Source organism: Capsicum annuum, chromosome 7, assembly GCF_002878395.1.
Source record: "Capsicum annuum cultivar UCD-10X-F1 chromosome 7, UCD10Xv1.1, whole genome shotgun sequence".
Classification (NCBI taxonomy): domain Eukaryota; kingdom Viridiplantae; phylum Streptophyta; class Magnoliopsida; order Solanales; family Solanaceae; genus Capsicum; species Capsicum annuum.
In genome coordinates, this window is record NC_061117.1 from 193,717,403 (window position 1) to 193,789,270 (window position 71,868).

The 71,868-nt window shown below is 35.8% G+C and overlaps 5 protein-coding genes, 6 non-coding genes and 1 pseudogene across 13 annotated transcripts; 7 read left to right on the forward strand and 5 right to left on the reverse strand.

The window, feature by feature from the left end:
* Positions 1-1,751: 1,751 nt before the first annotated feature.
* On the forward strand, positions 1,752-1,856 carry LOC124886304. Its single transcript, XR_007043391.1, has one exon. It is a non-coding gene; the product is annotated as a small nucleolar RNA Z157/R69/R10 (small nucleolar RNA).
* A 49-nt stretch (positions 1,857-1,905) lies between these two features.
* On the forward strand, positions 1,906-1,993 carry LOC124886308. Its single transcript, XR_007043395.1, has one exon. It is a non-coding gene; the product is annotated as a small nucleolar RNA R11/Z151 (small nucleolar RNA).
* Positions 1,994-2,062: 69 nt separating this feature from the next.
* LOC124886310 lies at positions 2,063-2,173 on the forward strand. The gene has a single exon (XR_007043397.1). It is a non-coding gene; the product is annotated as a small nucleolar RNA Z152/R70/R12 (small nucleolar RNA).
* A 175-nt stretch (positions 2,174-2,348) lies between these two features.
* LOC124886322 lies at positions 2,349-2,477 on the forward strand. The gene has a single exon (XR_007043408.1). It is a non-coding gene; the product is annotated as a small nucleolar RNA snoR80 (small nucleolar RNA).
* A 311-nt stretch (positions 2,478-2,788) lies between these two features.
* On the forward strand, positions 2,789-2,889 carry LOC124886303. Its single transcript, XR_007043390.1, has one exon. It is a non-coding gene; the product is annotated as a small nucleolar RNA Z157/R69/R10 (small nucleolar RNA).
* Positions 2,890-3,009: 120 nt separating this feature from the next.
* LOC124886309 lies at positions 3,010-3,096 on the forward strand. Its single transcript, XR_007043396.1, has one exon. It is a non-coding gene; the product is annotated as a small nucleolar RNA R11/Z151 (small nucleolar RNA).
* A 2,045-nt stretch (positions 3,097-5,141) lies between these two features.
* LOC107878261 lies at positions 5,142-18,736 on the reverse strand. Its single transcript, XM_047415323.1, is given in 8 exon segments — positions 5,142-5,408; positions 5,565-5,636; positions 5,748-5,810; positions 6,772-6,872; positions 6,980-7,093; positions 8,625-8,729; positions 8,876-8,959; positions 18,498-18,736. Coding segments are annotated over 7 exon segments (627 nt in total). The 5' UTR covers positions 8,951-8,959; positions 18,498-18,736; the 3' UTR covers positions 5,142-5,311.
* On the reverse strand, positions 11,621-13,012 carry LOC124885848. The gene is made up of 3 exons (XM_047394098.1): positions 12,791-13,012; positions 12,320-12,436; positions 11,621-11,893 (listed from the first exon to the last, which is right to left on the reverse strand). Exons 1-3 carry the CDS (start codon positions 13,010-13,012, stop codon positions 11,621-11,623), a joined length of 612 nt encoding a protein of 203 aa, XP_047250054.1.
* LOC124885849 lies at positions 16,486-17,151 on the forward strand. Its single transcript, XM_047394099.1, has 2 exons — positions 16,486-16,767; positions 16,912-17,151. The coding sequence occupies exons 1-2, from the start codon at positions 16,486-16,488 to the stop codon at positions 17,149-17,151; spliced, it is 522 nt and encodes a 173-aa protein (XP_047250055.1).
* Positions 18,737-20,343: 1,607 nt separating the features above from the next.
* On the reverse strand, positions 20,344-30,030 carry LOC107878263 (histone-lysine N-methyltransferase ATXR2). 3 transcript variants are annotated; one of them, XM_047415320.1, is made up of 15 exons: positions 29,788-30,030; positions 28,925-29,000; positions 28,179-28,264; positions 27,705-28,054; positions 26,889-27,001; positions 26,749-26,780; positions 26,354-26,496; positions 25,167-25,254; positions 24,473-24,521; positions 24,321-24,375; positions 21,993-22,062; positions 21,844-21,913; positions 21,046-21,122; positions 20,792-20,848; positions 20,344-20,687 (listed from the first exon to the last, which is right to left on the reverse strand). In XM_047415320.1, exons 1-15 carry the CDS (start codon positions 29,869-29,871, stop codon positions 20,580-20,582), a joined length of 1,458 nt encoding a protein of 485 aa, XP_047271276.1. In that variant the 5' UTR covers positions 29,872-30,030; the 3' UTR covers positions 20,344-20,579. The 3 variants fall into 3 exon arrangements, with proteins under 3 accessions (XP_047271276.1, XP_047271278.1, XP_047271277.1); XM_047415322.1 differs by lacking the exon at positions 29,788-30,030 and adding an exon at positions 29,628-29,742 and having other exon boundaries at positions 28,179-28,317; XM_047415321.1 differs by lacking the exon at positions 29,788-30,030 and adding an exon at positions 29,628-29,741.
* Positions 30,031-57,334: 27,304 nt separating this feature from the next.
* Positions 57,335-60,315, reverse strand: LOC107876742 (pentatricopeptide repeat-containing protein At1g71460, chloroplastic). Its single transcript, XM_047415324.1, has one exon. The coding sequence runs from the start codon at positions 59,818-59,820 to the stop codon at positions 57,811-57,813; it is 2,010 nt and encodes a 669-aa protein (XP_047271280.1). The 5' UTR covers positions 59,821-60,315; the 3' UTR covers positions 57,335-57,810.
* Positions 60,316-70,109: 9,794 nt separating this feature from the next.
* Positions 70,110-70,856, reverse strand: LOC107877265 (annotated as a pseudogene).
* Between the last annotated feature and the right edge of the window lie 1,012 nt (positions 70,857-71,868).

Genomic DNA, 71,868 nt, shown 5'->3' on the forward strand with positions numbered 1-71,868 from the left:
TCAGATAACTTTATTGAAAGAAGATTACGTGTAAATCAAATTAATGTTCCAAAAAAGTATCTAAATCACCTCTCTCTCTCTCTCTCTCTCTCGCTCTCTCTCTCTCTCCATTCAAATACTCAGCCTTTCAAAACTTTATTGAAAATTGTTTCTCCATTAACTTACTCAGATAATATTCATGCTCTTCCCTTGAAAATATAAGATTGAGAAAAAAAGTGGGTTTCATATAATATTCATCTTCTTCATTGAAAAAAAGTGGATTTCAGATAATAAGCATCTTCTTTCCGAAAAAACACAAAACTGATATTTGCATATTGTTTTTACAGATTCTTTAAATTATCAATTCATGTACAATTTTTGTTTCATAATAATAGTTATTCTTGTGTGTGTAAAAAATATTTGATTGTTGATTTTTTTAGTTCAAAATCTGTATAAATTATTTATACAAATTGTATGTTTTTTTTATTTGAGTGTGTTTCCAAAAGATTTGAAGATTTCCTTGATACAGTATGTAACAACATACATTTCCTTGATACATTATGTTACTACCTAAACTATATGTTTGTTGCAACATTCAATAGATCGTCTTCCAACTATCAAAAGCTAAATATTGTTGTATTTTTACGTTTTTATTTTTGTATTTGTAAATGTATGTAGTAGCAAAAAACATATAGTCATTGGGCATCGTATATTAAGGTTGATGTTTTCGATGATCTTATGTTAAGATGGAAAAAGGAGCACTTTGAAAGGTTTAAAAATTCGCCGTTCGGGCATTTTTTGAAGATGCAATAGCCTTAAAGTGTAGTTTAATCCCGAAAATGTATGAAATTTGAATGATTATAAAATGCACTTTTTGATGATTTGTATGAATTTGTATGAAATTTGTATGTGTGCCAGTTTAATCCCAAATTTTTATCCTATGAATGTTAACAATTAACATACCATGAACACCAATCAATTTCAACAGTTAAACGGCCACACTTTTTTTTTCTGCAAAACGACCTTAACAATTAACATACCGTTAACATTCCAGCCTCCTCCATACATAACAAGAAGTGAATGTACCCTTTCACCATTCATTAGTTTGATCAACTTCAAACATATAACTGAAGTTGTTTAAGAAGAATAAACAAAAATTTGATAGAAATTGAAATTTCGTAAGATGAGAATAGAAATACGTTTATGGTAAATACGTTTAAGATGTTAATTAATTATATGAAAACAGTTTATTGAGATATTTAAGGTGATGGAGATATCTAACAATAACTGACATCCCTATTTTTGGGATATAAGTATCTTTTTTTCATATATATAATTGATATTTTTTTTCTAATTAAAAGGAAAAAAAAATTATTTTTTATTTTTTTATAAGATTTGCTACAAGAAAGTTATGCTATAAGCTGTAATTTTCTATTTAATAATTGTTATATACGTTGTTTTTTTTCATTTTTTCAATTTATTAAGCAGCGTGAAAAAATCTAGACCTCTTCAATTGACCCAACTACTAACTGGTGACCCAAACTCCAATCAAGGCTCATATTGATATATAGGCCCATGATGAATTCCCCCCAAAACCCTAGCTGCCTCAAATACCACATTCCTCCTATATATATACATCTCATCTCCTCAACAATCTCCATCGGCTTCTTCTGCTACTATTTGTAATTGTTCATTTGTTACTTAGTTTGATTTTTTCAGCTTGTTTATTTTCTCTGCTTTGGTTTATATTATTGTGTTATTTTTGGTTAAATATGTGTGTGATGAGGAAGCAATATTTGTGGACTAGAGTTTCTGATCTGGGGATTAGACCCCCCAATTTGGTTGAAGACAAAACCCTTGGCTGTCTGAGCACACTCTTTCTTATTTGCTTATAATTTGAATGATTTTTCTTATTTGATTTAGATTTGGCTTATGATGATAAATTATAATTATCTTAGCGGATTTCAGTGAGATTTAATTATCTATGATCTGTTTGTTACACACACTGAGGCCTTTTATTAATTTATTTTTGTGAATTTTATTTTTCTTATATTTTTTTTGAATTTAATGATTGATGGAAAAGTATGCTGTGATGAGGTTAAGCACCATAGGGTGTATTAGGGCAGTGGAACAAGGTTTAAATAGCCTTCTCCGTGAGCCTATTAATTAACGACTTCTCCTTCCACTGAGCATTACTTATTTCTCAATCATTGAAAAGATATTCCTATTAGTTTTCGTTTTGTTGGGAAAGAAGTTATCTTAGGATTATTCAGGATTAGTTATTTCAGGATTGTTAAGCTTTAATAGTAACAGGTTTTTGAAATTATGTTTGTTTGGTAGATTTAGTAGAAGAATTTTGTGCGTCTATTACCAATTCTGGGGGATAATTAGTTCCTCTTGGCATAATGGCTCAGACGCGAAACTGAGTGAGTGGTTATATCCTGATAAATGGATTTGTTTACTAGTGCCATATTATCCTGGAAACGCCACGCACATTTTCTTCTGTATCGTCTTGAATTAGTTTTATCCTAAGTTTCATGCTTTTCCTCAAATTATACTGTAGTTGTTTTGGTATGGGTTGGAGATTAGATAAAATTGGGATTAGTTATTTGATATACATGATGGTATAACTAATTTTGGAAGATATCCCAATCCATGGTATACTTTTGTCTATCCTATTACCATAACAAACAGCCCTTAATTTTATTCAATCTTTCATTACAGTAAACTTGACCTAGATTCTTCAATCTTGCTACTATTTTAAATAGTTACAAAATGGAAGCACTAATTTTATCTATTGTTTTTATGGAAGTGTGTGATGAGGAAGCAATTTTGTGGACTAGAGTTTCTGACTGGGGATTAGAACCCCCAATTGTTTGAAGACAAACCCTTGGCTGTCTGAGCACACTTTTTCTGCCCCCCCCCCCCCCCCCCCCTTTCCAAATTTGTAGTTTTTGAATGATTTTTGTTGTAATTTCAATGATTTGGTACTTTTTTTGTTTGCGCCTATTTGATTTGTGTTGAAGTATATGGCTTATGATGATACATATAATTATCTTAGCGGATTTCAGTGACATTTAATTATCAATGATCTGTTTGTTACACACACTGAGGTCCTTAAAGTTGCTAATGGTTTTGAACTTTGTTTCTTGTAAAAAGACGTTAATAGAATAATGTGCGTCTATTGCCAATTTTGAGGGATAATCAGTTCCTCTTGATCTATGGGCTTGTTTTACCTGTGTCGTATTATCATGGAAACTAGGCTAGCATGTACTTGCAGTCCCAGTCCAGGGAGACCACTTTCCATTCCTTGCCTGACAGTATTCCATTGGTTTCAATAGAGTTTAAGACCACCTGCCAAGAGCACAGATCACAAAAGTAAAGATCCACTCTCACTAGAAATTAGTACATTGCTGGAAGCTTTTTCCAAAGGAAGCAACACTTGAAATATTCCTTTCTCAAGTTCTGCAGATTGGGTTGGTACAGTAAAATTATCCAACACTTTGTTTCCAAAGGAGCCTCTCTGCTCCTTCGGGTAGTGGTATGGACTGCGTACGTTTTACCCTCCATACTGGTTTGTTGTTGTTGTTGTTTGTTTCCAAAAGATTTCTTTTTACCAAAAGCTTAGTATATAAGTTCTTAATAGAACACATACAAAAGTACAATAGCTTTGTTCCCAAATACGTCAGGAAAATTTTTAATATCTATCTGAAAAATGAACAGTTTTTTATCATATCTCTACCAAAACAAAAATCTTTTTGAGGAACAGCTTGTTAATAAGTATAGAATTGCCTTTTAATTTTGAGGACGACTCATATTCAAGGACAATTTTAGAAAAAAGGAATATATGAATCATCATTATAATACGTTTCACTATGGCATGCTCAATTGTCATGTAAGTCATTGTCAGTCTACAAATTTGTTTTGAAAATTTACTTACATCCTTCAATTAAAGTTTTACCTATCAGGCCTTAAAGCCTCTCAAATTTTGAACTAATTGGGCATTTTTTGTCTACATAGCACATCGTGTGCAATGCAAGTTCAAGAGGAATATTTTTTTTACTTAATTACGAATAGAAATAGGGCCCTAAAAAATATTAATAAAAAATTTATATTTAAATTATTTTATTAATATTATTTTTAATTATTATAATTTCTTAATTTTTTTTTAAAAAAGCACCCCACCTCCTTTGTCATCTTCTTCACAACACAACACCCTCATCCCACTGCTTGCGTCTTCAACACCACCCCACCCTTGCGTCTTCATCACTGCATCCCTGCGTTTTACATGAACAAATTATTTTTAATCCACCATAATTATTTCCATTTCTTGAAAAATTCCAACAAAATTCATTTTTTTTTTCATTCCTTGAAGTTTTTTATAATAAAAATCACCTTTTTTGTAGTAAAATTATAAAAAAAAACCACCTTTTTCTCCATTAATAATCAATTTTTTATTTTTATTTTTTAAATAATTTTATAATTATTTTTAATAATTTGAATCTTTAATGTCATTTTTTATTTTCATTTTTTTTAATAATTTTATTTTTATTTTTTATATAATTTTATAATTATTTTTTAATAATTTAAATCCTCAATGCCAAGTGTCACTTTTTAATTCACCATTTTTGTCCCATCAAGCTGATAGGGAAAAAAATGCCCAATTTGAGGGGTTTAGGGATTTGATAAGTACAAGCTAGTTGAGAGGTATAAATGAATTTTCAAAATAAATTTAAGGGTCTATCGATGACTTTAAACCTATTATAGTGATACACTCAAAATATTATGTTCTGAATTGTATAAAATAAAATTTTCTTTTTAATTTATTTTAACTTGATATGAAATTTAAGAAAATAAAAGAATGAGGGCATTGTATACCGAAGTCTGGTCAGAATGTTATTCAAGGAAGCTTGCAATGTCACTCTCTGCATGAGACTTTTGAATTTTGCTGTATTAAATTAATATTGTCAAATGTATCAAAATATGTTTTTATGATTTTAAATATGTCATGTGAAAATTTGAAATTAAAATATTCTTTAAAATTTAAAATAGTAGTATTTTTTAAATGGACAAAAAGGAAAAGTAAAATTTTTTTTACACGGAGGAAGCATTAAAATATTTATCGCTAAACTGAGCAAATATTTAGCGATAAATATTTTGCAAAAAACAATTATTTCCCATTTCCGGCAGCAGGACAGATCTGAGTTGAATGTGTGACCTCAAGCACCTAAACGTAACAAACTTGTATGAGCTCTCTAAAATACATGAAAGAAAGGACGATTGAATCTGATCAGCTGATGTTATTTCTTGATTGAAGTATACATGCCAGATACTATGGCCACCCCGGCCACTGCAACTCCAAGTGTTGACAAGATTCTCGTGATGGAAATGGCACGTTTCTGTGAAGGAATTGTGAGTAGCTCCTTAACCTGTGGCAACGAATTATAAACAAGGAATTGTCAATAAATAGATAAGAGGTTCAAATACAGCTTGTGAAACTAAATAGGGAAGCCAAAAAACTGTTTCCACATGCTCCGACAGGAGGAAGCATCAGTTCTAACTACACTTTCAGCAACTTTTATCACCTCAATGGGTTGTTTCCAGTAATTCTTGATTCCGGGCAGGTGACCCTTCCCAATGTCTGATTCATTGTCATCCTACAAAGATTTTGAACTTAAATGCCAGGAAGACCAAAATTACCACAAGTCCTCCGTATTTGACAAGACAAACAATAATATTCAAAGCATATGAACAGTTGAGAACGTTACCTTATTTGCAATTGCAAAAACTCACGCAGTTGAATACTAGTGCATTGATGCAATAAAAACAAACTGATGAGCTAAAAACAGAGTCTTGTTAGCGGAAGTCACAACAAAGGCATAGTGAAATAGTTCATATAATACTAGACTGTCTCACCCCCAGAACCTACAATCCAACATTATGTGATTAAATTTTTGATACAAGAAGTCTTATCTTTCCACTTGACAAATTATTGACTCAACATTGCTCACACTTAACATCAACATTTTGATTGATCAGCGTGTTAATTCAGTTGACTAACTTAGCATGCTTTCTCACGCTAATTTATACTCTACCTTCTTGAGTTTTTCTTGCCACCAAAACGGAAATTCTACTTAAGCCTGAGGAAGTACTATAAAATGCTTACTTTTAATTAGGAAAACTAGAAGTGAACAAATGATATGATATGCAATTATTGACGATTAAACCTACACATTGTCATCAGAAAATTTAAAAAGCACCAGTGCAAAATAGAGCATACTTTGATACCTCTCACACTTGTTGACCGTTGAGTGCCACATATCAAGGTACCTTTTACTCCTATTTTTATACTTTCTTTTCCCGTCGACCTTTACAAAAGCGGCTAAACCAATATATGTGAAACTAAATTTCCCAAAAGCCTATAATAAAATGTACCCTCATACATATATTATTAACCTCCAAACACGTTGCAGATTCTATTAGTGCCAAACTACACGTACAGATAGCTAGACACAACATACTTTTTGTGAAGTAACTAATCAGATATTTTGAAGGGCTTACATGCAACAAGCTATCTAAATCTGATGCAACACAGGTCAGGACTTAATGACAAGTGTCTGGTTTCAGATACAAGCCACTAAAAGAAACAAAATATTGAATAAAACTAAGGCAGGCAGCATATCAGATTTTGACCATACCGACAAAGGAAGATGGAGTGGCGCAGAGAGGTAGGGCAAGAAGAGAATTTTAATCACAAGCACAGTGGGTTGTATGTAAGTCAAAGGCGCTTACAGATCTCGTTCATGAACTAGTTTAGTCCAAAGAGTGGGGAAGTTCTTGCTCATTTCCTGAACTACAAGAGTCAACATGTCGACATCATCCATCTCCTTCAGCTGCTCAACAACAGAAGTTCAATACAGTGTAAGTAACATCCGATATGCTTCAAAATCCAATATGCAGAGAGAGGCAACACCAAGGAATATTATGCAAGGAACCCTACCATCTTGTTGAGATCTTCCGGCTTTGGTAAAAATACTGCTTGGAATAACAAGGAGAACAAGAATTTTGTTTTGTGCTAAAGCGGCATTTTTGCCCATGTTCTTCGCAATGTTATCTGTTCAAAAGATTGGTAACATTTGAAAGGTTAAAACCAACAGCATACCAGTGAAATTCCGCAAGTGGGGTTTGACAGATACGAACAACAACAATACTTCCAGTGTGATATTCATCTGCTTAAATTCCTTAAAATTCAATATGTATGAACTTTTCTTGTAATTATAGTTTCTCCTCAAGAAATGATATTTTAGTAGGCTTAGTTACGAACGTACATAGTGTTTCTAAAACTAAAAATATAACAACCTAAACAGGAATATTATTCATGCTAATAATTGTGTAGGATTTCAATAGTATAAAGGGAGTGGACGGTTTGATTTTAAATACACTCTGTGTGTTTATAATCGAGTCGTATTACATGGTTGATTAGAGTAACTTATCCTAAAATAAGATATGAAAAAGCGGTTCCACATTACAAGAAAACAAAGACATTGAGAAGGTAACACAAATATGTTTTTTCCCTACTTGCGAAACTCAACAAAACAGACAAAATAATTGTAGTCCTGAAAAAGGATTAAAGTATCAAGAAGTTTTATATATCTTATCACAGCTCCCATTCCATTAAACTCGACAAAACAGACAAAATAATTGTAGTCCTGTAAAAGGACGAAAGTATCAAGAAGCTTTATGTATCTCATCACAGCTCCCATTCCATTAATCCTATTCATTGATTTTAATTTGAAGAACTTCAAGTCTAATATTAGACTTCAATTTATGCATCTCAAAATATATGAAACTAATAATTACCTACAATTATTTCCAATTAAATTTTTCAGATGCGTAGGCATCGATAAGGACAACAATGGTGCGGCGGATGGAGTAGCTTCCTTTTTCTTTTTCAATTAAAAGGAGAAATTTGATATTTGAAGACAAAAAAGTACTATTAGTTGGGTATCGGGTTACGGGCATTGAGTACTAGCAAAGTTAATGATAAAAGGCAGAATAACTAAGACCCAACGGAGAGTTAATACAGGCTAAAGATACCACACTGCTTGGAATCAATAAATAAAGTTATTGGGATAGATCCGTAAGATCTCCTAAACACACACTGCTTGGAATCAATAAATAAAGTTATTTTGGGATAGATCCGTAGATTTCCTAAACATCAAGAAGCATTTGCTAGGCTGCTGTACCTGCAATCCCCCGAAATTAATAAATTTCCAATGAAACAACAATGCCAACAAAAGCCCACTCTACATTCTTCCGATAAACGCAAAAACCTCTTTATTTAGATCATCTTTTGCAGTTAATCAATCTAGTACAAAAAAACAAATTATTATATGAGACTAAATTACTTGTTTTGCAGTTGTATTATCCACGGCAAGAGACAGGAGACATAAAGGAGCAATTCACTGACATTCACTCAAAAAAATAATGTTATTATCACCATCAGTATGGATATGTTTTAAGTTTTGATATATAATCATTTGTCAATCAGAGTATGCTATACACTTGACAAACTTAAGACGTCATAATGAACCAGAAATTTAACTGGGTATCTTCAAATGTTCGAATTATCCAAAGCATCTTACTTGCACAGGTCGGTCACCAAGTATCACCCTTCCCCCATACTTCATTGCTTCTTCATAGGCCACACGAAACTCAGCCCCAGGTACAACCTCAAGCTTGTTAGCAACCTAAAACATGAAGAAAATCCAACTAACGATCCATATGCCACCAAAAAGGAGAAAGAAGAGAGCGGAATAAAGATGAAGGCACTATACTTTAGGAAATAAAGTAGACTATCAAAACAAGGTATAACACATGTAAAGGCTAATGACACCTTAGCAAGAAACCAGCTATAGATCATCCCAAATGTATTTTGATTTTTCTTCCACAAGTCCATCATTTCCCCCATAGTTGGTACCTGGCACAGTTAGGAGTATTATAAGGTAAATCTTGTTTACATCCTTTCTTTCTCATACCAAGTGCATATACACTTCACAAAAAACTACTTATTTGAACAGTAAAGAAAGAAACGAATAAAAAAGGATCCAAAACTCTTCAGAATCACCTAGTAAGAGGCCGTTGATTGGACTAGAAAATGTAGGAAGAATTAGGTTCGAATAAATTTCCTGGGATCCTCTTCCTTTCGAAATAAAAAAGAGTGAAAGATGAAGACCAGCAATATCACGGACAGCACAGCGGTTTGGGAAACAAGGCTAAATTAGGAGGAATGGAGCGACTGGTCTCATTGTATCCTTGATGCCTAAAGGTACGGCAGCATTACCTTTCCTAAGCTTTCTTTTATGCTGATCCCATATAACTATAAAGGACTATATCATTCCAGAGGGATTCATATTTTGCAATCCCAGGATAAGAGTCGTACCATATAAGAATTTGAAAGAAAAGAAATTGTCCTCGACGTTAGTGCCCAGAGGATGATATTCCTTTCGATGTCTACTGGCATTTACATAAATAATTCTTAGCTTTATTCAACTATAGTATATTTCACTGATAGGACCTCTTATTCTATGCAGTATTTCTATCACTTTATTTACGTAAACCATGGAATTGATCCTTTATATATCTCTGTCCCATCCACAAATCTTAGTGCACCCCAGCTATAAAATGAGTTTTACAGGAGCTCACCCTAAAGTTCTCTATTTTGCCACAGATTAATTTTGTTTCTACACACTTACCCTGTAGGAACATGATACTGGCTTTGTGCACCATGAATATTAAGATCCTATTTTGTTTGTAGCACTTTACTCCATAACATTCTTCCTTTGTATATCTCCATCAACACCACCACTTGAACAGAAGAACTTGTTGTGGGCTTTTGGATTACTGATCCAAGTTCCCTGTTATTCTTATGGTGGGGCATAACCAACTTAATCCAAATCCAAAAATAAATAGGACATGTTAAACTTGACTTATTCCACTTCTTTAATGCTTAAAGAGGACATTAAGAGAGTTGCTTTATTATTTTGATAAATCAAGTTCAGCTACTCAATAAAACACCAAAGTTGCATCAAAGGTACTACATATCATCCTACAAGAGACAAAAAATACAAGGAGATTTTTTCCCGTCTGCTTGAGAAATTGTGGGCAGAGATACCCAGTAGCTAGTAGTTGTGCAGGTGGGAGGTCGTGGGTACCAGTGGAATAGTCGAGGTGTGCACACCTTGGCCCAGCCATCACTGTGATGAAAAAAAAATACTGCATACAGCTGATTGTCTCAACCATAACTATCAAATCAAGATCCACTAGTATCCTCACTTTACACCCGAAAAAAATACATGAAAACAAATAATCTGTGAAAAATATGATAACGTCTTCTCCTTGCTAATTTCAGGCCATCTCAAACTAATTGTCTTTCATCATTCTCAGCATCACCCAAACCAGTGAACCACAACAAACAAAGGTGGTGCAAGACCCAGACTGTGCTGTATACTTCAACAACAACAACAAACCCAATGTATTCCCACAAAGTGGGGTCTGGGGAGGTAAGATGTACGCAGTCCATATCGCTACCTCCGAAGAAGTAGAGAGGCTGTTTCCGATAGACCCCCGGCTCAAGATAAAGAATAGTAAATAAGGGGATGGATGACATAACAGAAATAAGGAATTAAGAAATAAGAAATAGGACACCCACCTAGTAGTAACATACACTCACATACCAAAGACACCTATGTACATAGCCCTAAGATTACTAACCCGGCTACACAAGATCTTTCTTGACTGCTTGCTACAACCCACACACTCACACTAGTCTTCTACCCTTATCCGCACCCTCCACACCTTCCTATCTAGGGTCATGTCCTCAGTAAGTTGAAGTTGTTCCATGTCATGTCTAATCACCTCCATCCAGTATTTTTTCGGCCTACCTCTACCCCTCCTGAAGCCATCCAAAAATAGCATTTCACACCTACGAACTGGGGCATCCGCGCCCCTCCTCATCACATGCCCAAACCATCTCAGCCTTTCTTCCCGCATCTTGTCCTCTACCGAAGCCACTCCCACCTTCTCCCCGATAATCTCATTCCTAACACTGTCCCCTCTAGTAAGCCCACACATCCAACACAACATTCTCATTTCCGCCACCTTCAATTTTTGGATGTGGGAGTGCTTGACTGGCTAACACTTTACTCCATACAACATGACCGGACGGACTGTCACTCTATAGAATTTGCCTTTAAGCTTAAAGGACACCTTCTTATCACATAACATTCCCGAGGCGAGCCTCCACTTCATCCAACCTGCTCCAATACGTTTAGAGACATCCTCATCAATATCACCATTCCTCTGAATCATAGATCCAAGATACTTAAAAATATCCCTCTTACAATCCAACCTGCTCCAATACGTTTAGAGACATCCTCATCAATCTCACCATTCCCCTAAATCATAGACCCAAGATACTTAAAAATATCCCTCTTACAAACCTCCTGGGAGTCCAACATCACCACCACTTCGTCCTCCTGCCTCAAGTCACTAAACTTGCATTCCAAATACTCCGTCTTGGACCTACTCAACCTGAACCCCTTAGACTCAAGGGTTTGCCTCCAAACTTCCAATTTGTCATTCACACCCCCACCCCCACCCCCGCGCGCGCGCGCGTCTCATCAATCAGCACCCGGGTCAACACGTCTATCACCAACGCAAATAGGAACGGAATAAGAGTCGATCCCTGATGCAACCCTGTCTTGACCGGAAAATGCTCAGAGTCTCCTCTCGCCGTCCTCACCCGGGTCTTCCCTCCATCGTACATATACTTAATAGCTCTGATGTACGCTACTAGAATCCCTCTCACCTCCAAGCATCTCCACAGAACCTCTCTCGAGACTTTATCATACGCCTTTTCCAGGTCGATAAACACCATGTGTAAATCCCTCTTACTTTCTCTATACTGCTCCACCAATCTCCTCACCAGGTGGATTGCCTCTATCGTTGAGCGACCAAGCATAAATCCAAACTGATTCTCCGAAATGGACAAGACTCTCTTCAATCTCCGCTCAACCACTCTCCCAAATCTTCATAGTATGACTCAACAGCTTAATACCCTTATAGTCGTTGCAATTCTGAATGTCACCCTTGTTTTTATATAACAGAATCATCGTACTCCATCTCCAAGCATCAGGCATTCTCGCAGTCTTGAAAATGCCGTTAAACAAATCAATCAACCACCTTAAACCTGCCCCACCAGCATACTTCCAAAAATCCACCATATCTCGTCAGGCCCCGTCGCCCTACCACTCCGCATCCTACAAATAGCCTCTCTGACCTTCTTAACCTTAAAACGCCTACAGTAACTGAAATCACGGTTCTCCTCCGAGTGCTCCAGCTCCCATAACTCAATACCTCTGTCCCCCTCCTCGTTCAAAAATCTATGAAAGTACTCCTGCCATTTCTTCTTAATGTGGACATCCTCCACCAAAACACTACCATCCTCCCCCTTAATGCACTTCACTTGATCGAGGTCGCAGCCCTTCCGCTTCCTAACCTTAGCAAGCCTATACAACCTCTTTTCCTTGCCTTTCTCCTCTAACCCCGCATGCAAGCTCTAAAACGCTGCTGACTTAGCAGTCGTAACTGCTAACTTAGCCTCCTTCCTTGCTACTTTGTAAACCTCTCTATTCACCCGTTTCTCCTCTTCATCTTTACTCTAAATCAACTTAACATACACCCCATTCTTAATCTCCACTTTCTTCTTCACTTCTTCATTCCACCACCAGTCCCCCTTATGACGTCCTACCCGCCCCCTTGAAACACCCAACACTTCTCTAGCAGTCTCCGTGATGCAGCTGGCAGCCCTATCCCACATAACATCCACATCCCCCCTGCACTCCCACACCCCCATTCCCGCCACCTTTTCCCCTATCTCCAGTGCACTAACTGGAGTCAAGCCACCCCACTTAATTCTAGGTCGACCCTCCCCGGCCCTTCTCTTCTTGCTCTTCTTGATAGACAAGTCCATCACTAAAAGCCTGTGCTGGGTCGAAAGATGCTCACTCGAAATGACTTTACAGTCCTTACATAAAACCTTATCCCCCTTCCTAAGGGGCAGAAAGTCAATCTGAGTCTTGGCTATCGCGCTTCGAAAGGTAATCAGGTGATCCTCCTTCTTTGGAAAGCTCGAATCCACTACCACCAGTCCAAAGGCCCTCGCAAAATCCAACAGAGCAGCTCCCTCACCATTTCTATCACCAAAACCAAAACCTCCATGCACATCATTATAGCCTCCCGGTAAGACCCCAATGTGCCCATTAAAGTCTCATGCTATGACAATCTTCTCCGATCTAGGCACGCTTCTCACTACCTCGTCCAAATCATCCCAAAATCTCGCTTTCACCTCTTCTTCCAAGCCCACATGCGACGCATAAACACCTTCATCAACCTATCACTGACACTCTTAACCTCCACTACCTGACCTCTAAGCTCCTCATCCACTAAGATGCCCACTCCATTTCGACGCCTCTCACTCACTGAGTACCACAACTTGTATCCATCCACATCCCTAGCCTTAAATCCTACCCACCTAGTCTCCTGAACACACGCAATATTAGTCCTCCTCTTCTTAAGAATCTTCACTGACTCACAACAGGTCTCCTCTTTCTTCAAAACCTTTCTCCTATTCTGAGTACCTATTAGGTTAACACCTTAAAATACAAATGTTATGGATGCATGGAACTCGATTAATTAAGTATTAAATTATATTTTAAGTAGCTTTCTTTATTATTTTATAATACGATTTAAGTGTCTCAGTTTCATAAGGATTAGGATTAGGGTTTTATGTTTCCTACTTTCAGAAGGGTTAGACTTTCTAGAATAGGGTTTTATGTTTCCTACTTTCATAAGGATTAGACTTTCTAAAATAGGGTTTTATGTTTTCTACTTTCATAGAGATTAGACTATTGATGTAACATGACTCCTGTTTAAAGGGGTTTTTGAATAATAAATCAATGAGTCAAATTTCAGCAAAAAGCAAGAGATTGGGGTTCTCTCTTCCCGAAGAGATCGGAGTTCGCTCTTCCTTTAACGAGCTGAAGAGATCGGAGTTCTCTCTTCCATTGAACTCTAAGGTTTCAGCCTTACCTTTAATGAGCTGAATTTATCTACAAAATAGGTCAATCTAGGAATTCAAACAAAGGCAACGGAAAGTCGAAATCAATTGATTTAGATTTTTCTGTTCATCATCCTGCGACTTGACCCTTCCTAAATCTTAACAATTTGGTATCAAAGCCTAACACATTAGGCGATTAGATCAATTTCAGATTCCAGGAAGAGCGTGCGATTACAATGTGTGAAGAGATTCCTCATCAACTCCCATTCCAGTATTAGTAGTGCCACCAGACAACGCTTTGACTTAAAGAGGAGGTTTTACGAGAAATTCTATGGTACACAAAAAGGTTCAACCAAAAAAATATTTTATATTTTCGCATCCAAGCAAATTATATTTTGGACCTTGATTAATTTTCTAACAGAATTTTTCTTTTTATTTAAAAATAAAAAAGGATTCCCAATTATGACTAAGCAGTAGTTCTTGAAGCACAAGAAAGATAGACAACCAAATCCTTTAATGAGAAAGCGAAAAATTGAACTGAATTATCGATAGAACACAAAAGGTAGCAAACGCATACTACCAGTCTATCAAACTGAAAACTAGTACAAGGGATTAATGGGAAACACTGATCACGTACTGCCAGCTGATGATAGAACTATTATGGATAGTGGTCCACAGTTATCTCATGACCAACAACTTGCTCTTTGTGAAGTGATTACAAAAGCAAATATCAAAGCAAGCCTTTGGTCTATTGGAGATGACAAATCACCTGGTCTGGATGGATATAATGCCTTCTTTTTCAAGAAGGCATGGCCCAACATAAAGATGACATAGTACAAGCTGTCAAAGCTTTCTTCTTCACTGGAAAGATGTATACAGCTATAAATTGTACTGCAGTAACACTGGTTTCTAAACTTGATTGCCCCTCTACTGTGAAAGACTTCAGGCCAATTGCTTATTAGACAATGATGTACAATATTATCTCTAAGATACTGGAAGCCAGGTTACAAAAAGTGATTGGTTCAATCATTGCAATGCTCAAGCTGGGTTCATTCCAGGGAGGCAACTTGCTAGGGATGGCAATGGGGCGGTGTGGGTGCGGGGTGGGTTGCGGGTGCGACGCGGGTCGGGTTGAGTGCGGGGCGGGTTAAAGTAAGTTTTTTTTTAAATGGTGCGGTGCAGGTTGCGGGTATATGCGGTTTTAAATTAAAAAAAGCTAAAAATTAGTATTATTCTCGTGAATATACCTAAAATTATATGTATTCTTTACTTAAAATTTTATGATTCTTAAAATGACATGTATAACACTACAAGTAAGTAATTTTATAGCCTTTTTAATATCTCTATTCATTTTAAAAAAAATATGATATTTGATCATTACTTGTACACGTGATACTTTTTGACATTTTCTTAGTGAAAAGTGATAAAAAAAAAATTAGTTGTTATTATTTCCTAGTTGTAGATTCGGAAATATTATGATTTTCAACGAAGTTATGAACTTTTCAAAAAAATAAAAACATGGGGCGGGGCGGGGCGGGTATGCGCGGGTATGAGTGGGGCGGGTTTAAAGGTGATGCGGTGCGGTTTTAAAATTTGCGGGTTTAGAAAAAACCCGCACCGCACCGCACCATTGCCATCCCTATAACTTGCTGATAATGTGATCCTTGCCTATGAGAGTGATTGGTTCCATCATTACAATGCTCAAGCTGGGATCATTCCAGGGAGGCAACTTGCTGATAATGTGATCCTTGCTCATGACCTTGTCAAAGGATACTCTAGGAAACACACATCACCAAGATATATAATTAAAATTGATCTCAAGAAAGCCTATGGCTCAGTTGAATGAATCTGTCTGGAACAAGTAATGGAGAATACGGGGTTTCCTAAAAGATTTCTGAGATGGATTATGGAATGTGTAAAAACAGTTAAATACTCAAATCATTGTTAATGGTGAACCAACACCTCCTTTTGATGCTGCTAAAAGGCTTAGACAAGGGGATCCTATGCCCCCTTTTCTATTTGTCATGGAATATTTGAGTAGAGATCTAACTATCCTAACAGAAACTCCACGTTTTACACACCATCCCAAATGTGCTAAGCTTGGTATAACTCATCTTAGCTTTGAAGATTTACCTACTACTTTTTGCCAAGGGTGATTTGGATGCAGTTGCTTCTATACAATAGGTCTATAATTGAAAAGTGATTGGTTCCATCATTTGCAATGCTCAAGTTGGGTTCATCTTAGGGAGGCAACTTGTTGAAAAAATGATCCTTGCTCATGAGCTTGTCAAAGGGCACTCTAGGAAACACATATCACCAAGATGCATGATTAAATTGATCTCAAGAAAGCCTATGACTCAGCTGAATGGAACTATTTTGAACAAGTAATGGAGAATATGGGGTTTTCTAACAGATTGAGATGGATTATGGAATGTGTGAAAACAATTAAATGCTCAATCATTGTTAATGGTGAACCAACACCTCCTATTGATGCTGCTAAAGGACTTAAACAAGGGGATCCTATGTCCCTTTTTCTACTTGCCATGGAATATTTAAGTAGTGGTCTAAATATCCTAACAGAAACCTACGTTGCTCGGAGTCTTCAAAAATGGCAGCGGGTGCATGTTGGATTCTCCAAAAGTAGTGTATTTTTGGAGAATCCGACATGGGTATAGCATTGAAAGTGAAGAGTCCACACAACTTAGACAGAACTCCAAGTTTAACACACCATCCCAGATGTGCTAAGCTTGGTATCACTCATCTTAACTTTGAAGATAACCTGCTACTTTTTGGTAAGGGTGATTTGGATGCAGTTACTTCTATCCAACAAGTCTTTAATAGGTTCTCTGCATCCTCTGGACTACAAGAAAACCTGCACAAAAGTTCTGCGTTCCTTTTTTCTTTTTTTGGGGGGGAGGGGCTCATTTGCTGTTAGAAATCAAAGTTTGGCCCAACATGAATTTACTCATGGAGAAATGCCTTTTAGATATTTGGGTGTACCTCTGCCAACTGAGAAGATGTCTCTTATGCAATGGCAGCCACTCATTGATTAGATGCAGCTGGTGCAGGCAGTGTTAGTTGGTATACAAGCCTTTTTTTTATCACAATTGTTTCAACTCCCTACTTGGATAATGACAACTATTGAGGCACATTGTAGAAGCTATATTTGGTCTGCATCTAATGCTATTACTAAGAAGGCCCTGATAGCTTGGGAGAGATTGTGTACTCCTAAATGTGTTAGAGGCATGAATTTGATCAACATGAACTTGTGGAAAGGCAGCACTTGCTAAAAGGTTCTGGGACCTAGAACACAAGCAAAATAAATTATGGATAAAATGGGTGCATACTAACTATATCAAAGGCCAACCAACCCAAGATCTTGGTTTTCCCCAACAAGCAAGTTGGATGATTAGAAAGATTGTTGCAGCTCAAGCAATCTGTAGAACAATTCATCAACCACTTAAGGCAGGCAAGAGTATTATTCAACAAGTATACCTAGAACTACTGGAAGTTACAAACAGAGTACCATGGAATGTTATGATGTTCAAGAATGAGGCCAGGCCCAAAGCTGTTTTCTCCCAGTAGCTGTATCTACAGGACAGGTTCCTCACGAAGGAAAGACTCTTGAAATGGGGCGTAAATGTTGAAACTAACTATGTTTTTGTAATACTAGCCTGGAAACAAGAGTCCACTTATTTGTCCAGTGCCCTTTTGCCTGTTCTCTGTGGACTAAGATCTGCACCTGGCTCAAGATGAAACCACTAATAATGAGTGATTGGGTGAACCACATTGCAGGAGTCATTGTGGGAGCCAAAGGTAAGACACTGAAGGCTCAACTATTTCAAATGGTGTACACTGACGCAATTCATACTTTACGGATGGAAAGGAACCAGAGGCTGTATGAGAAGAAAAGTAGAACTATGGAAGGGATTGCAAAAGAAATAGCTTTTACTTGCAATGTCAGAGCTCAGGCAATGATCAGCACACTACTGCAGTCTCATAGTTTTTGGCGGGCTTCTTTGCTCTCCCAATTAGAGCTTAATGATCCTCATGTTGGGACCTGAAGTGACACAGTTAGTAATGGCTAAGTCCTTATGCCCCTCCCTAGTGTAGTTTAGTTTTGAGGCTCCCTTTGATAACAGACTGTGTTAGAGTCCTGTTGTGGTTTGTAATGCAACATTTGGTGATTAATAAAGGTAAACTAATCACCCAAGAAAAGAAAAAACTGAAAACTAGTAAAATTTCGAGAAGAAAAACAAACAACATATAAAACTACTCTATATGGTATAAGAAAACTGAAAATATAGAAATTTCATGTTCCGCTCATTCCACGAGCAACTTTTTCCAATAAAGTTTTCTGGTGAAGGATAAAGATATATGTCAAAGATGAAATCCTGACCTTTAAATTCTGAGGTGTAAGTATAGCCACACAACCTGAGCATAACTCCAAGAAAACAACCTGAGCATAACGCCATAAGCCGATCGGAATCCATTTCCGCCGGCGTAAAGTGGCGGTGTACGGCGGAGGTTGATGACGGTTGAGAAGGGAAGGCGGGAGTTCGCCGATGAGTGAGTTAGAATCAGTTTGACTCGGACGAGTTGAGAATGGTGAGTGTTGGGTTTAAATGAATTTTGACTGTTGGTTGAGATTTGTTGTGGCTTAGTTGGACGGGTGGGATTTCGTTCGACACGTGGCGATTGAAGGTGATTGGATAGTGTGATATACTTTGCCAGAGTGTCAAGGTTTCTTGGATACAGTGAAAAGAGAAAAGTGGTTAACACTTCGTTTGGATAATGCTTTGCCATGCTTCATAATGTATGGTACTGGACAATAACTGTTTTATTGTTGGTTTGATAATATGGTATTGTAACTGGTAAGTTTATTAAAATGTTTAATTATTATAAATATTAAATTTATCAATAATTACTAGTTTAGTATACGTACTTTGCATGTATAATCTAACTATTATTATCAAACTTATCCCGACCTTGACTTTTAATTCTTAATTTGAGACTCAACTCTTGACTTAACCTAACTCCCTACCCTGACACATCACTCTCGAGTGTCAACCCTGAACAGATATAGGATCCAGGATCCAATCTTGACTTGAAATTTGACTTTGAAACTTCACTTGAGAGAGACTTGACCAAACCGACCTCGACCTCAACTCGAGAACAACTTTCGACGTCAGTTTGAGAACCAACCACTACACAAGAATTAGTGTCCAATCTCGACCAGACTTCTGACCTTCGACTCTAACTCTGACCTAGCCGACCCTGGACCTGACTCTTGAACCCCAACCCCAACTCCTAATTATTGACCCAGACTCAGGGTCCAACCCCATTCAAGAGTCAAGATGGCTCTTCAGTTGGGAGTCGAGGTCAGATCCCAAGTGTTGGGTCAGGAGTCAGGGTTAGATAATGTGTTAAGATTCAATGTTAGGTAACCATACCATACCATACATTTTAAGAAATAATCAAAACAAACATGATTCTCTTAATAACTATACAATACCATACCATGGCAAACCACCATCCAAACAAAAGGTAAGAGTAAGCTACAATTTGGTCCTCTACTTTCGTTGGGATACAATTGTGAGATGAAAATTGAGGAAATGAAAATTTTAGGAGAAATAAGATTAAAATGAAAAAGTTCAAAATAAGATAGAAGTAGCCTCGATGGACAACAAGATGTAGGAAACAAGACTTATGAAGATCTTGTGCAACCTAAAAATAAGTTACGACTTGGAATGAAAGTTTAGAATCCACTTTATCTAAAAATAATGAATAAGGCATAATCTTATGGAGATTTAGTCCGATCTTCCCATCCAAGATATCTCTTGCCATTACGGGTCACCATGAAATTAGCTTGATTACCTTAAGGAATAAGAGGATGCAGCTGTTGTAGAGCTTATTAACTGAATTTTGATAAGCCTGAATGGTTAGTTGGTTTGAGACGAGATTTAGATGAGATTAACTTATGAACTCATACAGATGTTACTGGAGTTCATCAGTCAACCCATTAATAATTATCCAACCGATGATGATGCATGACTCCTAGCAAATTCAACAATAACAAATCCAGTATAATCCCATAGTTTGGAGAAGATAAAGTATACGCAAAAACCTTGCCCCCTACCTTGAGAGGTTGTTTATGATAGACCCTTGGCTCAAAAGATGATAAAAAGGGGCAGTAGCGACAAGCAGAAATAAGATAAAAGAAGCATATAATAGAAATCAAAAAGTAATGAAAAACAAGATAATACAATTACTCAAGAGAAAGGAAAAGAAATATCCAGGCAAATGCAAAAGATCAGAAAAATATGAAAGTCGAAAATTGAAAAAGAAAGCAGCTCTATTAGTAGTTCTAGTGACAGACACCTTCTCTAGATAATGGAAATAAAATTATGCCAATAAATGTTGCTGGTGCATGATCCAAAATTGTGGCCATTCTCTAAAAGAATTTGCCTTTAATCCTTAATTAGGCTTCCTCTAGACATTTGGAGCATCCACATCTGAAACCATAATCTGCGAGTAATGCCTGTCTCTCTTCAAAAGGAAGGTCCTCATCTATATACGAAATAGTTATCTGCACACAAACACCTAAAATTGTTAGCATTCTCTTACCTGTGGAGTTTATTAAATAGTAAATCCGTTCTCTCCTAAACGCAATAAACACTAGTTGAGAGACACCTCTTCTCCTTTGGCAATTGGTTGAAGAGCAATAATGGTTGCTTGGCCATCCCGATCCTAATAATGCAAATATCAAACATTCACAATCGTCTTACAAATATGTTTAACAAATCATGCACAACATATTGTGAGTAAGATTAAGTGCTCAGAGTTGAGAACTTGAAGTCTGTTTAAGCATGGTGTAATAAGATCCAACCAGATTTCACACAATAGAAGAGAAGAATAAATCAGAATTTGCAGATGTTGGAACATACCTCTTCTCGCTTAAAAGCTTTTGCATTAGGTCTGCACGAATGGTTCATACAGCTTTGCAAGGGGAAAAATGCAGTACCTTTTATCAAAGATGGATTGTGATTATGATTCAGATAAATACACATAAAACTAGGTAGAACCATAATTGGAAAAGTAAAGAGTGGGCATGGTAAGAAACAACTGACACCATTTAGATGCATAATTTTTTAAAAAACATTCTCAGCAGCAGTTTACATCCTTTCCAAGAACTATTTAGTCTAAATACAACAATGAATCATATAAACACTTTCAAATCAACAAAATAGAGAAAATTGGGTTTCATTTTCTTTATCACAGCAGAAGATAGCAAAGATGTGCCACTGTACTAACCATGTCAACTTCTGCATTAGTTGAAATGCTGGCAGCAAAAGTTAACCCCTTCTGACGGACCAACTTCTAAGGTTGCCTATGGTATATAAAGGATTAAAGGAGAACTGTCTCTTGCAGAATTTGAAACCAATGCACTACTCAACAATCAATGAAGTTCATAGAAAACGCACACCTATGAGCTAAGTGGTTGTCACAAAATGCATGAGCCACATGCAAAGTTCCCACCCATATGTCTCCTTTTTAAATAGAACACCGAAATTTTAAGCCGGTAATCGCAGTTATCTCTAATTGTAGATTGTCTCCACCCCTAGCACCATATATTTATTGCCAACTACAATTTTGTCTTGAGAAAACCTTGGGACCTGGTGTGTGGTGTGTGTATACGAGTTTAGAACATCCTTGATATTCATGTCACACATCATAGTATATACCTTGACAACAAATTGAATAGTCATCACCAAGAGCATCCAGGATAGCCTTTGTAGTTTGCTCAGCCTCTCCCTGCCAATTTATCACAAAAGTAACTGTCAAATTTCTGCATGCTATTACGCTTCACAAACACAGAGGAATTGCTTTTAACCTTTTCAGAGAGAGGAAGATCATCAATGTACAGAAAGTAATCCTCCACTGGTGACTCTACCACCAAATCACTATTAACAAGCAAAGGCTTTAATAAGTAAGTTCACAACAACATACAAATTTAAGAATAAACTAAGTGCTGGTTTTTAGCTTTGAAATTAAAGAAATAACAGAGAAAGACTTGGAGAGAAAAAAATACCGCAATTGTATTGTCAAAGGGAATTATTTTATTAATAACTCAAAGACATATATTTGTAGCTAATTTCTAACTAGACTTCAATTCAAATTCAAATTCAAATAACAAAGTATAACTAATTCTCAAGTATAAGCCACATAGAACTCTAGTAATTTTAAACTACTAATAGTTATCTACTTCTACTTTATTTCTGAGACATATCTTCAACACTCCTCTTTGGATCAAAAATTGTAGATTACAGGCTCGGCTGAATTTGACCTAAATCTGTCAATTCATCTTTGGTCTTGCAAATCTTGTGTGCATTTCTGTTGGATTAAATAAAAAACTTTTGCCTCACATATCAACTTGTAAAATCTCATGATTAGTGGAATCAAAGATTCGACAATATTTATCTCCAAATAATAATTTAAACCCTTCTTCCATTAGATGGCCAACACTTAACAAACTTTTATCAATATCTGGTAAAGGACATTTGAAATTATTCTTGTACCTGAAATTGTTTTGATTGCAACATTACCTTTTCCTTCTGCACGAATATAGTCACCATTCCCAATTCTGATTTTCTTATTTTCCAAAGGCAAAAACTCTTTAAAAAAAGTTTTATCATATGTCATGTGGTTTGTACAACCACTGTCAATCATTCAAAAATCAGATTTCTTGGTTGAAAAATATGTTGCCACAAATAAATGATCTTCTTCTTCTTTGGTGACTTGGGCATCTGTTTCATATTTTTTAGATTTGTTTTTACAAATCACAACTTCATGACCAAGCTAATTGCAGATTTTGCATTGTGCATCTGGTCTCTTCCAATATTTAAACGGAGGATGGCCTATTTTGACACAGTGCTGGAAAGGTGGGTAGTTTTTCCTTGAATTATTACCCTTGCTTTGAGTCTTGTGGTTGGTTGTCAAAGCTCCTTCAACCATACCATCCTGCCTCATAAGCCTCTTTTGCTCTTGTGCCTGCAATGTATTTAATAATTCTGCCAAGATAATCTTGGACAGGTCTTTTGTGTTTTCCAAGGTAGTTATTAATGCTTCATATCTTTCAGGCACTGCAACAAGAATTTTTTCAATAATTCTTGAATCTTTAAATTTTGTACCAAGCAATCTTACCTTGTTAATAATGCCAAGAAGTCGGCCTGAGTACTCTTTGACGGCCTCAGATTCCTTCATCTTTTGTAGTTCGAATTCCCTTATAAGATTCAACATCTTCATGTCTCGTATTCTTTCATCTCCTGTATATTCTTCCTTCAGATAATCCCAAATTTCTTTTGCTGATTTAAGGGTCATAATTCTCGTCAAAATTGTTGGAGACACAATAGCAAACAAAGTTGCTTTTGCTTTTGATTTTCTAATTTTCTTTCCCTTTTGGCTTTTGATTTTGGCCACCGTGGGATTATGGGACAGCGGAAGAACATCATAATCCTCCTCCACGGCCTCCCAAAGATCTAAAGCCTCAAGATAAGTCTCCATTCTTACTGCCCAAAGCTAGTAAGAGGAGCTATTTGAAAAAAGTTTTCAGAATTCATCTCACTGACAGATTCCTCAAAAAAATGGCTTTGATACCAATTGTTGGTTTTTAGCTTTAAAATTAAGGAAATAACAAAGAAAGACTTGGAGAGAAAAAAAATAATGCAATTGTATTGTCAAAGAGAATTATTTTATTAATAACTCAAAGACATAACTACTAATAGTTATCTACTTCTACATTATTTCTGAGACATATCTTCAACAAAAATAAGAATAAAATAAAGTATAAATATGCAGCGCGCCAGAGGAAATGTACAAGTCAAGAATCAAATGTGCCAAGCTCATAATCCGCTATTTAGGTCATTCCCAAATAATGTCCACTTTTGAGGAGCAAATTATCTATTCCAAAATATTATCTGCAGATGGCTCATATACTATGCTTTTAATTTTTCTAGCCCTAATGATTTCAAAGAATATGTTATGCAACACAGACTCTCCTGTTATAGTAAAGAATTTGCCAACAAGAATTAGGACATTCATTTTGGAAAGAGGAAAAAATTTATTTTGCAAGCAATTTGCAGAAAAAAAGGGAAACGATCATCAGATTTAGTGGACGCATGCTGAAAATAAAAGGAAGGTAGTTTATCCATCATGTACTTACAGGTTATTCAGCTCAAACATGCCAATAATATTGCCATATATTTCAAGGGAGAATACTGGTAAGAGTCAAGGATTCCATATTGAACCACATAACTACCAAAAGTAACTACAGATAAGAGGAGCAGTCAATTGATACAAAAGTAATTAGGATACATGGCTTGCATTCCTCGTCAAAAATAGCTGCCTTAAGGAGCTGCAGAGACTGGATAACACAAACTGATAAATCAAACTTCAGTATAGAAATCCAAGAAGCGTGACCAGTGAAAAGCAGACAAATATAAAACAAAATATACAGGTAAGGAGGTTGATGTATAAAGCAGCACGAGAGCACAGAATTTTGACAAATACACCTAAACTTAACTCCTAAGCAAGACTTATACAACATAGGTTTTTCTTCCGATTGTCTCGCTACATTGAAGACCACCGTGTTATTAAATCTTTGGAAAGCAATTCAGCTGCATAGTAGGCTCCATTATCCTCTGGAAGAAAAAACCAATGTATTCTTGACATGTAAATAACAAATGGGGAAAAAAGTTTCTTCCTGCTCGAAACTGGTCCCTAAAGGCCAAAGATGGAAGAGAGCTTATAAAAGAGGAGAGTCGACGCGTTCATCTATTTCAGGTAAAATAGAAGAGAAGCAGACCCTTCTTTGGTCTACTAATAGAGTCAACTTGCCACCCTCAAGAAGGGTAATTTAACAAATCAACTGATGATTGATGATGACAGCTTAAAAAACTACTCCTACGCAGCTGAAGCCGACAAATTAGAAACACTTCAGCACATTACTAGCAGATTGAAGTGATGGTGGAAAACGCAAGCGGGTTACATCGGAACCAAAGAGGATTACCGTTAATGCCAACTCCTTTATTTGCATTCTAAATGAAGCTTCATCAGAACCATCAACATCGTCCGGCAAAGCAATGCAATCCCACCACCTATGCAAAAGGTCAATTCACACTATGAGATAAACTTGACAAGTAGAATAATCATACATCAGCCTGCCACAAAACCTCAATACTCCTCCTAGGACTTACTTTACTATTTCACAAAAAGAAGATAACGAAAATTTTTAGAAAGTTTATCTCTGACTAATATTTATATTGTATTTAAATTTGTCACGCTAGGAACCTTAAAAAGACAAGTAATCATGACTGGGAGCTTATAGGCTCATCATTGTTATTTGGGACTTGTTATTATCGATTGAGGAAGCATTGCAGCATATTTGGAAGGGCTTCTACATTGATTCATGTAGTTTTCCTAATTTTATACTCCCTTCGTTTCAAAAAGAATGACCTACTTTGACTTGGCACAAAGTGTAAGAAAATAAAGAAGACTTTTGAATCTTGTGGCCTTAAATTAAAGTTGTGTCAAATGTACCAAAATGCCTTTTAATCTTGGGGTCCTAAACATGCCGTGTGGAAAGTTGAAATTAAAGTATTGCCAAAAAAAAAAAAGGGTCATTCTTTTTTAAACGGACTAAAAAAGGGTCATTCTTTATACTCTGACATCTTTCCTGTATTTTGTCGTAATGAGATTTGCTTATAATACCTCCAACTTTCAGACTAGGGTTTGCCCAGCCATCATATTAGGTTACACGTGGAGTGGCTCTTATAATAAGTGTACAACCACCTCATATAAAAGCTTAACTATTAGAGAGGAAAAGCTTTAACTTGTTTATCTTAGGTCTGCAACAAGAACCAATATTGCTTCTTTATTCAAGATGACATGGTATTTTGTAGGATATCCAAAAGGAAACTAAAAACGCAATGTGGAGATAACCATCAGCGGGTAGGATACATTGTGTTGCAACAGATGAGTATGAGTCAATCATTGAACATAAGTGGTCCATAAAGTGGATTGAGATATCTGCAAGTTCTACAATCATGCAACTAGCCATCACCATGCGGATGTAATTCAGGAAAGACAATATATTATATTAATAATTATATGCACTTCCTTATGAGAGCATAAGTATACAGGGTTGAATTTCAGTTTATTGCAACTTGTGAAGAGTAACAAGAATGTTTTAAGTACCTTCTTTTGTATCCCATGGACACAGGCTTCCATGCCTGTCCCAGTAAAGAAAAATCAATGCTTTCTGAAATAACCTGCTTCCCTTTTCCCTCATGGCGACCTTCTTTCAACTTCTTATGTCTCAAAATGGTGAAAGAAATGACCTAAAAAAAACAAAACTTTGTTTGCAAGGAATTGCTTAAGAAGGTTTCCAACATGTAGTAAGACATACAAACACAGAGACCTATGTTTTTCACATATGCACCTCACTTTTCCTAAGAAGAATTGCAGTTTGATATGAGATCAACAAGAGATACAAGACACTAGAAAATAGGAAATGAACTATTCTTCAAAATGACAGGAAAAATGAAAAAGAGGAACAGGGCAAGTTGCACCAAGAAAAGGAAAGGACTTACCTTTGCTGCAAGAAGGAAAATGTCATTTGTATCTGGCAGAAGAAATCAGAAAGGGGAATAGCTTGAACAACAAGATAAATGGGTAGGCAAGTTATGAACTAAGACTACCATAATAGGTAGTAGACACATTAGAACCTTACCATTAGCATGTTCTATAAATTTCTGGAGTGCATTTGTGCTTAATGACTTTGACCCCTCCCCCGTGCACAACAAAGAATGAAAAGACTCCCAATCAGCCTCTGCGCAAGATTTGCTGCCAATTTTTTTTAAAAAGTAAATTATTCAACTGTAGTGATGGTTAAGCAAATTAACAACAAGAGTCATTAAGTGGTGTGGTACTAAGAGAAGCAAAAAATGATAAAACAAGTTCATCTCACACGAGAGGTGTCCAACATCTAAAGCTATTTAACATTTTGAATAGCAGAAGGATACAACAACATAAAATGTATCACCAAGATTTGGTCATCTGTTTTTTCATTTAGAGTTAATAATTCGATATTCTAATTTTAGTAGCTGAGGCAGACACCTCAGAAATACGTGTTTATACAGCTATGCCAGCTATCTCATATGATTTCTGAATAGCTCCAACAAAAAGAAGGTGCCTCAAAGAAGGCTTTTAGGTCTACTCCTAGATGGTAAAAAGGCTGTTCAAGAAGCTGAAACTCTGCAACAATGATTTTCATATAGCAAAATGGGAGGTGTTCCTCCATGCAGCCACTGAAATGGATAATATTCAAACACAATGAACATAGAAAACCCCTTCAATTGGCACAAGATGAAAGCATTATGATGCTAAAGAGATCCTCTTCGGCATGACTAGAAATGTGTAAAAAGCTGTTTTATGTCCTGTTATGCAGTCTCATTGGCTTGTTTGTTAATTATGGTAGAAAATAAAATTTTGGATGTTTTGCGTTATTGAATGAAACTATTATGTATGGAAAGAGAAGAATGTTTACCTGCAATAGTAGTTCTCTTTACATCCACCAGGACAGGAAACAATTGGAGGCAGTGAGAACTTCTCTGAATATGGTAGTTTCATCTCACCATGAAACAATGACTCGACCACATCCTTAGGGAGAGAAATTTTATCTTTTGAAGGGCTAGAGGAACATTCTCCAGAGACTTGCTGATCTTCTACATCAGAATCATCTTCACCAACAGATGAATCAGAGTTGTCACAATCTTTTTCCATGTGACACTCATTGTTAGAGGAGACACCCAGCTGTTCTAAATAAAGCTTCCTCCCAATTTGAAGTTCTATTGACCCAATAAAGCAGAAACAGTAACTACATACCAAACAGTCTACCTGCCACATGCAAAAGATCAACGTGAAGCATGTCACCCATGATAGAAGTGAAAAAATAAAAAAAGTTAGATTACTACTGTGAGGAAGAAGAATGATAATCAGCCGCTAATTCAATCAGCAATACCTTATTTGAAGTATGTTGGGCACCAGCAAGCATTTGGTCCTTCAATACAAGGTCCTCTTCTTTGAAGTCCGTCTCAGCATAAACCCCTGTGATCCCACAAGTCTCAATATAGTGCTGAATGATGACTAATTAATAAAACCTATGAAAGAACTGAACTTTAGTAACTACTCCATTGCATATAGCAGACTCAACCAGCAGAAACAAAAAATTACTCCCTTTGTTTCAACTTGTTTGTCTGGTTTTGACTTGGCACGGAGTTTAAGAAAGTAATGAAGAATTTTGAAACTTGTGATCTTAAACTAAAGATATGTACAATGTACCAAACTATCCTTTCTTGTGGTTTTAAACATGTCATGTGGAAAGTTAGATTTAAGGAGTGAGAAAAGGAGAGAAGCATTCTTCTTTTAAGTAGACTAAAAATAAAAGTAAGACAAACAAATTGAAATGGAGGAAGTAACCCACACTTTGAAATTCCTCATAAAATGATTAACTTTAGTAGCCTATCAGACACTAGAAGATCACTCGATCAATCAAATACGCCTCAACAGAAAACTAGCTGGTCAGCTATATAAACCCATTCTGCTCTATTTGTATTGGTTTCATGGGCTAACAAGGGAAAAAATCAGCAGTCATTCACAATTACATATAAAACAAGCTTCTCAATTCTCAACAAAAGTCTTTTATTCAGTTATTCTGTTGATATAAAACTGATGCTGCGATAATCAAAGAAAAGGAGAAGGAATTACCCTTTCCATAACGTGCAACAGGTTTGACTTTGAGGCTGTCGCATTGTCTAGTCACTAGTAGCTCTTCAAAATACTTCTGTGAACATTTATCAAACAGTTAATAGACTATGAATATCACTATTCATGAAAAAATCTCGCTTTATTTGAAAATCAATATTTGGCCATGAAAATTATCCAACTTGAAGTTGTATTTCAAATTTAGAAAACAACACAACTTATTTTCCAACTACTTCTCACTTTTAAAGTTGTATTTAAATACTCTCAATGTCCCAATATATGCGGCATAATTGAAATTTTGAGATTCAAACTTCAAAACTTCGATCATGAATTCGAACACAGAAACTTTAAATGTTTTGAAACAAAATCAATATTTTTGAAAGCTACTTTAAAATACTACTTATAAAACACAATAATTAACAGCTTAAAATAAATAAAAGCAATATCAAGAAATTCCGATCAAAGAAAACTTGGTTGAGTCTCGAAATTGCAACTAAAACAACAGCATACCCAGTGTAATCTCACAAAAAGGGATTTGGAAAGGTAGAGTGTACCCAGACATTACCTCTGCCTGTAGAGAGTTTATTTCCGATAGACTCCCGACTTAAAGACAAAAACAGTCTAGAAAAAGACTTAATGGAAGTACAAAAACAGCATATAGTAGCATAACAATACTACAACAAAAGTCTCGAAATTCCAATTGTACCGCATAAAATTGGGATGGAGGAAGTACATTCAAGCTTGAATAAGTGACTTCAACTTCATAAATGTTAAATAAAGTGAAAAATATTTGGAATATACGTCCAAATTCCTATTAAAACACAGTGGGACTTGGAGAAACAAAAAGGAAGTGAAAAGAGAGATGCCTGGACTTCGTGAGGAGGTGGGGGCTTGAGAAGTGTAGCAATCAGGTCAGAGAACTGTGCATCAATTGGACAAATTATTTCCATTGATTCAATTTTAGAAAAACAGCGTCTTTTTTTTTGCCGCTGCAATAATGCTATGCCGGCGTTTCCCCCGTTTCCTCTTTAAATCGTACGCTCTTTTGAGCACACTTCCTCTAATGTTTTTCTTTTTCTTTTTTTAAGAGTCAAATAAAACACCTGTTTGTTAGAGAGTGTTGAAAAAAATAATGTATATATTAATTATTGTGTATTATTAATACTTCATTCAGAAAATGGTCAAAAATTTCTCCAATGTTTACCCCAAATTTCAACTACACTTATACTTTGTGCTTAACTATTTTAAAGTGAAATTATTATCTCAAAACCTGACAACCAGTCATTTTGGATAAGGTATGATGCACGCGTCAACAACAATTTGACGCGTATTTTTTTGTTTAAAATTAATTGTTATTTAATTTCTTTTTCATTTTTATCACTTTTTATCATTTTTCATCATTTTTTCACCATTACTTTTCATCTCTTTTCCTTTTCAAACCTTATTATTCCTACTTCTATGCAAATAATTTTTCGACGACCTTGAAGTGGAAAATAATGAACAATATTGAATTTAAAATTTCCAACGATCTTGAAGTCGAAAATAATAAACAACATCGAATTTGAAAAATTCCGACAACCTTGAAGTGGAAAACAATGACCATATAATTATTAAATTTTCGACGATCTTAAATCCGACAACAACGAACAATACCAATTTTAAAAATTTCAACGATCTTGAAGCCGGAAATAATGAACAATACGGATTTTAAAATTTTCGATGACCTCAAAGTTGGAAATAATAGAGAATTTTGAAATTTTCGGCGACCTTGAAGTCAGAAATAATGGACAATACCTATTTTAAAATTTACGACGAACTTGAAGTCGGAAATAATGGACAATATCGATTTTAAAATTTTCGATGATTTTGAAGTCGGAAATAATAAACAACATTGAATTTAAAATTTTCGACAATCTTGAAGTGGGAAATAATGAACAATATCAATTTTTAAATTTCCAACAATCTTAAATTCGGAAACAACGAAGAATACCAATTTCAAAATTTTCAACGAACTTGAAGCTAGAAACAATGAACTATACCGAATTTAAAATTTTCAATAACCTTAAAGTCGGAAACAATAGAGAATTTTAAAATTTTCAACGACCTTCAAGTCGGAAACAATGGACAATACCCATTTTAAAATTTACGACGACTTTGAAGTCGTAAATAATGGACAATATCGATTTTAAAATTTCCGACAATCTTGAAGTTGAAAACAATGAACAATACCCATTTTAAAATTTTCGACGAATTTGAAGTCGAAACTAATTGATTTTGTGTTTGTAGATGAGGAAAATGATAAATTAATTTTGGATGCCATTGATGAGTTCTTGGATGTCATTGTTTGTAAGAAAGAAGATGGAGAAGAAGAAGAAGAAGAAGAAGAAGAAGAAAAAGAAAGAAAATAAATAAAGAAAAAGAATAATTAGAAATGAATAAAGAAAATAAAGAAATATTAAAAATAAATTTTTAATAAAATAAATTCGTTCTCATTCTTTAAAGAGAGTGAAACACACTCTCTTGCCATGTCAGCATCCGGGGGTAATAATTCCACTTTAAAATAGTTCAGGGGAGGTCGTACCCCGCAAAGTATAAGTGTGTAGTTGAAATTTCGACTAAAGGTTGGGGTGGGGGTGGGATGGGGGTGGGGGTAATAGGCCATTTTCTCATACTTTGTTTGGTTTGTCAAAATTCACTTAGACCCCTAAACTATGACTTGTACCCCCCAAATTTTGTTTCAATTGGGCATTTTTTGCCTACATGACATTGCGCGTGTTGTTTAGTCGCGGGTGGCGCGTGACTCGTGAAAAAACTGTCTATGTGGCAAAAGTTAACGTTATTTAACGTATACTTTTGCCATCCCCTTCAATTTCCCTCTATTTTTAACCTAGTTTCCTCTTTTTCTTTCTTTATTCTCTCCCTCATAGCTGATTTCTCTCTCAACTTATCTCATCTCACTATCAAATTTATCTCATAATTTTTCTAAAATCAATATTTTCTCTCATTTTCGATGAGAATGTCGAAAAATTTCATTAACATTGAGGTTCTCGATTTGTGTTATTGTTCCGAATTTTGTCCATTAAGAGCTTCAAGGACTCCATCAAATCCTGGTCGTAGATTTTTTGGATGTAAAGTTTCAAAGGTTTGTATCATTTTCACAGATTTTAATTTTATTTTTTTGGTGATTTTTTTATTATTCTATGGTTTTGCATTTTAGGAAAATGGTAGATGTGGGTACTTTAGATGGATTGATCCAAAACCTTCAATTTCTGTGCATCAATATCCTGGGGTAGAATCGAGCTTAATGATAAAGTGCAAAGATGGTGAAAATCCGTGTGATTGATAGAAGCAAAAGCTCAAAAACGTTGAACAAGAGAGGGACACTTTGTGTTAGAAATTGAAAGATAGTGAAGAGAAGTTGATTGCATTGAGGCAAAAACTCAAAAAAGTTAAACTTGAAAGGGAATGCGCTAAGCTCAAATTGAATAGACTTGTTCTATTTCTTCTCATTGTTCTTACTATAAAATGGTTCTTTAATATGATATAATGGTTAGTTTGTTGTAGTTTTTTGGTTAGTTTAGTTCATAATAGATTTGTAATGGTTAGTTTGTAGTAGTAGTATTAGTTTCTTGTAGTTGTTTGGTAAGTTTGTAGTAGTAGTAGTAGTTTGTTGTAGTTGTTTGGTTAGTTTGTAGTAGTAGTAGTTTGTTGTAGTTGTTTGGTTGGTTTCTAGTAGTAGTAGTTTGTTGTAGCTGTTTGGTTAGTTTGTAGTAGTAGTAGTTTATAGTAGTTGTTTGAATGAATTGACACATTTTGTATGACAATCTCATTGTAAATTAGCTATTTTGTGTCTAGTTGTGCAGCTACTTAAGTTAACCATATAGCCTATTTGTAACTACTGAAGGTATTGATAAAAATGAACTATATTAGAAGCAGCACATCATGTTAAAATTGCTCAAGATTGAACTAAAAGTGCAAGCAGCTGGATATCACATTAATACAGCTCAAAATTGAGCTAAAAACTGCATACAGTAAACAAGGTGTTCAAAAAAAGCTCAACATTGAGCATAATAGTGTTCTACTGCAGCATACACCAAAATCATTAACTGTTGCCTAAGAAAAAGTTGTTCAAAAACTAGTAACACAATTTATTTAAAGTTATTAACCTTCATTACAGTATAAATCATTTCTAAATGAACTACTTCTTTGAAGATCTAACTGATGAAGAAGACTTGGTTCTATCCACTTTTTTCTCTTATTTGCTTTCATTTGTTGCAATTGTGTGCTGGTGACGACATCTTTTCCATTCCACTTTAGGCCACTAGGTTTAAAACCAATATCTATATTGGTTGGTGAAGCACTCTTTAAATTTATACCTCCATAAAGAACCCTCTCACTTGATGTACCAGGATGCAAAATTATACATAATTGTAAGACAATGAACATTGAAAGCTTGAATGAAAACATTATTATAGGTAAAACTGTACACTTGGGTTCCAGTTGCTGGATCAGAGTAAACACCAAAACCAATTACAGGCCTTTTGTATCCAGTAGCAGCACCAAATGAGGTAGCATTGTATGGCCTCTTGTTGGTTGGCAAAGGTGGTACTTGACTTAAAGAAGCATTTCTTCCACTTTCAAATGGGGTCCCTCTTGCATTGGCTATTTTTCTTGTCAATCCTCTACCAATCCCTCCTTGACCTCTACCAGAACCACCTCCCTTCTCAGCACCACATTGACCCCTACTAGAACCATATTTACCTCTACCAGCAGCATCTTGACCTCTACTAACAACACCTTGACCTCTACCAGCAACACTTGATACCTTTCTTTGAGGTGCTTTTGGCACAGCAGCTGTGTCAGGACAAATAGATCCCGATTGACTGGATTGTGTAGTTGTATATGTATGAAAGGTGAAGCTTGACTGTGAATAAATGCAACACAATATTTTCAACAGTTTTCAATAATAATATTAAGCCGGAGAAGAATATTAAGGCAGCAGAACATATATAACTTACTCTTGCTATCTGACTTTGAGTGTAGGTATCTCTTGCTATTACACTGGTGTTACCACAAATAGAACTTGATTGTGATGGTGGTGGATTCCATGAAGCTGCAGGCTGAGTGCTAGGTTGACTACTATTACTGCTCCCCATACCATTCTAACATACAAACAGAAATATGAAAAGTTAAGAAATATGTTAACTTTACAAAGTATTATGAAATTCATTTAAGGCTTACCATTTTGGCATATATAGTCTTATTATGGCCAACTTGCTTGCACCTTGAACGGGTGATCTTGACACCTTTTTTTGAGAGTTTACCCCACTTTTTTTGGCTCATCCTTGCTCTTCCTTCTGTTCTTGCCAGGTCTGCCTAGCATCTTTCTTAGTTTTGGAGGTTCAATTGATGGGTTTGTGGTTTCCGGCCATATTCTCATGTTGGTAATTGGATGCATGAAATGGCTATAATACTTAAGAAAGGTTTCTTTACTATACCAGTTGATACAAGTATGATCATGATCATGACACTTTTGAGTATTTTTTAAGATTAGTCACTAAAGGGCTCTTTTGTCATTTCTCTATTATTTGTAATGTTGTATAAATAGAATCTTGTAGGGTTTATTTTCTTAGTTTATGCTTGATATTGAAGACACTACTCTTGTGAGAGAAAGTTCTCAAAACTGAAATTAGGTCATAAGGGTGGATTCTCTTGTGCGTTGCAAAGCTTGAGACTTTGGTGCTTTGAGAGGTGGATGCCCCTCTTGTGTCATTGTAAGAGTTAGGTGTTTGTTGTATGAAGTGTTAAAGGTCCAAGAGTGAATATGCTCTTAGGTTGTTAAGACTATATCAACACTTGTCTAACTATCTATCTTTGTTTCTTGTCCTAATCTTGTAGTTTGTGTTGTTATTTTTCAAGCCATTTGGTTATTGTGGTTGTAACATTGTTGTTCTTCATTTTTATTATCATAATATAGTTTGGTTTGATGCTGGAAATTAGGTGTTAAACACCTCATTACATGGTGTTCTTGTTGTGTTCTTGAATCCGAGAGGGGTCACCAAAAGAGGTCCATAATTCCTTGAACTACTGGACTGTTTTGGTGTTTGTTTTCTTGTGTTCTTGGGCTGTCTTGTATCATTTGGTATCAAAGAAAGGTTTGATTTTGTTCCAACAAAATCAATCTTGGGATTGTTATCTTGAAAATTAAAAAAAAAAGTGAAAAGAAAGAAAAAGAAAAAAAGTTACTGTTCACGTTTTTAGGGTCTTTCAAAAAACTTGATTTTTGTGTGTTTTTTGTGTTTCTAGTGTTAGATCCTTGTTCCTTAACACTATTAGAGTCTAGAAATTGAAAATCCTAACAGAAAGAAGTGTCAAAATCGAAAATCCCCTCCCCCCCCCAAAAAACTAAACCCGTTTTTGACTCTAGGTCAAATTTTGAGTTTTTGTTTTTGTGTTTTTCTTGTGTTTTAGTGTTAGATTTGTGTTCTCTAATACTATAGGAGTATAGGGTTATAATTTGAGCTAAATTGGAGGTTATTTGAGCCGTCCACCATTGTTAAGCTTGAGTTTGAAGAAACCTGAAGGTGGGATCTTATTGTGGGAGGTTGTCTTGAACTTGCGTGTGTTTTGTTTTGTAGAATTTGTATTGTATTATTGTGCGTGGAGTTGTGAACTGATTGGGTGTCTTGTTGGACCATAACTTGAAGGGTTATTTTTGGTATAACCACAATGGAACCCGAGGCTTCAAATGCTTAAACAATGGATAATAATGCCATCAATTTCATTTTGGCTCGCCTTGAAACTATGTCCCGAGATGTGGCTAGGTTGAATGTGGGTCTTGAGAAATTAGATACGGATGTGGCATCAATAAGTGGGAGATTAGAACGTGTGGAAAACCAAAGGAGTCGACCTTCCACACCTCAAAACAATTCCCCAACTAATACTCCCGGGACTATGCACCAAATGCTATATCCACTAATTGCCACAAATCCAACCAATCCTACTCCCGAAGCCAAGAACAAGATAGACCAAACCATGCTCCACTCCACCAAGTCCAACAAGAAGGGCTTGGAATCCAAATGCCACCACCAAACCCGGACCCTCTCATCCAAACTCTACTTGACAAAACACCTCACTATCCAAATCTAATCCCGCCACTACAAGCTGCACTTAACCCAAATAGACCCATCCATGTTGAGGGCTATGGTAGGGGAGAACAACATGGTGGTTATAGGACATATGGTGATGTTTACTTGAGGAAAGAAAGAATGAGGGGTAGATATGGGGAGTTAGACCGAGATGTGAGATATGGCCATCCAAACCGAAATGTAGGTCTCAATTCCATCAAACCGAGCCTTCCCATTTTCAAATGTGAGAGTGATCCTGAAGCCTACCTTGTATGAGATTCGTCTTGTGACAAGATCTTCCAACTTAATGATCTCACCGAAGAAAAGAAAAATTGCTATGCTATAGCTCACTTCGAAGGGTATGCTAATACATGGTGGGAGTATGTTAAACGGTTTGGAAATAAGATGATTGGGGGACAACCTCCTCATTGGTTTTGGTTGAAGAACCTTATGCGGCAATGGTACTTGCCCGAGACTTATAGGCATGAGCTTCTTTCCAAATTGTATAATTTTAGGCAAGGGAGCAAGAGTGTCATGGCTTACTACGATAAATTTCAACAATTGATGTTGAAACTTGACCACCAAGGTGAGAAAGTAAGTCATGACATTGTGCGCTTCAAGGTTGGGTTAAACAAGGACATCTCCACTCGAATGACGCTTCACAAATTCGACATCCAGATGGCATCTTTCACGCGACTTTAGAGGTTGATAGGGAGCTCAAAGAGAACACATTCATGGCTACCCAACCCGATGCCACTAAGGGTTTCCAAAAAATCCTCCAAGGTATGAAGGTAAATTGAATTCTACTTTCAATCCCAAGGGGTTTCAATGCTTCAAGTGTCAAGGGTGGGGGCACAAGGCTAATGAGTGCCCAAACCGGCGAAATATGATCCTAAGGGGGGGGGGTAGATTGTACTATCTTGGAGAAGAGGTGGGCATTAAATCGGTTAAGAATAAAGAAAAATCGCAAGATGGAGAGCAAAATGAAGAGTATGGAGAAGATGTGTGGCCGGAAGAAGGAGATTGTGAAGTGCCTTTGTAAAAGAGGTGAGCCCGTGAATTTATGGTCAAATTCCTCTCAAGATGGAGAGGATGATACAAATATGATCATGATCATGGAACTTTTGAGTATTTTTTAAGATTAGTCACTAAAGGGCTCTTTTGTCATTTCTTTATTATTTGTAATGTTGTATAAATAGAACTTTGTAGGGTTTATTTTCTTAGTTTATGCTTGATATTGAAGACACTACTCTTGTGAGAGAGAGTTCTCAAAATTGAAATTAGGGCATAAGGGTGGATTCTCTTATGTGTTGCAAAGCTTGAAACTTTGGTTCTTTGAGAGGTGGATGACCCTCTTGTGTTATTGTAAGAGTTAGATGTTTGTTGTATAAAGTGTTAAAGGTCCAAGAGTGAATATGCTCTTGGGTTGTTAAGACTACATCAACACTTGTCTAACTATCTTTGTTTCTTGTCCTAATCTTGTAGTTTATGTTGTTGTTGTTCAAGCCGTTTGGTTATTGTGGTTGGAACATTGTTGTTCTTCATTTTAATTATCATAATATAGTTTGGTTTGCTACTGGAAATTAGGTGTTAAATACCTTATTACATAGTGTTCTTGTTGTGTTCTTGAATCTGAGAGGGGTCACCAAAAGAGGTCCATAGTTCCTGAACTAATGGACTGTTTTGATGTTTGTTTTCTTGTGTTCTTGGGCTGCCTTGTATCACCAGTGCTCTACATGCTGATCAGGATCTTCATTCAAGTAATAATAAGCACAAATGGCATGAGGACAAGGAATACCTCTTAACATCTATAACCTACAATCACAATACTTTTTGTCCAAGTGAACAACAAATATGTAACCCCCATCCCCAATTTTAAAACTATTAACTTCATTCTATAGTACTCTACACCTATTTGAATATTCCTTATTAGCTTCTAAAATAGTTCTTGTCATAGGTGTAATGTCTGAAATCCATGTTTCTGCAAATTTGGTCATATCTACATGTTTATTCATCATTTTATGCCTGATGTCCTTTAACATTGTGATTATGGATTTATGTCTAGCAGCTAAGATCCGAGAATTAAAAGTTTCACACATGTTATTTTCTATAACATCACATTTGGAATATGGTTTGAAATATGCCCTGCACCAAGAAGTAGGAGGATTAACTAACATGTCCTCAGTTATTTAGGAGGATTAACTAACATGTCCTCAGTTATTTCTTTCTTACCTAGCTTTGACATTGTTTGCATCTCTTCTCTAAACTTTACTTCAAAGCTTGCTTTTGGACATCTCCAAAACTGCTTCCTTCTCTCTTCTCCTCTCTAGTGCACATGCCAATTGCTCCAAATATGTCTAGCACACATTCTTTCTCAGCATTTGGTAACAGATCCATCAAAACAGGAATAAGACCCTGTAATAAGTATTAAGTATTATTAAAATAGGAATATTATTAGAAAATAAAGTCAAGTAATGAGAAAAATAATTAAGTAATGGTACCTTTTGTTGGTCTGACATTACAGTCAAGCCTTCACAAGTTCCCAGATTTGGATCGCCAATCAAATGCCCTATGAACCAGTCCCAACTATGTTTTGTTTCAGTATCCACAATTGCTCATGCAATAGAATGCATTTGGTTGTTGCTATTTTTCCCCACAGCAACCAATAATTCACCCTTACAAACTCCTTTTAGAAAACATCTATCAAAACTAATAATTTTCCTACACCCATCTAACCATCCTTGCTTGAAGGCATGAAAGCATACATAGAAATAAACAAAGAGGTCCTTCCTTGGTTCAGTTTCTTTGTCAATTTTTATCCAACAAGAACTTCCAGGATTTGTTGTCTTGATCATATCTGCATAGTCACATAATTTGGTAAATTCCAGCTTCCAATCTCCCATATTCTCTCTCATAACAATTTGTTTAGCCCTAAAACAAATAGTTTTACCTACATAAAAACCCAACACCTCTTTTACCAAATCTTGAATTTCCCAAATTGTAATGTATGGTTGCGAAATAATTCTCTCCTTGAACTTTCTAGCAACCAACTTTGAATCATACATCTTGTTTTTGTTTAGAGGTATACACTTGTGAATAGGGTTATAGTTCTTCACAATAAAATCACCTGAATCCCTAACAGTAGAAGCAAACAACAATCAGTTGCAATTAGCTGCAATGCACTTCACCCTTATTCTTTTTTCATTAGGTTTTAACTTCAACTGCCTTCTATACTCTACAGCATAATCTGCAACAGCTTTTCTAAACTATTTTACACCCTCAAAAATCATTCCAAGCTCAAACACATAAAACTCACAATTTTTATCATACTTAGTTTTCTTGTTTCTCCTTCTTCTACGTAGATCTACTCCTTTAAGCATCAATATCTATATCTTCACTCCAACAATCAGAACTATCAAGATATTCCTCATCTCCACCTAACTTTCCAGAATATTTGGAAGCCTTATTTTTATCAATATCCCCAAAGCCTCTATCTACACAATCAGCAACTCTCATAGGTACTTCTTCAGTTTCAACAACTTTTTTTCTTGCTTTTTAATTTTTTTCTTTCTTGTTGGCTTTGTTTTTCCTTCTTGCTTGTCTAAAAGCCCTCAAATCCTCATCAACATCCGAGCCATCTTCTGAAGGAATATCTCCAAGATATGAATCATTACTCAAGTAATCTGATAACTCACTTGCTAGCCTATTAACATCTTCTACATGAATATCTTCTACATCAGCCTCATCGCCTCCTTCTACACCAACATTTTCTAGGTTAGCATCTTATATATGGATATCTTCTATATTAGCCTCATCACCTTTTTCTACACCAACATCTTCCACATAAGCCTCCCTCTCTTTACCTAATTTAACATTCTCTATCTCAACATCTTCTAGGTTAAAATCTTCTAGATCAACCTCCCTCTCTTTCTCTACTCCAACAGATTCCCTCTTTATGTTAGCGCTATCATTAACACCAATATTTTCTCTTTCTAGGTTTGCACACTCAATAATATCAGGTGCAGGTAAAAAACCAGTGGGACCATCAAGGTCAAGAATTGGTTAATCTAAAACATAATAGACATAAAAATCAATAGAGTCCTCATGTTTTAAGTCTTTAACTAGTTCAACGAGATGTTTGTCACTCTTAACCAAGTTGAACTGCTTAGTTACTGCATCTTGATAATAAAACTCCCTAACAGTGTCATACCCTAATTCGTTAGTATAAAATAACAATTCCAGCACGGAAAAGTGGTTCTTGTCAATATACCTTAGCTCTAGCACATAACTTGCAACATATGTAGGGACACCCTTGTTGAAAAAAGATCCCCCATGGTGAAATTTTGTGAATATTATCTCCATTTGTTACGTCACCTGCAACAAAAGGGTAAGAATTCAAAGTTAGTTAATGGAATATACTCAAAGTACACACCAATAAGCTAAAAGCTACAACCTTTAATGCATGTTAAGAAAGAGACGGAATATTCCCAAAATCACAACCCTAACAGTGAAATTTCAAAACCCTAAAAACAGAAATATGCTAAAATTCAACAAAATTTAACAAATATAAATCATAATAACACTTACACGAGGAAGATCTATGGAAAACCCCTAAATTTCTCCTTCGATTGAGTGGAATTTTGGTTAAATTAGGGTTAATTTAGGGTTATCTCAGAGAGAGAGTTAACGGGGAGAGAGAATGAACTGTTCAAATGATTTTTTTCATTTAAAATGTAATAAGTATATGTGGATTTAGTTCATTCATATGGAGAGTTTATGCGGACAACTTTCCACGTCAACGGCGTTTGGAGACACGCGCAAACAAGCTGATGAGAAAAGGAAAAAAAATGCCCAATTGAAACAAAATTTAGGGGGTTTAGGGGCCTGATAGGTACAAGCCACAGTTTAGGGGTCTAAGTGAATTTGGACAACAAATTTGAGTGTCAATTGATGCCTTTGACCTTTTTAGCCTATGTCTAACAAGTGTTTGCATTAGTTATATACTATGTATTAGTAATACAAAGGGTGTCAACACATGCATTAACTTGATTAATGACAAACTTACCTTTCAAATTCCTCAAACATTTTTCAAGTCTTTTTTCGATTACTTTGCCTTTTCATCTGTAAGCTAAAGTAAATTAATTGGACCAAAAAATTAATATGTAGATTCACAATAAATAAATTATTGTAGGTCCCAATAGAATAAATAAATATGAAAAATAATTGGACTAAAAACAAATTCTGAATTTTTATATATTAAAACTGGAATAATGAAATTTTAAGTTTGGGTTCTGTGTTTTAGCGTGAAAATAGAAAAGGACGTTTTACGTGAGAAGAAGAAGATGGTTAAGAATAAAAAATAAAAATAATTTACGTAAACAAAAGAACACAACATTTTAGCATTAAAAATGAAAAAAAAAAATTATAGCCTTTAAAACACCTGTCTGTTATAAAACTGAAAATGGAAAATAATTTTACTTTTTTTCCTTTGCTGAAACTAATTAATGAAAAATGGGGTTTTGCTTTTGTTTCGTTTTACAACTTAAAATGAAACTATTCGTTTTAAATTTTTTTTTATCTTATATGATAAAAGAAACTCTTTTGCTAATTTTTCCTCAAGAATATTATGTAGCAATGTTAACAATTATTTATGTTCAGTTTGAGAAGAGAAAATCAACCAGTGAAGTTTAATGAAAATAGAAAGGAAGATGGTATTTTATAAAAGAAATATATACAAAATTAAAGAGTGTGAAGGGTATTTTTATAAATAAATATTTTTTTATAAAAACTATACAAGATTATTTCTAATACATCAAACCAAACGGTGTATTAAAAATAATATTAACATAACTAATGCAAGTATAACTAACACCAGCATTACTAATACACTCTATTCAGCATATTCTTATACACTCTAGCAAACACTCAGGGTTAGTTTGGTAGATTGTATTGAAAAGTTAATGCATGCATTAGTTTAATGTGTATCAGCAGTACCTTGTTTTATCCTATGTATAACTAATGCATACATTCTATTGTGTATTAAGGTGTGTATTACTAATACCTCAAAATCTATGGCATTAGTAATGCAATAGATCTAATGCACGCATTAACATACTTAAAAACACTATTATCCCTTAAAAAAAATTTGCATCCTTTCCAACATATATATTGAGGGTATTATGTAAAAGAAATTTCTTTTTTTTTAAAAAATGATGTAATTCATGTTATTTTTAATACATCAAACCAAACACTGCATAAAAAAAATACAAGCATAACTAATACAAGCATAACTAACACAAACATTGCTAATACAAATATTATTAATACACCATATTTTACATTATTCTTATGCACTCTACCAAACGACCCCTAAGGGGTCGTTTAGTAGAGTGTATTGAAAAATATAATGCATGCATTAGTTAATATTTACTACTAGTACTTTATTTGGTATGTCTTTTTGCCTATATACTCTATTGTGTATTAATAATACACTCTATTTTCTATGTATTAGTAATACAAAGATTTTTAACATATGCATTAATTTATTAAATGACTTTAATACCCCTCAATTTTCCTCTCAAAACATTTCACAATTTCTTTTCTCGCCATTTTAATTTTCAACAGTGAATCTTCTCAAAACATTTCATGATTTCTTTTCCCACCATTTTAATTTACAACAATGAATAGTTGATTTAAATAACCGCAACATATTTTTACTTTGCTTCGAGGGTCTTTAAAAAGATTAAAAAATAATGAGACTATTCCGTAATTTTACATCTTGTATTTTATTTTTGTTTCGACTATGTTAATCCGTCAGCGTAATATTTCATACGCAAAGACGAAGGTCTTGAAATTAATCCTAATATGTATATACTAGTTCAACAATACTAATTATGTTTGAGATGACAAAAGAACTTTGTTGCAAAAAAAGTGTACAAAGTCAAAGACGAATATTTTTGTAAACAAACACTTCTTTTATAAAAATTATGTAAGATATATTATTTCTTATACACCAAACCAAACAATGTATAAAAAATAATACATGCAAAACTAATATAAGCATAACTAGTGCAAACATTACTAATACACTATATTTTGCATTGTTCTTATACACTTTATCAAACGACCCCTTAGGGATCGTTGAGTAGAGCATATTGAAAAAATTAATGTATGTATTAAATAATGTGTATTATTAGTATCTTGTTTGGTACAATTTTTAGCCTATGTGTAACTAATACTCTATTGTGTATTGAAATGTGTATTAGTAATACACACCATTTTTCATGTATTAGTAATATAAAGACGTTAACACATGCAATAATTTATTAAATGACAAATTTACCTCCTCTTTTTCAGCTTTTTCTGCTCTTATATTAACGATTGCTACCTTCTTTTCAATAATTCAACATTGCTACTGTTTCCAACATAATTTAATTCATGAAAAATAAACTTCAACCACAAATAAAAATATGAAGAAACAATAATTTTTATTGATAAATAATGTGGTTACAAATTGATAAACGGGGTGGTTACAAATCTGTTTCTCCCTTAATTCTTCTCTCGATTTTCTCCGTAATTTGAAGGTCACTAGTGGCTTATTTCTCGAACATAGGATGATATCTTTATGAATATCCCATAATTTTGTGGGATATTGGAGATTCCTATCTTTTTACGAATACCCATCAATTTATGAAATATTCAAGATGCTTGTTTCAGGGAATATGTTATCCTTTAAATAGGTGGGATTTAGGGTAAAGTAGCCTCTTAGAACTCTAACAGAATTTGAATTCTTCTTGAAGAGTCCACAAAATTTAGATGTCTACAAATGCCCCTTACTTCAAGGCTTGTCGAAGTGTAGATTTGATGACGAGTCTTGAAGTACCAATAGAGCTTCCATTTTTATGCAGCGGCGGCTACAGAGAGAAGAGATGAAGGACAAATTTGGTCCCACTGGACGTGCCAGAATTTGTTGAACAATAAAATTTTGATGTTGGAAAAATAAGTAATTATTATGACAAGAAAATATTGCAACAATCAATTTATTAATTTCAATATATAAGTGTTACAATCTCCATGAATCCTCTGATTCGTCTTTTCAAATATAAATTCAAGGGCTTAAAGCTTGATCTTGAATTTGAACTTGATTTGTTGATTTGAGGGTCTTGATCTTGACTTGTGCTTGAATGCAAGGGTTTTTGAGCTTGTTCTTAAATATTGCGGTCTTGATCTTGAATCTTGATGAACTTGCTTCGAATGCCTGAGCTTTGTAGAGAAATTGTGGTGTTTGATCCACGAGCTTTCTCTTGGTTCTTGTTAGAGTTTTGGGGGCTCATTTTATGAATTATGAGACCCCTATTTATAGTTGTGGCAAAAGGAAGAGTCATGATGAAGATGGACTTTCTTTGACCAATCAGATTTGAGTGACATGACACCTTTTATGGGCTTTGATTTCATTGGGCCTGCTGCATCATTTTGGCATGTGGCATGATCCTATTGGCTCCTCCCCTTGACTTTACATGCCACATCATTTGACATGTGACACTTATTTGGGCCTCTAGAATATGACAATATCTTGGGTTTACCAAAGTGGACTCATTATTTGTAGCTTAAATTAATGGACTACCCCAATAAGGATTGAACTTTATTTAAAATTTGACTTAAATGATTAATCTAATTATATTAATTCCCAATATTTATTTGGGAATAATCTATTTTGAATTTAATATAATTCAAATTTCGTACGGATTTTAATTTAATAAAATTTCATTGCCCACAAAATGCCCCCTACTTCATGACTTGTCGAGATATTTAATCTTTTTGAGACTAGACTTGAAGTATGATTTATTTAAACATGATTTCTTCGTGCTTCAATGATTTCTATAAAGTTGAACCATGCAATTTACATATTGATATCGCCTCTAAAAAAAAATTACTTATTGTTTTTCATGAATCTTCTACACGTAAGACCCGTTGGTGAGGCATGACATCCCATTCCAAATAGATTTTAGAATTTTTTTGCCTTACTTAATCGAAAATTAAACTCTTTCAATTTGAATTTATATCGGAGAAGAAAACAACCCTCAATTTGAATTTGTATGGGAGAAGAAAATAACTTCCAATTTGAATTTGTATTGGAAAGGAAAAACCTCCAATTTGAATTTGGATGGGAGAAGAAACAACCTCTAATTTGAATTTGTATGGGAGAAGAAAATAATCATCCTACAACTCTATAAAAGGATGTAGGTTCCCACTTTTTTTAGTATCAATCTTGGGGTTTCCAAGACATCAATAATATTGAGGTAATTTCTTTCCTTCCTACTTTTCTCTTGTTTTCGTCACTTTTCTCAGCACAACATGTTAGTAGTAGAAAATTCATATCTAATTGTAGAAATATCGAAATCATGAACCGTTTGATATTCCAGAAATTAGACATCGAAATCTACAATATATCCAAAATGCAGCATTAAACGCCTTCAATATAATAATTGATAATTTTTTTGAAGTTAGCCCTGAATTTTATCATGCTGAAAATTTTAGATCTGTATGTCTTTACTAAAGATTCCATATCTCAAAGTAGGAGCGATGAAATCATGAACCGCTTAATTTTCTTGAAACTAGACTCAAAAACATATAATATAGGCACAATTTATAATTTAATACCTTCAAAATTATCCTAGATAATTTTTTTGAAGTTGCCTCTGGATGCTGATATGTTTTCAATTTCAAGTTTTTGTGGCTTCAGGAGACAAATTATATCTAGGCGTGGAAACGTTGAAATTGTGAGTGTCCTTTTCCGTTGGAAAGATAACTCTAATATTTACAAAACTTTTGGTAGGCAAGCAAATTCAAAGGTGTAATTTGATCCATCTTTGCTGATCGAGATACTCGCATATTTAGGTGAGAATTCTTTCTTTTCGCTCTCATTCCCCTTTTTTCTTTGTATATTTTTTTTATATTTGTAGGGTTAAAGCAAATAACAATATGCAAGCATTAATGTAAGATGGTGGACGTCGGCTTAAGGTGCAAGGGTTTAACTTTGTCTTTGTCATCTCAAGACCCGACCAATTTTTCTTGAAGACGGTGGTCGTCGGCTTAAGGTTCGAGGGTTTAATTTGCCTTTGTTACCTCAAGACCCAACCAATTTTTCTTGAAGACGGTGGTCGTCGGCTTAAGGTGCGAGGCTTCGTCACCTTAAGACCCGACCAATTTTGATTAAAGACGGTGGACGTCAGCTTAAGGTACGAGGCTTCGTCACCTCAAGACCCGACCAATTTTTCTTAAAGATGGTAGACGTCGGCTTAAGGTGAGAGGCTTTGTCACCTCAAGACCCGACCAATTTTGCTTGAAGATGCAATGGTTTTCTTTTAGTATGGGCCGTTTCAATGTTCAACTTAAGGTGTAAAGGGGCAAATCTTGCCCGCCTTAAGGCGTGAAAATTTTAAGATTCTTTTAATGATAAACCCGTGAGAGGCCAGCTTAAGGTGAAAAGGAACAAATTTTATCCACCTTAAGGTATAGAAATTTTGAGATCTTTTTAAGGATAAACTCGTAAGAGGCCAACTTAATGTGTAAAGGGACAAATTTTGTCCACCTTAAGGCATGAAAATTTTGAGATCCTTTTAAGAATAAGCCCGTAAGAAGCCAGTTTAAGGTGTAAAGGGACAAATTTTGTCCACCTTAAGGCATGAGAATTTTGAGATCCTTTTAAGGATAAACCCGTAAGAGACCAGCTTAAGGTACAAAGGGACAAATTTTGTCCACCTTAAGGCATGAGAATTTTGAGATCCTTTTAAGGATAAACCCGTAAGAGACCAGCTTAAGGTACAAAGGGACAAATTTTGTCCACCTTAAGGCATGGAAATTTTGAGATACTTTTAAGGATAAACCTGTAAGAGGCCAGCTTAAGGTACAAAGGGACAAATTTTGTTCACCTTAAGGCATGGACAAATTTGAAATCCTTTAAGGATAAACCCGTAAGAGGCCAGCTTAAGCTGCAAAGGGACAAATTTTGTCCATCTTACGACATCAAAATTTTGAGATCCCTTTAAGGATAAACCTGTAAGAGGCCAGCTTAAGGTACAAAGGGACAAATTTTGTCTACCTTAAGGCATGGAAATGTTGGAGGCCTTGATTTGAAGACTTGGAAATTTTATCAACTTTCACTCCTAAATTTGGCGTTTTGAGTGATTAACTTCCAAATTCGGGAATTTATGTGAATGAAACTTATATTTCATTGGAGTTTGCCCCCCATTGAGCCGCCAATACTTGGAGTGAGTCCAAAATTTAATTAGAATGCTTTTATACTTGGTACCCATATGGTAGATACTCCAGGAACATATTTTTTTTGACACTCATGCAACTGAACTCAGAATGAAATTCCAAGCGCCTACGTACCTCAGTAAAGAGGATCAAGTCACAACGTAGTTCTGGGGTGAGTGTTTTTTTTTCATCCTAACCTTTGCCTAGGCCCCCTCTTTTGAGGTTTTCAACCTAGCGGATTTCTTTTTTTTTTTCAGCCGTACACAGTTTATACTCTTGCAGGCCAGGAGTGGACATGCAGTTATACTCATGCCTTAAGAAGTGTCATCTTGTTTCAAGGATAGTACTTCTTCAAGAACATTGCATTGATAGGGCCAATTTTCACGTCAGCTGCATCAACAAGCTTGTAAGCACCATTTGAATATGCCTCTTGTACGACATATGGTCCATCCCACTTTGGGGTGAATTTCCCTCAGACTTCGAAGAAGTAATAATAGGCCTTCTCACTGCAAGAACTTGATCTCCAACTTGGAAGTCTCTTTTGTTGAAAGAACGAGATAGATGGGCTTGGTAACATTTAAGATTTTCTTGAGCCTCCATCCTCTTCTCATCAAGAGTTTCTAACTCCACAAGACGCAACTTAGCATTTTCATCATTGGTGAGCGCTTCTTGAATAGCCAGTCTCAAAGAAGGTATTTGATGCTCAAGTGACAGGATTGCTTCAACTCCAAAAGCAAGTGAGTATGAGGTTGCTTGTGTTGGTGTGCGGTAGGTCATTCTATATACCCATAGAGCTTCTTTAATTCGTTCATTCCAGTCTCGCTTGGACTTGGAGACTACTTTCTTCAATAGATTGCATAAAGTCTTATTAAATGCTTCAGCTAAACCATTTGCCGCAGCATGGTACATTGAAGATTTGCGATGCTTGAAGCCAAAGAGATCACAAATCTTATTCATCAATTTATTATCGAATGGTTTGTTATTGTCGATTATTATATATTGAGAGATTCCAAAGCGATAGATGATATTCACTCGAATGAAATTCGCAACATTCTCCTTCTTTACTTATTTGAGAGCAATAGCTTCGACCCATTTTGAGAAGTAATCTGTTGCGGCCAAGATGTATAAGTGTCCACCAGAAGATTTAGGTAGTGGACCAATAACAACTATTCCCCAAGCATTGAATGGCCAAGATACTACAGTTGGGTGTAGTACTTTAGGAGGTTGATGAATGAAATTCGCATGGAATTGTAAAGCTTTGCATCTTCTAGCATAGTCCAAGCAATATTTCACCATCGTTGACCAATAGTATCCCATCCTTTTAATGTGAAAATAGAGCCTCGGTCCAGACTGATGCGATCCACAAACTCCCGAGTGTGCTTCTTACAAAGCTTGAATTGCTTCTTCCTTTCCCAAACACCGTAAGAGTACTCATTCAAATGATCTTCTGTACAGTGTGTCTTTGTAGTAAAGAAAGCGAGTTGCACGACGACGAATGTCAGTCCTTCTCCTTGGATCTTCTGGAAGTATCCCATAACAGAAATAGTCAATGATAGGTTGTTACCAATCTTTCTTTACAGCTTTGGACATGAAAATGAGGTATTCAACCTTATTTTCTATATCCTCATTTGACGGCAGTACTACTCATTCTTGGCGGATAGTAACTCATGTCTGAGTCAGGGTTGAGGCCAAGGTAGCTAGGGCATCAGCTTGCTTATTTTCTCATCTTGGCACATGTTGGAGGGTTACTTCTCCAAAACACCTGATTAACTTCTGTGCATAATCATGACATAGTTGTAGTTCAGGATTTCTGACTTCATAGCTTTTCAAAAGCTGCTTGATCACTAATTGGGAGTCACCAAAGACTTGTAATTGCAGTTGCTTCATGTCAACTACCATCTCAAGTCCAAGTATTAATCCCTAATATTCAGCAACAGTATTAGAGCCAAGTTTTATTAGGGTAAAAGAGTATGGGATGACCTCTTCTTGTGGAGTGACGAACACCACACCGGAACCAGCTCTATCTCGATGTGTGGCACCATCAAAGTATATCTTCCACGGGGGTTTGGCTTCAATAACCATTGCATCTTCATCAGGAAGTTCATCGCTCAGTTTTCAATCATCAGGTATCGGGTGATCTGCCAAGAAGTCAGCCAATACTTATCCCTTTACGACCTTTTAGGGAACATACACAATCTCAAACTATTGAAATTGAAGGTACCATCTTGCAAGTCGGTCGCTAAGGACTAGTTTTGACGTTACAAACTTGATGGGATTCGGCCTAGACACAAAAAGAACAACATTAGCCTGAAAGTAGTGCTTCATCTTTTAAATTGAAAAGGCCAATGCCAAACATAACTTTTCTATTGGAGAATAATTTAGCTCATTTGGTGTCATCATTCTGCTCAGATAGTAAAGAGAGTTTTCTTTGCATTCGCTATTTTTTTAAGCCAGTAGTGCTACGACTGACCTCTCTTGTGCCGTGATGTAGAGTATCAACGGCTTCCCAGGTATGGGTATAGCAAGAACTGGTGGTTATGATTTGATACTCTCAAAGACATTACTACAAGCTTGGTCTCATTCAAAGGGAGTGTCCTTTTTCATGAGACGACTAAATGGTTGACTTTTTCCTGCCAGGTTTGAGATGAACCTCCTTAAATATGCTAACCTTCATTGAAGGCTTTTAACTCGTGAATGTTTCGAAGCTTGGGCATCTTCAAAATTGCATCGACCTTGCTTGGTTAATTTCAATTCCTCGTGGTCGCAAAATGAAGCCAAGAAACTTTTCAGAAGTAACTCCAAAGGCACACTTTAATGGATTCATCCTAAGTTGATATTTTTGAAGTAACTTGAACACCATTCTTAGTCCTTTTAAGTGGTCATCTCTCTTTCTTGACTTCACCACTAGATCATCCACGTAACATTCAACATTTTTATAGAGCAGGCCATCGAAGATGTTCTGCATAGCCCTTTGATAAGTGGTACCAGCGTTCTTTAAATCAAAAGGCATTACCTTGTAGCAATAAATATCTTTGGGCGTGCGAAATGCAGTGAGTTCTTCATCTTTTGGTGCCATGAGGATTTGATTTTAGTAGGATGAACCATCCATGAAGGACATTGCCTCATAAATAGTGGTGGCATCAATCATTAACTCTGTCATGGGGATTAGAAAGTCATCCTTAGGGCAGACATTATTGAGATCCCGAAAGTTAGCACAAACTTGAATTTGGCCATTCTTCTTCCATACTGGAACAATACTTGAAATCCATGTGGGATATTTAACTTCGCGAATAAATCCAACTTCAATGAGTTTGTTAACTTCATTCTCAATCAATAGAACCAACTCTGGCCTAAAGCGCCTTTGGGCTTGCTTAATAGGACGAGCCATATTCCTAACCGTCAACTGATGGACTGCTACTTTTGGATATAAGCCAGGAATTTCTTTATAACTCCAAGCTAAGACATACATATATTCTTTGATTATGTCCATATAAGTGATTTCTTCCTCTACTTCTAGAAATGCACTCAGGTAAGTTGGTCTTGGGTCTTCATTGGTTCCAAGATTAACTTTATTCAAGGGATCTATTGTGGCCTTTACTCATTCTTCAAGTTGCGATAGAGCATCTCCAGCATCTTCCTCCTCTTGAGGATCATCATCATTGATGAATATGTGGTAACACCAGAAAGTATCTTCCATCACTTCATCAACCTTCATTCAGGATGAGATATCTTTCTCATTCTATGTCGTAACATGATATGAGGAGCCAATACTTTCTTTATCTTTCTCATGTTCCTTAGTATAAACCACAGTATGAGCCTTTGCTTTTAACACCTCGTTGCATAAAACCACCAGTTCTGTCTGCCGCCTCATTCTAGAAGGAAACAAACTTTGGAAATCCTTCTGTATTTTAAGTGAAGAGTGCATCATGCTTTGATGACTTCTTTTATGCTGGTTTATTTTTATTTAGAGGTCCTAACCTATCGAACATAGAATTTTTTGTAGTTGATTCTCCAATTCGGTAAAAAATAGAAGGCCTTTTGTTGGATGCAGTAGACTCTTCTTCTACAATGATGTAGTTACTAACTGCCCTTCTTATGGAGATGCAAATTGGAGGTGGCTATGTGTATCCTAGGCCTTCACATGTCTGCCTGGTTATACCTTTTGACAGAAGTTTTCCCAACCTTAATAGCTCATTAAGATTATATCCAGCCTTTATAAATACCTTGTATGCATTTGGGTCAAAGCCGCTTTCGTACGCTTTGTAGGGAGTGTCATATCTTATGGTAGATTTTGAGCCACAGACTCTCCAAGTAGTCTTGATTATGGATTTATTGTGTCAATCCTCCTTACAGGTAAAGTTAGCCCCTTTAGAACATTATCTTAAGCATCCGATAGGTGATCTTTCTCTTTTTTTACCTTTGGCATGTAGCGAAGAACGAGAGTTACCTTTTTTTTGTAGGTGCAACGCTTTCTTTATTCAAAGTGAAGAGGGGCTTCTTGGTGGCAACTTTTTCGACAGTCACCGCAACCTTTTTAGATGCAAGATCATCACACTTGATCTTGGTGACATCTTCAACCCTTTTCTCATTCACATCATAATTCTTTAAGTAGAATTTTGCATCGGTAAAGTATGACTCAGCTTCAGTGAATGATTTGTCATCGGCAACTATCTTTCTTTCTACTTTGTCTTTGAAGTACTTCAAGCATTGATAGTAGGAGGATGAGATAATTTTGTTCTCATGTACCCAATGCCTACCAAGTAATATATTGTATGAAGTTTTGACATCAATGCATTTGATTGAAAATCATCCATACAAATTCCCAACTTGACAGCTCCCATGGCCTTTTGGCCCCCTTGGTTGAAGCCTTGGATCATTATACGGCTTTTATCCAGTTTGTCGGTAGCGATTCCCAGTTCCATCATTGTACGAATAGGTAGGATGTTAACTCCGAACCTCTCATCAATCAAGATTCTCTTTATACTTTTTCCTAGAACTTGACCTACCATGTACAAGGGACGATTGTATAGGTTCCTCCAAGCAAAAGGTCGCTATTTGTAAATATGATTTTTGTATCACATACATGTGCCTCTTGGATAAGTGGCTCCGTAGGCTTTTCAGAAGATGGAAGAACCTCCACAGGTGGGTTTTCACCTTTTGCCCCCTCTTTGGCAGTTTTAAAACAAGATGCCTCAAGGTTGACTTGAGCAGTCTTTGCAAGAAACCAACTTGGTAATAATTCTTCCAAAGTTATTGAACATTGAGGTTTTTGGTGGTGAAGCTCCGTCACCCTTATCTTCTTTGAAAGTTCAACCAATTTATGTTTCCTTAGTTTCTTCACCATTCTCCTTCTGATTGGCTACTCAACGAATCCTTTTGCAGACTCATCTTTTTGTGTCTGAGCTTGGTCACCAAAGTCTAACCTTCATCATTGCCATCATCAACTGAAGACCTATCAGGCTCTAATATTTTCTTTTTATGCTCTTCAACACATATTTATACTAGGTCGAGCGAGCCAAAAGTGATAAAGATTTGATGAAAATTGTCCATCTCATAGTCGAAGAAAATTTTTTTCTCACTTGCCAGTTGCATGACTTTGTCTTTAAAGACAAAGCACTTTTCGAGAGGGTGACTCATAAGCCTACGATATTTTCAATAATTAGGGTCATTGGTCTTTTCAGCTTCGTTAGGACGCTTCATCTCTGGGAGTTCAATGAGCTTATGCTCAAGGAGTTTGTAAAAAATTTTGGCAACATCCGAATCAAGGAAGTGATATTCCTTTTCTTGCATCTCCTTTAAAGTTTTCTGATTTGGACATGTCCAGAAGTCGTCTTCACATTTTGCTTCTTTCTCACCCTCGTGGTGACCTTCACAGAAGACACATCAATATTCATAGATTTTTTATTGTTATTTTTGGGGACAAATTTGCCCCATCTTTTAGGTTCCTGCTTATCATTTCCCCTTTGAGGGTCATGGATAGGCGATGCACCCTTTCCAGCAGAAGATATGCTCAACTCTATATTGTGAGCACGGGTAGCTAACTCTTCAAAGGATTTAGGCTTAATGCCTTGCAAGATGTAGAGAAGCTCCCAATGCATTCCTTGGACGCACATCACTATTGCAGAAGCTTCATTGAGCCAATCTTTACAGTTTAGGCTAGCATTTCTCCATCGATTGATGAAGTCAATGATTGATTCATCAATTTCTGTTTCCTTAGTTTCTTCACCATTCTCCTTCTGATTGGCTACTCGAACGAATCTTTTTGCAGACTCATCTTCTTGCGTCTGCGCCTGGTCACCAAAGTCCAACCTTCATCATCGCCATCGTCAACTGAAGACCTATCAGGCTCTAATATTTTTTTTTATGCTCTTCAACACATATTTATACTAGGTCGAGCGAGCCAAAAGTGATAGAGATTTGATGAAAATTGTCCATTTCATAGTCTAAGAAAATCTTTTTCTCACTTGACAGTTGCATGACTTTGTCTTTAAAGACAAAACACTTTTCGAGAGGGTGACTCATAAGCCTATGAAATTTTCAATAATTAGGGTCATTGGTCTTTTCAGTTTCGTTAGGCCGCTTCATCTCTGGGAGTTCAATAAGCTTATGCTCAAGGAGTTCGTAAAAAAATTTGGCAACATCCGAATCAAGGAAGGGATATTCCTTTTCTTGCATCTCCTTTAAAGTTTTCTGATTTGGACATGTCCAGAAGTCGTTTTCATATTTTGCTTCTTTCTCACCCTCGTGGTGACCTTCACAGAAGACACATCAATATTCATAGATTTTTTATTGTTATTTTTGGGGACAAATTTGCCCCATCTTTTAGGTTCCTGTTTATCATTTCCCCTTTGAGGGTCATGGATAGGCGATGCACTCTTTCCAGCAGAAGATATACTCAACTCTATATCGTGAGTACGGGTAGCTAATTCTTCAAAGGATTTAGGCTTAATGCCTTGCAAGATATAGAGAAGCTCCCAATGCATTCCTTGGACGCACATCACTATTGCAGAAGCTTCATTGAGCCTATCTTTACAGTTTAGGCTAGCATTTCTCCATTGATTGATGAAGTCAATTATTGGTTCGTCCTTTCTTTGCCACGTATTTGTGAGCTCTACCATGCTCACTGTACGCCTTGTGCTATAAAAATAATTTAGGAACTCGTGCTCCAATTGCTCTCAACTATCAATGGAGTTAGGCTCCAGGTCTGTATACCAATCAAAGATGTTTCCCTTTAGGGAACGAACAAACAAGATAGTCATCGAAAGTTCCAGCATTATTACATGTCTCAACAAAGTATACGACATGCTATTTTGGGTTTTCTTTGCCTTTAAATTGTTGAAATTTAGGGGGTTAATAGCTGACAGGCATTTTGAGGTTATCTATCCTCCCAGTGTTGGGCTTGGCATACGCAAGGAAAGACTTGGTGACAACATCATACTTGTCTTTGAGGGTTTCTTCAATGAATTTCTTCAATTGCTCAATCGGGATCATTCCCTCAGAAGAAACTTGCACCCTTTTAGCTGGTGGTGTTTATTTCACAGGATGTTCTGTCTCATGAACCTCTGGAGATTTTCTAGGTGCATGGTTAGAGTCTCCGTCTATGAGACCTTCCACCCTATCCACTATCTTATTAATCCGAGCATCTTGATTCTAAACATATTTGGTTAGGCTCTCAATTGCCTTTGTCAGATTCGCAAACTGCTCCTCCATAGACGAGGCATCAGTCCCTATTGCTTGCATGATCATTGGAGATGACAGAGATTAACATGGATTATCGCATAAGTTGGTCTTCGAAGTGCTCAACTTATGCGATGTGAGTAGAGATAACACATTTATTGAACGACCATCGCTCTTTGCGCCAGAGTATTTGGAACCAGAATGCTCAAGTAGAGCTAGAGTCCTCTTAAGAAATTCCTCCACATTGCTTCCTCCTTTCGAAGAACTTGCATTGGACTTCGTTCCTTTTGGGCTTGAAGATCCAAAAACTGGAGTTGGCGCGGACGACACTAGATATGTTTGTTGTCCTATCAAGCCTGCTTGCTCCTTGTGACATCTCCCAAGCTTTCGAAAGTAACACCAAAAAATTTTTCTACTTCAGCAGAGAACTTTGAATCAGCAACCTTGGAAGCAGTTGATTGAGAGTTGACCTTCTTAGAAATTATTTTGTTGTTCTTAAACTTTGAAGTATGAAAAGTTGAGATGAGAGGTAGAGATTGTCCCACTTGACGTGCCAGAATTTATTGGACAATAAAATTCTCGAGACCGAAAAATAAATAATTCGAGACAGAAAATATTGCAACAATCAATTTATTGATTTCAATATGTGAGTGTTACAATCTCTATGAATTCTCTGATTTGCCTTTTCAAATATAAATTCAAGGGTTTAAAGCTTGATCTTAAATTTGAACTTGATTTGTTGATTTGAGGGTCTTGATCTTGACTTGTGCTTAAATTCAAGGGGTCCACAAATTTTAAATGTCTACAACTGCTAACTCAATGGCATTATTTGCAGATTTGGGAATGGCATGAAGATTACTTTTCTCATCAAAACACACCATTTTGCTATGTCAAGTGCACGAGCACCATCTTCCCAAACGACCCATTTGCTTTAAGGTTAAAATGATAGATCTGCAAAAGGGAAAAGACGACTTCAGCTAGGATAACTTTTGAGAAAAAGGGTACAAAGAACGATATTTTGGTAAACAAACATCTTTTCATAAAAATTATATAAACATATATTATTTTTAATACATCAAACCAAACACTGTATAAGAAATAACGTCTGCATAACTAATACCAACATTACTAATGCTTACATTCATAATGCAGACATCATTAATACACCTTATTCAACATTATTCTTATACACTCTACCAAATGACTCCTTAGGGATTGTTTGGTAGAGTGTATTGGGAAGCTAAGCTAATGCATGCATTAGTTTAATGTGTACAATTAATATTTTGTTTGGTATATTTTTCACCCTATGTATAACAAATGCTTGTATATTTAAGTGTGTATTATTAATACCTCAAAATTTATGGTATTAACAATGTAATGGATTCAATGCATGCATTAACATGATTAACGACGTTATTACCCCTCAAAAAATTTTCCGCATCCATTTCAACATATATATGGAGGGTATTGTAAAAAGAAATTGTTTTAAAATTGTGTAATTCATGTTATTTTCAATACATCAAATCAAACACTGCATAAAAAAAATACAAGCATAACTAATACAAGCATAATTAACACAAACATTACTAATACAAACATTAATACTACGTTATATTTACATTATTCTTATACCCTCTACTAAACGACTTTTTAAACTAAACACTTGAAGAGTTTGTAAATAAATATTTGGTCTAGTCAGTTTTTAGATGTGTTTCTCAAACTAATACGTGATAATTTAAGTGTGTTTCTTAAATTAAAGATATAGTTTAGGGGTGTTTTTCAAACCTCCGTTAATTTAGGTGTGAAACTAAAAAAAAGATAGCGCAGATTATTTTTAATACTTTACTTTTTCGTTCCTTTTAATTATCTTTTTTAGTATCCTCTAAAGTTTTGGAATTTACAGTTGGTGAGTGTGAACTGTGAACTTGTAATTTTAATTTATTTTTTGGTCAATTTTCTTTTAAGTTCTAGTAGGTACTAATATAGTATCATTTTACTGTTTTGCAATTATCATTATTTTCAGTCATCTTGGTACTATTATTATGAAATTTAAAAGAACAATTTACAGTATACTTTGTTGTGTGGCTACTTTAGTCTTTACTTCATGTTTGGGAAGAAAAAGATATAGTAAATCAAACCCTTAGCTTTATAAGGCGGAGAGGTCATTTTAAAAAAATCATAAGACACCATATACTTTCACTATGTGACCACAATATAAAAGTTTGCGGATTCGAATTGTAGCGACTGCGGTTCTCCTGGGTTCCAAAAAAAAAAAGTTGGGGATTCTGAAATTTCTCTATCATCATACAGATAAGCACCATAAAAAATGAGATGGATGAAAAAATGTTCATGAATGAATGACAGATGTGTGCCTCCTAGTTTTATAAATGACAAACGCACCTTATTGATTTTTTTCTTCTTTTCATTTTTTTGGTTTCCTAAGTGGTATCAGTGGCAGGTTTGCAGCATATACAACATTTTATACAACAAAGCTAACAAAGCAAGAATTGCTCGAATGGTGCTATGGAAGGGCAAAATCAGCACCATTTGGATCTGTATTAACATCTTCCACTAGATACATATACGAAGTAATCACTGCAAGTCTGCCATGAGAAGTCCCATTTCCCCAAATACGACATGTCATATCGAAGGTCCTTCCTCGCGTTCCTTATGAGTAACATTTTTGGCTTGACAAGTCACTATTACTCTTCTCATCTATGTCGACAGAAAGACAATAGCAAACTCTACTGCAAGCCACTGGTTTGAGTCCGAATGTATAACCGTGTCCGACCAAACATGTAATGAGGAAAATCTTTCTCCTCTACCTCATGCCAAGGATTGTTTGAGAAGGACAAACTTTTCAGCCTCCTTAGTACGACCAACATGATGTAGAAGGTTAATGATGCTAGTATAATGGTCTTCGGATGCCTTTATCTTATATTTTTGTGTCATCATAGTGAAGAATTGACAACCCTCGTCAGCAAATCCAGCTTTCTCACAAATAGAAAAAACAACTTTAAAAGTAAAATGGTTCGGGTTAAAGCCCTTCGATATCATCTGCTTAAACTCGTTTATTGCTTCTCTGCATTGCCCACTTAATCCATAAGCCTCAATGATAGCAGTCCATGTTAGAGATCCTTTGACAGGTATTGCAGAGAAGGAAAACCTTGATTTATCAATTGCACCACAACCCCCATACATCTTCACAAGTTCTGCAGAAACAAATGGTACAAATGATATATCTTTCTTCAGAATCTGGCCGTGTATTTCTCTCCCAAGTTTCAAAAGCCTTAATTTGCCACAAACACTTAAAATTCTTCCCATTGCTACAGAGTCTGCTCGGTGCTTCGACAACTGCATTGACCGGAAAATACCAAGTGCCTCCTCAAGACACCCAGAATCAATATATGAATCCATCATGGCTGTCCACGATATAACATTCCTATTCTCCATTCCATCAAAAACTTTAGACGAATATTGAAGCAAACCACACTTTGAGTACATCATCATTAGGCACGTACTTACAGATGCATTAGGCAAAAAACCATTTTTCACTGCATAAGCATGAATCTCTTTCCCTTGCTTTAACACTTTCAGTTTCCCACAAACAGGGAGAATGGTGGCAACGGTTACAAGATCAGGCTTAAACCCTTCTTGTTGCATCCATACAATTGATCTCAAAGCCTGATCAAGTCTCCCATTTAAAATGTAACCCGAGATAAGAGCAGTCCAAGAAATCGCATTCCTCTCTTTTGAACCATAAAACACCTTTCTTCCTGATAAAATATCTCCACATTTGGAATACATATCAACTAAACCAGATTGAATGAACAACTGCTTCGAGTATTCCTTTGTCTTGATCACATAAGCATGTACCTCCTTGCCAAGTTTTCTTTCCTGTACTTCTCCAATAACTGGAAGGATAGTAGTTAGAATAACAGAATTTACCTCTATTCCCTCCTTTATCATCAATCTCGTATACTCCAACACCTCTCTTTGCAACTTATTATGAGCAAAACCAGCTATCATCACACCCCACGTAACTACATCCCTCTCCTCAACCTCCTCAAACACGCGATAAGCCAGCCTAACCTTCCCACACTTAAAATACATATCCATCAAGCTAGTCCTAACTATATCACTTCCTAAAAAACCATTCTTGATCAACATCCCATGCGTTTTTAACCCTTGGAAAAGCGCACTAGCCCCCGCGAAACTCTTAATCAAACAAGAAAAACTATACACATTCACATCCACCCCTAATCCCCTCATATCTGAAAACGTACCCAAAACATCTTTATACTTTCTCCCACCCAACACCACATTTCCCCTAAGCAACGCGTTCCACGGGTACACACTTCTCACAGGCATTTTATCAAACATCTTCTTCGCATCCTCGATCGACCCACACGCCGCGTACATATTAACAACCTTAGTTTGAATAAACTCATTATCCCCAAGTCCATTAATCAGTATATGTGTATGCACAACTTTCGCGGAACTTAAGCATTTCATACGAACACAAGCAGCTATAAGGAAAGAAAATGTGGTCGGGTTTACTGGAATTCCACGATGGTCTAAGTAATCAAGAATGGTAAGTGCTTCTTTAAGTTTGTTTTGGTGAGCGAATTTTTGAATGTCTTTGTAAATGGCATGTGGGTTTTTTGTATGGACTGATAATAAGTTGGGTAAGATGTTGTGTTTTGGGTATTTTTGTGGTTGTTTAATGTGGTGGGAGAAATTGAGCTTGTGTCCATGATGATGTTCTTGGGTATTTTGAGGATGTTTTTTAAGGTTTGTTTTTGAGGGAAGAGGAATAAGGTTGCAGCTGATCATTGATTCAGTTGAGAATTCAGTTGGTGGTTTCAGTTTTTTTGAGATGTGGTGGGACTTTTGAAGTGAGGATGAGTTTTTGGCTTAGGGTGTGTTTGGTATGAACGAAAATGTTGTCACGAAAAATATTTTTAAGAAATTGTTTTTCATGAAAGACATTTTTTATAAAATGTTTCTTGAAAAATAAATGAATTTCTTACCTATTTTCAAGTGTTTGGAAAGTAAATATTAATAAGTTATCTAGCAAATAAGCAAAATATCATAGATTCGGAACGGGATGGGGAATGGGGTTAGGGTGGTGGCGAAATGGGACGGTCAAGTTGGTGGAGGTTGGGGATAGGGGGACTTGGGTGGGTAAGGAAACAATAAACTTGAATGTGATTTATGCAACTTGTTTTTTCTACTTTCATGAGAGATAAAAAAAATAGAAATGTTAACTTAGCTCATAAAAAAATGAAGAATATTTAATTAAGTTTTTACAACCCAAAATTGCACATAAGAAGAAAAGAACGTAACCTCATTAATTTAAATATCTCAATATAAAGGGTCATAATTAGTTAAGTTTTTAAGTGCATAACTAAAGTAGTACATAATTAAATTTCTTCCGATACACATAAGAGTTTGTTGTTGGGAAAAAATGGACTATTTTTCCTGTCCCTTCCGGATCGCTTTCAAGCAGAAAATAACAGAGAAATTAAAGAGAATAATAACACAAAGATTTAACATGAAAAAATAATAGAGAAATTAAAGAGAATAACAACACAAAGATTTAACATGAAAAACTTCCCAATTGGAGAAATATCACGGGCCTCCCAGAAAAATATTTACTATATGAAAATTATTACACCATACAATACACAATATTTTTCTCACACACCCTCACTTCCTAAAATACTATTCTCAAAGAAAGAATTATCTCTAAACCTCTTTAATTGTAAACAAGGAAAGGAATATTTTTGTGTGTACTAATAATGAAGGAGGTGGAGTTTATTTATAACTCTCAACCTCCTCCCAACCAAAGTAAATTTCCGATGTGGGATTTTCTTTCTTCAAAACAAATTTCAACAAATCTCCACCTTTTGAAGAGAAGAAAATGCAATCCGTTGGCCCTTTATAGTTGTCCAGCTACACATAACAAAATCAGTTCTCCACCTGACTCTAAACTCGGCCAATCATATGTAACTGCAACTTCCACATTGTCTGCTACTGACAATCATAATTCTAAATTCAAGAATTATCATACCCCCACCATAAAGAGTACATCCATTCAGATTGAAAAACCAATCTAAGAATTTTCACTTGAAATCACTTCCTAATTTCAAGAATTTCATTTTCGGCACATGTTGAAAAAACTGCTAATAACTTATGGTGCTCTCTTGTTGATTTCTTGAGAGTTCATTAGCCATCGACATCCTTTCCACCACACACCTTTCATCACTTATCAATCAATGTCCGTGTGCAAACTTGTGGACCAGCTACCAATTAAACATCCTCTTCCATGGCAATTCTAAAGGTAGCATTCATGCCATAAGGATTTTCATCTTTCTTACAAAGAAATATCATCTCTCTGTTCTAGGGAGACAACATTTTCTTTGGAGCTTCCAGCCGAACTAGCTCCATTATTTGGACATTTATTCTTAACATGTCCTGGTTGACCACAATTCCAGCAGATGACCTTCTTCTTTTGCTTTCATTTTTCTTTAACAACAAAAGCTGAATCTTCTAGAGATTTTTTTATCTCCATTCTTCAATCTTTTTTCCTCAGAAATCAATTTTCTTGTCACTTCTGAGAAATTCACAGTTTTCTTCCCATACATTAAAATGGGTTGCATGTGCTTGTAGGAAGATGGAAGAGACCAGATGAGTCGAAGTGCCTTTTCTTCCTCATCAATTTTCACTCCAATAGATTCCAATTCAGAAACAATCCCATTCAAGACACTCAGATGATTAGAAATAGTTGTACCTTCATCCACTTGCAATTTATGAAATTGCTCCTTCAAATATAACCTATTTGAAATACTTTTGATTTGATACAATTCTTCAAGTTTCTCCCACAACTCCTTTGTTGTAAACAATCCAATCACATTAACAAGAACACTTTTAGCTAAACACAATCGAATTTGACTTGCCCCTTTCATGTCTAGCTCTTCCCATTCTTCATCACTAATTCTGGATTTTTTTGAGTCTTTACTGCTTTCAGATTTTTCCGAATCCTTATCACCTTTTCCGCCAGTTGGTCTCTCTTTCAATGCCTTGTGTAATCCAGATTAGGTTAACACATCCTTGACTTGCACTTGCCACAAGCCAAAATTAATTCTCCCATCAAATTTCTCAATCTCAAATTTTATCCCCATTTTTTTTATCAGTACTAATAAATTGACAATAGTAATGTAAAGTGCCCACTAAATCAGTTATCAGTACTAATAAATGGACAATAGTAATGTAAAGTACCCACTAAATTAGTTACCAGGAAAAAGAGGTGGATCACAAGGGATACACTTAAGTACCAAGTCTTTCCTTAGCCAGAACCTCTTTAGATTGTACTTATTCCCACTATTACCAAGTGTACAAGTACCCCAAAGTAACTCCACCAAAATAGCAAACTCCACCAGAATCAGACTCCACTTGCTACTCCATCGGGACGAAACTTCTGCTTGAGAACAATAATTCTAATTCAGAAATTTTTTCTGATGTGGAAGATCAGACAAAGCTGCAACCACAGAGCATACTAAAATTTCAAAAGAATTATTCCACACCGAAAGCTTTGATACTACTTGTTGGAAAAAAGTGAACTATTTTTCTCGCCTCTTCCAGACCGTTTTCAAGCAGAAAATAACAGAGAAATTAAAGAGAATAACAACACAAAGATTTAACGTGGAAAACTCCCCAATTGGAGAAAAACCACGAGCCTCCCAGAAAAATATACACAATATTTTTCTCACACACCCTCACTTCCTAAAATACTATTCTCAAAGAGAACTCCAAGAGAATTATCTCTAAACCTCTTTAATAGTAAACAAGGAAAAGAATATTTTTGTGTGTACTAATAATGAAGGAGGTGGAGTTTATTTATAACTCTCAACCTTCTCCCAACCAAAGTAAATTTTCGATGTGGAATTTTCTTTCTTCAAAACAAACTTCAATATTTGCCCCCTAAACTATACGACTAAAGTCGTACCGATAATATGGACACTGAAGAGGACCCATCAACAACCTGTTGAGGTTGTCATGGTGAAATATGTGATTGCAAAGAAGAACTCGTAAAGCTTTATCTCCTAAAATTCGACCGTACATAAACTAGACATGAAAAGTCTCCACATCTCTCTTTCCAAAATAGGATCAACAAAAATGTGTTGACAATGACACTTGGTTGATTATTTGGCTCCACAGGAACTGCACGTGGAGGAGCCTTTTATGCATCCGACACCTATAGAGGAGCATAGTCGTTTGCTTCTAGGTGATAACGACCGAAACAAATACAAACACAAATCAAGAAAAAAAATACATCTACATCATTATAATCGTAATATAACTTTGGTGGTGTCTTTACATGCTATGCCCAGTAGTTGAGTCTACAAACTTTCTGCCTTAATGTGATGTGGCAAGCTACACCTCAATATAAGAATGAGATAAAAAATAAAATTAATTATTGAATTACATGGAATTCATTTAGTTTGTGTCTTAGATTTGGGATATGTCTATTATTTTTTTGATAAATGGTAAAAAGAGGTATAGGACTAAACGATGGTATATGCATGCAAGTCAAGTTGGAGAATTAAAATAGAAACACATTTTCCTCCTCAAATTTTCAACATTTGATATCAAATAGTATGTCATATAGAATACGTGTGTGACACACAAGATGCACACATGACGTACGAGATGCACGTGTGGTGTATAATATTGATGGTGTTGTATAGCAAGAAAGTGAATTTGCATTCTACTAAACACGAATTTTTTGTGCTTATATATTCTACCAATTCATTGATCATATTCTTTGTAATGCATGTCCGGATCAGGACACCCCTTCCGCCCAGATTTGGGACCATTCCCGGACCAGGCAGTCCCCGCCCTGTGCCCGGACTAGGACCTCTCCACCATGAACCTGGACCACGCCCGGACAAGGACGCCTCCACCCCTGCCCGAATCCAGGACCATGCTCGTATCAGGACCCCCCTCCGCCCTTAACCCCGTCTTCGCTTCCCGCCCATATTTGGGACCACACCCGGACCAGGACGCCCCCACCTTCCACCCATATTCAAGACCACACACAGATCAGGATCCCCCCGCCCCCCACCCGTATTCGAGACCACGCCCAAACCAGGACGCCCCCACCCCTCGTTGGTATCCGGGACCACGACCAGACCAGAACGTCTCTGCTCCCCGCTTTTATCCGAAATCACACCCAGACCAGTAAACCTCTCTCTCCCACTCCCCTCCTCACCCTGCTTGAATTCGGGATTATGCCCGGATCAGGATCAAATCCCCGCTAGGAGACGGGACCACGCCCGAACCAGGAGCCCCCTCCCCCGCCCACAGGACCATGCCCAGACCAGGATAATCCCCCTGAATTCTAGACTACTCTCGGACCAGGACCACCCTTCCTCCTTGGATCCGGGACCACGCTCGGACCAGGACCACCCTTCCTCCTTGGATCCGAGACCACGCTCGGACCAGGACCCATATGACCCCATCCAGACTAGAACCCCCCATCTACCTAGACTAGGAATCCCCCGTCGGACCAAGACGCCCCTACCCCCTTCCGAATCAAGGGACACGCCCGAATCAGGAATATACCACCGAACCCCGCCCGAATGAGAAAGCCCTCGTCCCCGTCCCCGTCTGGAGCCAAGACCACGCCTGGACCAAGACCTCCCTACTTTCCCTGCCCTCGCCGAATTCGGGACTACGCCCAGACTAGGACACTTCCCGCCTAGAATCGGGACCACGCTTGGACCAAGACCCCTCCCCCCTCACCCCTCCCCCAGCCCCCCCCCCGCCCCCCCCCCCCCCCCCCCCCGGGACCCGAGACCACGCCCATATCCAACACTCCTCACCCCCAGCCTGGACCCGAGGCCATGCCCGACCACAGGACCATAAATTCTATTATTGAAAGCAACTAAATTGGAAGATATTAAATCCATACTTAAGAAGGAGTACTCACCGTTATTGACACCCCCAATGATTGCTCACAACGATATTCCATCCAGATTTAGCCATCTTGAAAGTAAGATTCTTGACGTACTATTAAATTAAACCAGAGTAAAGCAAAAACTTGACACCGAAAGCATATAACCACAAATAATCATATATAGAGCTCAACCAATACCGGTATACAGTAAAAATGAATAAGAGAATAAAAATAATTACATAAGAGAAGGAAAAAGAATAATAACTCAAGGAAACAAAGAACTATTATAGTACACAAAAAAGTTCTCCACGAGAGTAAGAGACAAAAGTATCAAAAAACTCAATATGTCGAAGGAATACAAAATTAGTGGATGCATAACTAGAAAGGCAACACCATTGTTGTAGGTTAACACGGTTAGAATTAAACTATTAATTATGATGAATCCCATACATACATATGAAACGGGTTCAAATGGAGCAAAATGGATAGTGAGGATTCATGTAGCTGACCTAAACTAGCTTGGGCCTGAGACTTAGCTTTATTATCGTTGTAATTGAAAAAGAAAAGCAGCCTATTTCTCTTAGCAAGTAGAGACGAGGTACGACTAAGGAAAGGTCAGAAGCTAAGTCATTATGAACCTAGGATATACTAAGATTTATAATTGCTTCATAAGAACCTAAACAAAACTACAACTATGAAATCAAAGTCTAAATAGAAAGGGGAATCCACCCAGTTTCTTGTTCGATGCTCCTTTTAAGTAGGTCCAGCTTGTAGTCCACCAAACCTTATCCTTGTCTATGAATAACTAAACTGAGGAGTATAAATGGAATAATATTGATATCGGGGAATCCTAAAGTTACAAGGTTTTAATCAGCAGAACTTCTCGACGTCCAAGTTTATTAGATAGAAGTGTAGACAAGAAGTCACATAAACAATTCAAAGATTGGACAATAAGACCAGTCAGAATATTAAAATGTAACATTTTGCAAAGAAGGAAACGAGATGCAAGTACATAGTAACAAGCAAGGGTATAGTCAACACAACATCTTTTGTGATACCAGGCACATTATCACATCACAAACAAAAGAACAATATGTTTGAAAGGGCATATTTTTGGTGCAGAATCATTTTCAAATGGCAAGTTTTAGTTTCAAGAAACAAATTGAATAGTCGAACATTAAGTGCGTGAAATTAGATTTCAATTTTCAACAATTGAAACAAAACGACATGCAAAAATGGTCGAATGTTTTCAAAAAGACTCATCAAGTTTTGGATAGAAAGTTTAATTAGCCAATTTTGCCAAACTACAACATTCAAAGAGAATGAACTACATAGAAGGAAAAAAAAAAACAGATAACCAAAAAAAGGAAGGGCGGCCGTAAGAATATGAATTACAGAGAAGCCACGAAAAAGAATAACCACTTCCTACTATAGCTATCCATTAAGAGACAAACTCCAGTTTGTGGGCATGGCCGCTGATAATCACGGTTTTTCTTGAAAAAGAATATGAATCGTATTCTCATTCTAGAGTCCCCAAGAGGTCCTTTAAGGTTTGCAACTTATACAAAATTAAATTAAAACTGGTTTTTCAACAGGCAATATATAATGACAGGATTGAAGATACAGAATGTAGACAACAAATACAATGTTAAAGAAGGGTTAATTTTTAGGACTGAAGTAATATTGAAGATAACACAATTAACCATCACAGAACCCTACTGTGACTTAAAAATATAGTTTGATGACTTAAAATGGAGTACAGTATACTGAAAACAGTCTTTATAGGTAAATGAAATAAATATTTAAGCATGGCAATTACTTTAAAAATAACCATAGCTTCCTAGGATTGACGAATACAGAACGTAGGACAACAAATACTTTCATTTATAATAAACTTCCGCAGGCAAATACAAGTTACTAAATAAATAAGAAATACACAAACGTATTCATCTATCATTAAACTTGGAAGAAAACAGGAAAATAAAAATAATAATAAAAGGGTTATGTAATTAGGGGTGGCTCTAGGGTAAAACTAGTAAATCATATGCAGGTCCCAAAATTTTGAGGTTCAAAAATTTTAATAGTCAATTTTATGATTTCAACTTCACTTGGAATAATAATGAAGATTGTGAAATACGTCTAAAAAATAATAAAGAAAGAAAAAAACATTCTAATTTTAACTAGAAATATTTTAAAACTTTGAATTAAACAACTCAAACTTCATATTAATAAATAAAGTTCTAACAACAATATACAAGTTAATGTATTGCAAATAAATGTATAACATTTTATTCACTAGAATTAATCCTTACTTTTATTAATAATCATATTAATATGTGAAGTTAAATGTTATGTATCTTTTAAAAAATACTACACAAAAACTAACTAATATGCAAGAAAAAAAAAAAACTTTAAATTATTACAGTATTACTTTTCTATGTATGTGTATATATTTAAGGTTTTTTATTAAAATTTGGCCTCCACTAATTTTATTAAGACGTTCCTAGATGTAAAGCATGACTTTTTTTTCCCAATTCATACTAAAAGAAAAGATTAACAATCTAAAGTCAATAAGTTTTTGTTGTAGGTGATTATTGAGTGTAAAACCAATATTTCATTTCTATTGAAAATAACTCTTATATCATTATCAAAATTAGTATTTTTTTAAAAAAATAAAAATAATTGTTGATTAGCTAGATAGATAGATAAAGAGGAAGCATTAATTCACGTTTAGTAAAACGTAAGAAATCAAAAACTAGTGAAGCAAGCATAATCCTAAAAACAATAAGAAACGAATAAAATTAACGCATGAATTTGCATAAATCCAAGTACTGAATATAGTTGCAAACCAATAAAAAATAAATAGGGTATGAAATACTAACCATTACAAATCAACCAACAAGATTTTGTAAAATAACAATGAAATCTCAGATGTGTAATGAAGTAATTATGATTGAAAAGAAAAAGGGATAGGTACCTCTTGATTAAACAGTTGTTGAATTCCTCAACCACTCCTAGAAATTACCCTATGGCAATGAATTTTTTGGTGATGGTTAAAGCATTGGCATAAATAATTGTTCTATTAGCTTTAATTTAACACTATAACCGTCGTATTTGATATTAAGCGTTGCAATAGATATATAAAACAAGCTATAACAACACTTATTTTTTCCCCTCCATTTTCACAAAATATTTTCTTAAGTCTCCAAAACATAAACATTTTAATAAAACGTTTTTCCCAAAACTTAAGCTTAAACCGACTCTTAAATCCCTAAATCACTAAATTTTTCGTTATCACACTTCTTCTCTAAACACTTCTCTTCTTTAAATCACACTTCTTCGCCAAAACACTTCTTTAAATCGACAGATCAAGACCCTTTGAGACAACAATTTGAGATGGTTCTTTAATGTAGTAAGTTCATCAGGTAACAGTTCTGGAAAAGAAACAACAATTTCAGCTTCTTTATTTGGCCAAACTCAGCTGGAATTTCTCCTAATCATTTGTCAGTTTCTTTTGCCCTAATCGTTAAAGGTAAATCTTTAAAAGATTGTCCTAATCGCTAAAGGTTCTATGGAAGGGGATTTACGTAACTCTGTGGGAGATTGGCCGACGAATTTTGAAGATTTTGCCGTAATTCTTTGCGATTTTTGGGGATTTTGTTGTAGCTGTAACTAAATGACGCTTATTGTATCAGTAAGTACTCACCCTATTCCTTTTTCTTCTTTCAAAAGAGCCTGTGGTAGTTGGTCGAATTAGATGTTACTGATATTTGGGGATTTTGCTATAGATGTTACTGATTTTTGGGGATTTTTCTGTAGATGTTACTATTTTAGGGATTTTGTTGTGGATGTTACTGATTTTGGGGATTTTGCTGTGGATGTTACTATTTTGGGGGATTTTGCTGTAGATGTTACTGATTTTGGGGATTTTGCTGTAGATGTTACTGATTTTGGGGGATTTTACTGTAGCTTTGATTCTTTTTTTGTTAAATGTTTGATATTAGTGATAAAGTTGAGTCTTTTGGAATTGACTATGCTTGATATTGCTTCGACTTTTCTGCTTTATGTGGCTGTATGAAACTATGTTAACAATGAAAAGCATTGTTATCGGCATTGGTACGGTAGATAATGTAAAAAAGGTTTTGATTGTACGTTGCTCGAAAATATTCATTTTGGATGAGTTGTATCTGAATAGAGAAGAATTAATACAAAAGAATTATATAATCAACCTGAGTTTTGGGATTTATGCTTCTGTTTAATACATTGGATGAGTGAAATTTTATGCTCTTAGTTCTTTCAAGATTTGTGCTTTTGTCTAATGTATACTACTACGATTATATTTCAAGCTTGTCACCACGTTACAGTGACTCCATTAGGCAAATCACACCTGGATTGCCTCTTTTCTTGTACAACTACTCAACTCATCAGTTTTACGAAGTTTTTGAGGTCTGTATCTCTACACTATTTGCATGACATGGTTGAATGTGAATGGATGTAATTTGTTCTAGACTACTGTCTGTGTTGTTGGTAAAACGAATGTGGAGTCTTGTCATTTGGTTAATTTTTTTACGAAATGGAGAAGGTCACTGGTCTACCGGAAACCATCTCTCTACCTAAAAGGTAGGGGTAAGGTATATACATCCTATCCTCCCTAGACGCTACTTATGACATCCTAACCGGGTATGCAGTTGTTTTTCTTTTGAAACACAGTCGGGGGTAGTTGTCACCTGTTTACAGAAATAATAGAGATGGACAGAGATCAGAATAGATTGTTTTGAAAAATTGTTCAAAAAGAAAAATTGTTTTGAAATGAATAGAGTGATTTCAAATGATAAAAGAATTTTTGAATACATTGCGGTTGAAGAAGGCTTTATGTTGCTTTTTTCTGTAAAAGAAAACCTTCATATTGAAGTTTTAAAATGTCTTTATTCCTTCTTGTATAGCTCTCTTCTTTTAAACCTTTCTTTTATAATTTAAAATTTAATAATCTCCTCTTTTAGGATTAATTTTCTTTAAAGCTTACGAAAACTTGTTAAGCAAAATCACAATTAAGAAGTCAATATCAAGTTTATCCACAACTCTTGGCATTTTCTGTGTTGTATTATTCCCTGATAGTACTAGTTCCCTCCCTCATGCCAGACTGTTGTATATAATGATGCCTCTACTGAACCTTCAAAGCGTCGTAGGCCGCAACAGCTCTGAAGAAGACGAAAACCCTAATCCATTAAGCATCATAGTACTAATCGAATCAGTCATTGTCAAAATGGAACCAGATACAACTAGTGCTTCCACTAAATTTGGAAATATTTCTGCCATCTTAAATACCACCATTCCTCCATAACTGAACGCAACCACTATGCACTTCTCCACTCCCAGTTTCCTTAAACTTTTTCCCAAACACTCTGCTTGAAAAGTAAGTTATTGAACCCCCGAAGAAAAGTAAGTCAGGTACATAAACGGATTAGTTTTTAGTTAATGCACCTATTTGAAATTTTCATGTGACGATTCCCTCACCAGAAAAGCTGTGGATTAGTACGACTACAGGTTTGTTCGGGTCAGGTTTGGTCATGGATTCATGGGAAATGGCACATTGATTGTTGGAGAAAGGAGTAGTGGTTGTGTTTTTCTTGGTTTTCTTTGTTTTTTGTATTATGGTTTCAGAAGGAACCCAAAATCTCATAATGGTTCCTGGTTCTATTTGTATACTATGAGGTTTTATTCCAGCCAGTATCATTAGGCCAAGTAACAATGGCTTTTGTGCTGCTACCTATGTTGCTTGGACTCTTCAAACATGTCGATGGGTGCGTGTCGGATCCTTTAAAACTAGTGTATTTTTGAAGGATCCAATACGGGTACGACAACATTTTTAGAGAGTCGGAGCAACTTAGGATGCTACCAAGTTCACCATCTTTTAGTTTCTCTGTTCTTTTTTTTTTGGAATTGTTTATGAATTATGTGTGTATGGAGGAATCAATGAATAAGGTGAAGTGGTGGAAGAAATGAGAGAAAAAGGGGATTCTATATTTCTCATTATGCAGCAACCATTTTTTTATAAAAATGGTAGGATTATTGCATGAGATTTAAGCTACAACAAATAAAGTATACATATTTTTAATAGTATGACTGTAATTTAGCTTGTTCTAATGGGCTCATCGATCGCTGTTTTTATCAACTTAACTATAAATTAAAATTTTATCCTATAGATTTTCCTATAATTAAGTGATATGATTGTGTAAATAATTTTCATATCATCAATGAGAGAAGTATAAACACACAGTGAAATAAATAAATTAAGAACCTTTAATTTTTAATGACTAGATGAACTATAGAGAGGTTTAGGTCAAACCTGCAGACACTATGACCCAATGGAGAGTTTCTCAACATGCTGGAGTGATACAAAGAGATATCTTAACATCTTCTGGTCAGTCTTAAAATCATTTTCACGATTTTCATTATCATTTCTCATCCTAAAGAAATTTAGCTTAGCATCGACTAGAGCTTGTACATTACGAAAAAAAGGTATTTTGTTATGAAAATATCCACTAATCTCAAGCAAAGTAACATTCCTAGCCTTCTCCTGCTTAAGTATGTTGTAACTGAATGCAAAAAAAAAAAAAAAAAACCTCAAATAGACAACAAATTGAACAGAGTAAGTATTTAACAAAAAAATGAAAAATAAAAGACAAGCGGAAAGAAATAGATAGCAGCAGAAGCATATATTTCCTAAAGCAAACTTGTTATCCAAAAAGCAAAGAAAGATATATTTTTGTTAAGTATATAGATAACTGTTGCAGCAATAGAAATAGGACTTCTCCTGCAAGATTTATATAACAAGTAAATGATTTTGATCCATTAGTTTCAATCAAGTGGGTTGCCCGGCATAGGGATAACTGCTGCAGCAATCAAAATGTATCTTATTT

Excerpts from the sequence above, each read along its gene's own strand:
- LOC107876742 (XM_047415324.1), bottom strand. The coding sequence starts at position 59,820 with ATGATCAGCTGCAACCTTATTCCTCTTCCCTCAAAAACAAACCTTAAA.
- LOC124885849 (XM_047394099.1), top strand. The coding sequence starts at position 16,486 with ATGGAGAATATGGGGTTTTCTAACAGATTGAGATGGATTATGGAATGT. Across the intron at positions 16,768-16,911 it reads TTTTGGAGAATCCGACATGG|TTACTTCTATCCAACAAGTC; the intron begins GTATAGCATTGA and ends ATTTGGATGCAG.
- LOC107878263 (XM_047415320.1), bottom strand. The coding sequence starts at position 29,871 with ATGGAAATAATTTGTCCAATTGATGCACAGTTCTCTGACCTGATTGCT. Across the intron at positions 28,055-28,178 it reads CCCAACATACTTCAAATAAG|GTAGACTGTTTGGTATGTAG; the intron begins GTATTGCTGATT and ends TGCATGTGGCAG. Across the intron at positions 27,002-27,704 it reads AAAGAGAACTACTATTGCAG|CAAATCTTGCGCAGAGGCTG; the intron begins GTAAACATTCTT and ends AAAAATTGGCAG.
- LOC124885848 (XM_047394098.1), bottom strand. The coding sequence starts at position 13,012 with ATGGACTTGTCTATCAAGAAGAGCAAGAAGAGAAGGGCCGGGGAGGGT. Across the intron at positions 12,437-12,790 it reads TGGGTGTTTCAAGGGGGCGG|GAGTACTTTCATAGATTTTT; the intron begins GTAGGACGTCAT and ends AAGAAATGGCAG. Across the intron at positions 11,894-12,319 it reads GGCGTTTTAAGGTTAAGAAG|GCGTATGATAAAGTCTCGAG; the intron begins GTCAGAGAGGCT and ends GACCTGGAAAAG.